The sequence below is a fragment of the Formica exsecta genome, unplaced genomic scaffold (assembly GCF_003651465.1).
Source record: "Formica exsecta isolate Colony F162 unplaced genomic scaffold, ASM365146v1 scaffold696, whole genome shotgun sequence".
Classification (NCBI taxonomy): Eukaryota; Metazoa; Arthropoda; class Insecta; order Hymenoptera; family Formicidae; genus Formica; species Formica exsecta.
Genome location: NW_021853462.1, coordinates 372,312 through 429,832, shown reverse-complemented (window position 1 = coordinate 429,832; position 57,521 = coordinate 372,312). Strand labels below are relative to the sequence as shown.

The following is a 57,521-nucleotide window of genomic DNA, read 5'->3' as shown; positions in this document are numbered from 1 at the left end:
ATATATTGAATAAAAATGTAAAAAACGTTGACCATATTTTATATTTTTATTATATTAAAAAAATATTCAAGAGAAAGAGAGAAGTATATAAAGTTTTATTTTACATGCTATTTTCAATAATTTCAATGAAATTATAGCGATACTCGAGAGGCACCAAATTATTTGTCATTTGAATCGTTTAATTATTTGCGATTGGTGTAATTTACAAATAATTTACAATTTTAATGTTGCATCAAAATTATATTGATGCGTGTTTATTTGTAACATGTTTATAAAATCGCGTGTTGAATTGTTATTTAATGAACGAAATATTCTTGCAAATAAATAATTCGTTATTAATAAACTTCGTTTATTGCGAACGTATTATTAATATTATTAGTTTACAATTGCATTGATAAAGAGTACTACGCTTAATCGTGTATTTACGTATATTTATATCTATTTATGTTCAAAGAGTTTTGCACAAGATGTACAGTTTACGAGATAAATTCGCTGTGTACATATTGCAATGAAAATTTGTTTTTCTTTTCTTTTTTACTACACAAGGAATCAAATTTCAGAGAAAGCAGAGCGAGAGAAAATATACAGATTCTGATTTTATTTCCATCGAATTCTGTTACATTTTTCTTGTAATTCCACGAAGAAATTTTGTCGAGATAAAAAATCCAGTTCTGCTTGGTTCAGAAAAGAGGACAATGAAAATAGAGATTAACAAATAAGAATTACAATCGTTGGCTAACTCGACTTTGCAAAAAGATAATCTTAAAATTGCATCCATTTCAAATTAACAATAGTACAACTCTTTAGTTTAGATGTTAACGATATCAAATGATAATTACAATCAATGAGAGTTAAAGCATAGATGTATAACATAATCAAATGCTTTTCTCCAAACAATTCTGATAATTTATTTGTAATATATTTATACATTTTTCGGAAAAAAATTTAATTATTACCGTCAATTCCCTGGCATATTATCATTTAATATTGTATTCTCTTATTTCAACTATATGTATAATTTATTTTTTCCAAAGATTACTTGAAAATTATTTTTACGATATACAAATGATATATTTTTATTACAGTAATAATTATATATACTCTAATAATAATTTATACTTATATATATATTTTTTCGTCTCTCGGGAAACTTCTTATTTCCAGACACGTAGTTTGTAGAAGTTTGCCGAGACACAAAAATATTTTTCTTCTCTTCTAATTGGTGAAAGTAACGAACCTCATTATCGTCACAGCTAAATATCGATTGTTTATACTCACACCACAACGAATAAAATCAAGCCGGCTGGTATGATTAATAATTGCGAGACGGATTAATTGTTAGGATTAATTGTTAAGATTTATGAAGCCAAAGCGACGATCTAAAAAAGAATTTTATGATAACAGGGAGAAATAATTCTCTAAATATATAATCATTTACCGATTACAGCTACGAATATAATATCTTGTTTCAGTTTGATTTATTAAATTTTTAACACACTGTTACATTCGCGCAACCAAAAATGCTATATGTTAACATAGTGAGATTTAGTGTATTTAAATCATTATTACGTTATATTATATTATATTTTATATTAATCACACATTACTACTTAGATTTATTTTTGGCTTTTATTATTTATCAAAGAGAGGAATGCGACTTTTGACATCCAGTACATATGTGGATATTTTATTTAGCGGACAGTCTAGTTTCTTCTGCACGTCATACTTTATTTTATCCCGCTAAACTTTTTCTGTTCTGCCATATGTACTCGATACACACATGTTACATATTACATATATGCTTATACATCTGTGCGACAAGAGGATGAACAGACAGATATGTGTGGGAGGTGGTACAACAGGGAGTTGATGAATTCCGCTTCGCAGCGTATCAATTTTTACATGATTACGAGGACACGCTGTCAATCGATTAAGATAGTTGCTTTTTTCCACAGAAATTCCAACAGAAAAGAGAGAGAGAGAGAGAGATCAATAACTTGTAAAAAATTATTCAGAAACTGATCAAAAAAAGATAACTGATCTTATTGAATTAAATTTAATTAGAACTTTTTAATTAGTATTTTTAGAAAATTTAAAAAAATATTACTTTAAGATCTTATTGCTAAAATATTTATGGTTGACGTTTCAAATCTGAGCAATGTAATCATATAATTTGTATTTCATATTTAATTTAGATAAAAAATATTTTGTTTATATCATTAAAAAAAATTCTTTACTATTCTCTTTATAATTACAGTTTTTGATAAATCGATTAATAATTCAAAATAAAAAATTCTTANTTTTATATTCTGTATTAAAATATGATATATCTCATATTGTATAATTGGATATTGAATAGGCTTTTAGTGGATTAATATAGATATTCCAAAAATAGTTGATAATCGCAATATCCGCCTGATATCTGATCCGAGACTTGACGTCTCGATTTTAGCGAATTAGATTCACTCTCGACCTCGCAGAGGTGGCGGACATGGGCGTTCGTTGGCGCGGGACGTTGAAAAACCACCTTTCTCTGTTCGGGTGGTGGAAGTACGATGAAGAGGGTGAGATCGAAAATTCGTTGGTAAAGAGAGAGAGAGAGAGAGAGAGAGCGGATCAGGGTGGCGGCGGAGGGATTCGAGAAGGTGGAAGCGGCACTGCCGTTCGATGTAGGACGAAGAGGGCGAGGGTGAGAGACGCAGAGACAGGGTGGCGCGGTGGTGCGTCGCTGGTGGAAAGCGGGAAAGCCTCTGAAGCAACCACCCACAGTTCACTGCGGCCTCGCGAGCCGTGTCAGCCACACATACTATGTGTCGGGTCGTTCAATTACTCGCTCAGAATACGTTTTTGTTTTCTCCGGACACACTCGAGTCTTCTCGTCATGTAAGCAAAACATTAGCCCGGGATATGCGAATTTTCTCATAAATATTTCGCGGAAATTGGAGATACAACACGCGATGTAACACACGTGGCGATGGGAGTCCTTGATTATCCATCATCGCGAGAAGAATTACAGAGTAAAAGCGAAATCCTTTTTCGCGTAAAAAGAATCTGCAGTGATAAATACCGAGTGATAAATTGAGGTATCGACTCAAAGATACGTATCCCAACGCTGAAGAGATCAATGACGATGGTCTAATTTCAATATACTGTTCCTGGATATCATGATGTCAGTATGAGTCACTGAATCCGAGAAGTATTTAAGACTGACGTTCTAACTCTGATCTTCCGCTCCTTATCTTGCCGAATGCGAAAGATATCATATTTAATAGACGAATGATGACAATTAAACTTCATTTTTTTACGTGTGGATATTATAAAGAAATGCTAAAGACGTTTTTTTAATTAATAGATTGACGATGTGATTGCCAGTGAAAACTATAACAGTTACTGTATCGAAGAGATATTCTTGTTCGATAAATCAAAACTGATGATTCTAATTTCGCGATAATCATATACGCCCTGGAGTGAGTTTCATGAAATTTAATAATTCGTAACAATTTCTATTCAAATTTCCAATAATCAGCATTCACGATATTTGCGCATTAATTTCCAGCAAAATTTAATTTATTTAAGCTGGAGAAGATTATCATCCCATTTAGCCAAAACATCTCTCTTGTTTAATCAAAACGGATAATTTGTCAATCGTTTTTTGCGCGTTACCGCTTTCATCATATCGATGATTTATATATACTTTTCTTGTTGCTCGTGATCAATGATCAGTGACCTTCAATCCTACGCACCGTCAATACTTGGATAGAATACGTCTTCTTGTCTTAAAAAATTGACAAGCATGGAATTGATATTACGTCCTCTTATGTGAGTTAAGACGGATAACGGATGAAGACGAAGAGGATCCTGTTCATACTGCGATGTGTTAAGTACATGCGGACACTCGAGAAGATAGAAAGCCTGTCTTTACTAATTTTGTGAACCACGTGTGTCCTGTGATATTTGTGATGGTGTGAGTACTATGACGAGGTACGACTTTGTGCAGTTTCAAGATGACGGTGCACTAAATGTTTACAAAGGAGATAACTTCTAATACGCATCGGCGATCTTATGTGTTCATTCATGTAGATCGCACGTTTCAATTTTATCGCTCTGAGAAAGCGTCTGAAAATGCTCTTTGTGGTCATTTAATGGATATTGACGGACTATTAGTGGAAAATTTATTTAATAAATTATAAATTAATTGAGAGAAGGGGGGCTGTTTTAGATCAAAGGCATTAATATTGTAATAATAGAATTCGATAGATATATTTTGTAATTATGCTAACCATCGATATGATCATACGTGACACGTTGTCTATGCTTTACTATCCATAATAATGAAATATGCCGATATTTTCGTGTACAAATTTCATTTAACGTTTCAATTTTCAATTCAAAGCAACAATGCGATTAATTAATCGCAGATATAATTTTTTTAAATATTTATGGCATTAATAATTAATATTTTCGCTACTAATTTACTTGTGAAAAAGAGATGGCCATAAACACAGATAAAAAGATTACTTTTCTTAATGTAATTTAAAAGTATAAACTTTAAACTGATATAAATAAAACTTAGTTTCCGATTATATTATTCATCGAAATGAGAAATTATTTTCTGATCATTCATGTCTAAAACAGAATTTAAAAAAGATTTTTTTATATAAAATCAGAATAGTAAAAGAAAATTATCGTGTGTGTGGCCCTTAATGTGATTATTAATGTAATACTGCAATTTTAACTGAAAATTGGTGTATATATGATGTTATTATATATAAATAATCTGTTAAGCAATCATGATGCTATAAATATATGATTTTTGGTAGCGAAGATATCAATGCAATTTCATAATCCTACTCATAATCATAGATAAAGCTGTGTAAATAAAACGAATTAACAGTATTTATACAGTATATTATGTAATAGCAAGGCTGTTAATTCATCGGCTCAGTCGCGTATTTCCGCTAAGACGATTTGCAAACAATACTGACTACTCATTCAATATAATATAAGCTCAATGAAATTTACTTTGTGTCGCACAATGTCTCGCTTTTCCACTAACCTTCCATCGAAAGACAAAAGGTTTCACTTTCTTAATAAACACATACAAATACACCCAGTGCGAGCAGAATGTGATCAAATGATTGAAGAAATAAATCGAATATATATAAATGAAGAGATAATAAGTAATTAAATAAAAATATAATTAAAAATAAAAAATATCAGAAGGGATAAATGTAACGACAAAGAAATAATAAATCGATTAATGTCAAACGTATAATAACGGAAGATGTCTTTGTCTGCCGGAATCTCGATTAATCAGCGTAAAAGACATAGTGACATTATTTATTTATACGAGTGGAATTGTCATGAACTAAAATACTGTAAATCAATTTTCTCTTGTGGGCAAGACGCGCTGGAAGTAGCTAAATCGGGAAACGAGAACCAGCTGTAAAAATTTTGAGGTAAGATATTGTCTATATATTTAATGCAGCTAATATATCGATGGAATACGAATGTTATTCGTCTTCCATGACAAGTGTATTCGGGTATTTATCTCTAACATTAGCTAATTTATGTATATTGCTTATCTTTGGAATCGCACGATCAGACATGTCTTATCGACGACTATTACGTTAATTCGACAAGTGCAATGAATATAATGGATCCATATATATAAAAATATTATTGAATTAATATTCAGCGTAATCGTATAAAACACATAATATAAGATTTAAAAGGATAGAGTGATATGAGATAAATCTATATCTAACAGTGAAAAACAAGCTGATGCTAATATTCGAACCGATTGTGCCGGTATCAATAATTGAAATTTTTTTCATGATTACATCGATCACGCATTATGCGTATTCGTAATACGTAACAGAATAAATACGCAAGTGCAATGAGTCGAATTATTTCGTGAGTTGGCAAAATTTTCTGCCGGCTAAAACAATCGCGTCGCGTTTGTTTTATACATGTCGATCGATTTTCGATGTGGCTGACATATAAATGTTGAGAGCTGCCTCTACCTTGAAACACATTATTGCTCATCTATTTCCATTATGTTTTAGTTGCCGAGAATATAAACAGCTTCCAGTTTGCTATTATTCATAACGCGCGGTAAAACTCATCTTCCCAATTTAAAAATCCCATCTTTCATATATGATCTATAAACTCAGGGCTAAATTCAACATAAAACTTTATCTTTAATTTTTTAGATAAAAAAATGTCGTCATTTTCGCTCAAGAACATTTTTTTAAAGCTTATAATTATATACATTAATTATTAATTTAAAATAAACATATTATAGATAGAATTCGAAAAAAATTACAGCTCGTTTAAGTTTTAATTATAATTTGTAATATTTAATTATAGTTGGTATATAATTAATAAAAATGTTATAATGCCATAAAAATAAATTTCAATGTAAAGAAATACATATAAATTAATTAATAAAAGATTACATAAAAATTACTTTTAATATAATTTTAAATTAATAAATTATTTAAAAAATTGTCGAAAAAAAATTTTTTTAAGCTATAACGTGTATTGTTCGAGAAAATTATTTTGCCTTTAAAATTTTCAAAAGGTTGTCAGTGTCGTGTGGTTATCAAAGGCATCGTGATATCTTTCTGTAATCTGGTTATACATAACATACACGTACCATATACGCTTGAATACTCGTTTGCTTGTGGTAAATGGCAAACTAAATGTAATAATAGAAGCTAGTTTTTCCCTAAGCATAGAACATATTTTAGCGTTGTAAAGCTTCTCGACTTACAGAAAAAGACGAAACAGGATTACGATAGTCGATGCCAATGACCTTGTACAGATCTTATTACAGGCAAGAATTGCAAATACATATATTTTATCTATTATAATATAATTATTATATAATATATATAGAAAATTAATATAAAATGTATATTATTTTTTTTCGATATAAAGTTTCTAATTTTATAATGTGCTAATTTAAAAATATCAATAAATATATAAATTTGGTTATTTAATTTTTTTAAGGGCATATATAATAGAATATTTATAAAAATTCTAATAAAAATAAAAATTTCGATAAAATTTCACAGTATATTTATGCATAATTTTTTTCACATTTTTAATTAATTTTAAGCTTTTCTTTCACATATACTATATTCTTTATATTAACTGATCTATACGTTGCTGGAAAAATGTGATATTACAAGTGCTCGATGATTTTCCAACAGAAATATCACGAAGCCATTTAACAACACAGTTTTGACTTTCTAACGAGTTCATGCTTTAAAAATACGTAAACTTTTCAAGTTTCATCGTGCATTATTCACTTCCGCGATTTCTTATTACGAGAAGTTCGGTCGTGTTCTACACGGAGATTTGGTCGTAAATTTCCATATTCGCGAATCCTATTACCGTCATTTGAATAAAGTTGCGTACCACGCGATTGGCCGTTTTTCACGAACTAAAACTCGTCTAGGTTCAAATTCAAATATCCGCAAAATTTGCATTCATGATTCACTGTAAAATGCCTCCTAAATTTTTCAGATATTTTTGTCTCACATAAGATAATCTTACATTCAAATATAAACAAAATAGCGCCAGCGAATAGTACATTATATATTATATAAAACCAGATTGCAGAAAGGCGAAATAATTTTTAATACACTCATTATAGTTTGTAAAAATTATTATTCGACTTATTTTTTTATGGCATTATGACATCTTTAATAATTATAAAGCAAACTATAATTAGATATAACAAATTGTAATTAAAGTTCAACGAGTTGTAATTTTTAAAAAATCCTATCTATTATTTGTTTATTTTAAATGAATAATTAATGTATATAATTATAAGCTATATATATAACATAAAGGTATTAAATTTACATTTTCCATATCTCATGTAGCTTTAAATCGTCCGACATTCGCTCTAAAATCAATGAAGCAGTTCATATCGACGATGATGCGAGAATGTGCGTTCCTCGACGCGAGAGTCCGGACTATTACGCCAAATCGCGTCGCGAAAACGGAAATCGTGATTCGCGAATAACGTCTCGAATTTCATATCTCGCAACGGAAATAAGGAAATGACGGAAGACGGCGGGAGTAGCGATGTTTTGTAATCGCGTCAATGAAATATCCATGTGTTTAACTCGACGCGAGAAAAGACACAGCCAACTTTACAATATCCAAAATATATATAAAACTAATTATAAAATTATGGTATAAAATTGGAAATAAAAAGTGAAAGAAAAATGATTATATACATATATTTATAATATTAATCCTATATTTGCGTGTGATGCACACGCTCAACAAAATATTTCTATTCCTTTTTATTTTGATTCAACTTCAATTTTTTATTCTTTTATATGTTAATTCAACTTGACGTTGCGCACCACCTTTTCAATTGTTCAATATTCGTTCTGAAATTGACACCGCAGTTCGCGTCGAAGATGGCGCGAATCCACGCGCGCTCTTCACGCTGCTCGATGCAAAAGTCCGGAATATTATGTAAAATCGCGTTATGAAAACAAAAATCGTGCTTCGCGAACAACGCCTCGTATTGCGAACAATGTTCGTATTTCATAGCACAAACGCGAAAAACAACAGCGATGATGATGGTGACGACGATGGTACTTTATAGCCGCGCTAGTAGAACATGCACGCGTTTGATCTGACGCGAAGCAAAGCGAAATGAGGTAAGCCGATTTCACGACGTTAACGTACCCTCACTTTACCTTCGTATTTCACAGTTCAAATTGCCGTGCACGGTGCCTTCAAAGCTATCGATTCTTAATAACTCTCCTTCTTTTATTTTCCAGTTATTTTCTTCTTAGTCTTCTAGATATCTCAAGAGATGCGACATAGCATCTTGCTCGATAAAATAGTAATATCTAAACATATATGTAGAGTCTTCATCTTTATTTCTAAAAATATTGGAATATATAGTGATTATATAGTAATTACTTGCTATACTAAAATATATATTAATTATTAATAATTTTTTATATGATAAATAATATGATTAATTTTTATTAATTTTTCAAATTATATTTTAAACAACAAAGATTAAAATATATATTTCATCACAAGATAAAAAATTATTTGAACTGATAACAGATTATCCATAAAAAATGAAAGAAATATATTAAAATATATTTAAAATTATAGATAACCAATACAAATTTTTACAATTTTAGAAATATGCGAGAGAAAGAGAGAAGGAGAGGAAGAGAAAATCGTTTTGTGATAAAATTATTAATGGACAGGATATAATGTAAAAAGTGTAGTTAAGCGCACAAATTGCATTCAAACGGCCGTGATTTGCGTAATTATTCCATGCTAACAATTATGTTACACGTTTCGTGTTCCGGGAAATTATTAGTCGAACTAATAACAAGAGCCGAGCGATTTTTTTCGCGTGAGAAAAATTATTCGCGCGTCAACATCTCCGTCGTTGCAGAATTTTCATGACACAATAAAACGCGCGCAAATGTTCGTATATAAATTTTTATAGGATATTTTCCTTCTTTTTCATTGAGATCGTCGCCGATTTTTGATGAAATTTTCAAGACAATTTTTTTCTAATTTTTCATATTTCGCGAATATAATTAGTTTAACAATATATCGTGAATAAAAATATTACATACATTAATCTTTCGCATAAGCAAAGCTCATTCTATTCAATTCCATCTTCTTATTTGCATTTTTATTTAAGTAATGTCAAAGTTTATTTCGGAATAATTTTGTAAAGATAGAAATACACGCTAGGATTTTTCATAATTATTATATCGTTTAATCAAATTTTATTTTATTTATTATAAATTTTATTTATATATAGAAAATAATTTTTTATTTCTCTTTATCTCTTACTCAGTAATAAATTTTCAACAAAAAGATTAATTAAAAAATTTAACTAGAACAGTTTTACCTATTGGATTGATTGAAAAAAATAATTGAGATGTTCAAAATAGAAGATTTATTACTAATGCATTACATCGATGTTTTTATTCCAGATAAATCAACAAATTATTTAGAGAATCTATAAATACAAGTTAGCTATGAATCTAGGACACTCTGTATTCAGCGGATCTATAAATATCGAATAAAATATTTCATATTACGGTCGCAAAAAGATTGCATCCGATATTTTAATTTAACTTGTACGAAAATAGAAGAGCTGATAGATTGAAGCAAGCTTTTTAGAAACGTAACTTTTTTAATGTGACGAGAAACGTCAGTGATACATTATTCTATCGTTTTTCATTTTCTATCATTCAGCCTGATTGATTTTACATGATAAAGAATTTTCTCGCGTTCAATCGACTGAACATTCGTTTTAGATCTATTTTCTTATATCTTCTGTGAATATAAAATAGCACAGATGCATATAAGTATGAAGCTATAAGTTGGTAAGAGTATAACTAAAATGGACAACCTTATATTTATAAAACTATATTTTCGAAACAAATAAAGTCAGTCTTAGAATTAGTGCCCATTTATTATTAGAAAATAATAATAATAATAAATGATTAAAGTTCTTTAAATAAAAATCAAAATCAAAAATAACAAAATTCTAAAATAAAAGATCATAAATTTATATCTCTCAGATAAATAACTTTTAATAAAATTAATAATTGAAAATATTAATAATAAAAAAGTGCTAATTATTATAATATATATGACACACATATACTAAAAAATAAAATATTAAGATATTGTGTTAATAAAATTTTTATTATGACGTTGACATTAACAATAAGATCATAATATTTTTTAAACATTTGCATGTGTATTAATACACTTGAATAAAAAATCTAGAAAATTTATGGATTATCTCTTTTATGAAAAATGAGAAAAAGTAAATATATCCTGATTAAATATTAAACATGAGAAAAATTATGTCAATTTTGTGTGACATGTTTTTGATAACATTTCGATTTACATATGTTTATTAAATATTATATTTGTTATCGTTATATATTTACAGTATTCATTTATTAAATTCTACACATTTATTATCGTTATTTATATTTCATTACTATTTATACCTTGTTCAAGCGAGAATTAATACTGTTAATATTATTTATATGTCGCTCATGGTAATTGAATTTTCTTTCATGTGGCGTAATTTCGATGACGTCGTAATAATTAAATTCTAGATCGCGAGTTTAAAATAAAACTTCACAAGCTGTTCTATGAACAGTATGTTCAACCGCATATTAATTTGCATTTGTTATTTTCATTATGCCTAATGTACATATTTTGCTTTAGCATTAGATCGTATTGTTGCGATTCGTTATTCTCGCGCATCTCTCGCGATCCCCGTGTAATTCCAATTTTGCGTAGAACATACAAGTATATTCCTGCGATAAATCAATGGCCTTTTAACGCGGATTATGTACTCGCACATGCTGAAACACATCTAAATATTGACTCTGCATAATCCAAATTATTTGGAATATTTACGATAAAGAAATTCAATCAAATTTGGTTGCTGGCAAATTTACAGCAATTAATGATATTTGAAACTTCAAATTTAAACTTCAAACTTTCAAATATATTAAAATTTAACAAATTATAAATTTATAATTTCTCCGTCACATTTTGATTCTTACTTAAAATGAGATATATCGCAAAAGATATTGTTTTGATGAATAATCATCGATACGCTTCATGATTTCGCATCATAGTCGTGCAAATTAATTAATCATGCGAACTGAAAATTTCTAATTGTGTGTGGTGTTCGCGATGAATGATCGTGTCTCTGGATTATCATTACAATTAGTGATTATCAGGTTGTTTATTTAGTTAATTCCTGCGATAAACGATACGTAAGAGTATCGCGATGATGGTTATTCGATTCAAGTAATTAATATGTAAATGATATATTGACTGTCTATTAATAATACGTATATTTGCGGAATTTGTGTGTTGGATACGTAAGAGTATCGCGATGATGGTTATTCGATTCAAGTAATTAATATGTAAATGATATATTGACTGTCTATTAATACCTACTGTCTATTAATAATATTAATTTGTGTGTTAGAAACTGCACTATACTTATAATATTAAATGTTTAGCTCCTTCCGATATTTATTGCGATCGTATCTCAAGAGATATTACGACGACACACGGATCATCTCGCACCTTCATTACCTTCTCGCTAGAATCACGTCACGTGAATAGGTATGTGCGTGACATACGTATATATACAACCATATGTAAATAAAGAACAAACATCAAACTCTGAGGCGTATAACATGCTCTGTATATATGTATGTGTATGTGTATGTGTGTATATCATAGACATAGTATATCCGAGTCTTAAGGAGTGGGAGTCGTCAAATATTAGACAGAGATAGCATGCTTTGTATCATCATTCTATCTTCGTCTTTTTATCCCCTCTATTTTTCTGTTTCCAAGTCAACAAAGGCTTCTTTACCCCACCACGCATCGTTAGATCGTTAAAAAGACAGATTGGTGATCGTACTATCGCAGCTATCTCTTTCTATTTTTTGACGCATTCTGATTCTGACTACGGAAAATGTAGAGACGCGCAGTCTATGTATTATACGTCTATGGTGTGTATGTGTACATAAATTCTTTCAACAATAAAATTATTGAAATATTTTCCCAAACATTTGTTAATTTTTAATTAATAAACTTTGATGAAGTACATCGTAATATTGCAAAAAATGAGAGAAGATTGTATTATATCTCCAATAATATAAAAATTAAATGTTTTAATATCGCAGGCTTTTGAATAAATCATTTTTAATTAAGTATAATTTTAATAAAAAGTTATATTATCGCATATATATATATATATATATATAAAATACATGGACAAGCATTTTCTTTAGTAAAATAATTTTGATTAAAATCTTAGTCCCACAGATACTTTAATTAAATCTCAATTAATAAATATAGGAAAAGTTATATTAATTTTGCGTAGAGTACAAAAACAAAAACATATTTTCTTAATAATAAATTATTAAAATTCAATACTTTTTACCAGTGTAATATTTATCCATTATTAATTAAATAATTATCTCTCTCTCTCGTTTTTTTAGCATTTAATGCATTACAATAATTAAATTAAATCGTATTGCAAATGACAAATAAAGTTTCTTTAAAATGTAAAAAAAGAAATTGAAAATTAAAAATATGGGCGTTTATTTCACTCGATATTCAAACTTACTTTCAAAATTCACACATGAAAAACATAATAAGAACCTTTTATTATTATACTTTTTAAAAAAGTATTAATCTAAAGTTACTTCATAATTCTCTTTTCAGTATAGATCCGTAAATATAAAAAATACTTTTGCACATAGATATATAAAAATAAAATTTTATATAGTTTTAAATGTTTTATGTTATTTATATTTAGTTGTACACATGTTATATATGCACATTTGTGTATATTTTGTTTGCAGATTATTATTGCGCGAGGACACTGCAAAATCTGCGAAAAATGCATTCGAAAATATCATTTCGTCGTCAGCTCGAAATTTACCCGGAACAAGATTTAACAACACAACTGCATAAAACTACAATTAAAATTGCAAAAAAAAAAATAAGTGACTAAACGGACAATCATCAGAATAGCTCAAAAATATACGAAGTACTTTTCTAGAATCTCGAATCAAGTACTCAAGTATTCAAATATCAATCCAAGTAATTCAACGGAGCTCATACACGCACAAAATGCGTTTTTATTTAATTTCTTCAGAATGGGCTTTATCGACAGGCGGATTACAAAATATTCCGAGTAAATCATTTTGCAATTGAAAAATCTCGAAATTTACGACATCGCTCAGGCAAAATCGTAACCTGACATTTGTAAATGGACCGATTACATGCCGTTCTCGTCCGTCACATCAAAGAAGAAACGAGAAAAGACGAAAAAGAAGCCGTCGAACGACGGTAGCCAGTTGAGAGAAGCGAGAAAAAAAAAAACAGCTCGTCAAAATGGGATTTAACGAGACGTTGGAAGAGGACTTGGATAATACCACGGACCACGGACAACGCAACACCAGCAAAAACTACTATGAGGTCGAGTACATCCTAATATTAACCATCAAAGGTCTCATTATGGGCTTCATCATCCTCTGCGCGCTCTTTGGTAATTTACTGGTTATTGTCTCGGTTATGAGACACCGGAAGCTCCGGGTAATCACCAATTACTTCGTGGTATCGTTGGCCTTGGCGGATATGCTGGTCGCGCTGTTCGCCATGACGTTCAACGCTTCCGTGGAGCTTTTTGGACGATGGTTATTCGGATACTTCATGTGCGATGTATGGAATTCGCTGGATGTCTTCTTCAGCACTGTCAGCATTCTTCATTTATGCTGCATTAGTGTCGATAGATATTACGCAATCGTTCAACCGCTGGACTATCCGTTAATCATGACGAACGTTAGGCTGGGAACCATGTTGAGCGTCGTGTGGTGTTCCCCGACCGTTATGAGCTTCCTACCGATCTTCGCCGGATGGTATACCACGAAGGAACACTTGGAGTACAGACGGACCTATCCGGATGTTTGTGTGTTTCAAGTCAACAAGCTCTATGCCATCGTTAGTTCCAGCGTCAGTTTCTGGGTACCGGGGATAATCATGATTGCGATGTACTCCAGAATTTATAAAGAGGCCGATCGTCAGGAGCGCATGATGTATCGGTGAGTGGCTTTTTCAATGTCTTATTAGAAATTATTATTATAGGATACTGACAAATACTTGCAATTAGATAAATTAATAGACTGTAGATTTTGATTGATATATAGATGGAATTATAAGCAGAGATTTTAATTTTTAATATTTCGATATATTTGCAATTAGTTTAGATAAAGTTAAAAACGGATTTTGACTAATATTTTGATAAATATGTATTTGTGATCAATTTATTTATAAAACTGCAAGTGCATTTTGGTGTTTAATATTATGATATATTCGCAAGATGGATGAGATCATAAATATTTCTCATAAACTGACACTGAAGGATCTATTCAGTGATGATACTCTCATCATTTTTTCTATGCTTAAAACTTTGTTCTAAATTGAAATTTAATACATCATTATTAATGATAAAAAAATATATAATTTTATCATGTAATAATAAAATTTAATCTATAAATAGAATGTTAAATTTATGCACGATTCTTTAGAAGTTCTTGATATTAGTATTTTTCTTGACCGAACATGAAGAATGGTTCGGGAGAAAAAAATGATGAATTTCTCGATCATTATTTAGAAGATTTATAGCTAATAAGTTATGTAAACTTCCTCGATTAAATTTTTGTATTTCTTTTTTTATTATTAAATTCATATTAACTTTTAAAATTATAATAGAGAGAGCATCAGTTTTAATTACATTATGTAAACAATATAATTGGACGAAAATTCCGATAGATTTAAATAGCCGTTTGTCATATCATTTAATCTTTTTTTCAAATATTTCTTTGCCAAACAACCTAATGTATAAAATCCGAGAAGATAGCGAGGCTGTTATTGTGTTGTTAGAATAGCTAGATGATACGTGGTCGTTAAATCTCGAAAAGGCACTTTCATGAAAGAAAAGGAAAGAGGAAAAGAGAGAAAAAAGAGCACTCGCCATTAGTTTCTTCCCGAAAGATGCTCCCGAAAACCTCGTGCTGTTCTTGAATGTCCAATTAGGGTAAAAGGCGCGAAAGAAGGTATAGGCGAGTGGCCGACCAACAACAAATGTGCTTCTCGAGAGGAAGGAAGCACTCCGAAATAATCCCTCGCCATTCTTCCCCGTATTGTGCAGCTTGCGCACTATTACTAGCTTCCAAATCCTCCCTTTTCATCCAACAAAAAAATTTTAATTATGAAATAATAATAATAATAGCATCTTTTCTACAATATAATTTTTGCGCCTTGCTTTTCATGTAATTTCGTTTTCAATTTTATCATACAATGTGATCTACATTACAGCAAAGTAAATAATTCAATTTTAATTAAAAACTGTGATTCTTTTTACTGATAAAAATAACATCTTTCAGGTTTATTTTTGTCAGAACGATGTTATCTTCGCTTTTTTCACGATCGATCGATGAAGCTTGCGACTCGCGACCTTGTGTTGCGTTTTTTTCTAGTTTTATATATTTTCATAAATTACATATCCGCGGAAGGTCGCGTGTCATACTCTTTATGCAACGCGGTGCCCGTCGCACTTCGTGCACACACGTAATTCTGCCGCACTTTGAATGCATCCAGACACTGTGACGTCCATTTATGAGCGGCAATGGGAAAATACGAACGCAAAATGTAAAATGGAAATTTCGCGTCGTTCTCGAATTCACTGTGTTGACTATCAAAAGATCCGCCGAAGCTTTGACAAGTATAAAAATACAACTTGATAGTCGATAAAACATTAAGCAACAAATCTTTAATGTTTCATTTGAATTCACTATACCTCTATCCAACAAATATTTTCGAAAGTTTAACAAATTTTTAATATGCTATGCTGATTTTTAAAAGGCCATATTTAATTCTACATATATATATTACACACATCACGAAAATTTTAGTTTTGTGATGGCAAAAAAGAGTACGAAATGCCAGAGTTACTTCCACATACAGAAATGCCAAAGTTCCACATACATTCGTTTATAAGCGGACAAGGAGGAAATGCAAATAGGATGAAATAGAAATTTCATGTCGCTCTCAAATTTTGGTATTTGCAAACGCCAAAATAATAACTGGAGTTTTCACATAGCGATTCGCGAAACGATATTTAATCTTAAATAACAAGAAAATTACATATATCGATTTCACATTATGCATTTTTGATTGACGTAAATGTGGATTAATTCGATGAAAACTTTTATTTTAAATTTAATTTTAAATCAAACTTCATTATTAATAAAGAGAAACATGTTATACATTATGTGACGATGAAAACATTATAATGATAACATCACACATTGCGATATCTCGTATTTAATTTTATGCCAGAGTTATGCTGGGCAGCATGTCAAATTTCAGCACGCCAAGTGACTCTGACGCTTTCAATCCAAACGAGTTACTATCTTCGAAAGCAGGATTGTGTCTTGTTTGCTGACGATTTCAATTTGCACCAGTTTTGGATTTGATGCCAAAACTGATACTCAGCGTCACGTTGGAAAACGAGTTTTGCATCTCGCTTTTGCGGGAGCGCGTTATAAATTTCACAAAATCGATCGTGACTGACGGGCTGAAAAGTTATATTTGGTTTACGAATGTATGCAACACGTTACAAGCGGTTTAGAAACACGATGCACGATGTAGTATTTTCTAAACATAAAACAAAAGAATATTTTATCAGAATATTTGAAAATATTCAGCAATGCTTCGTTTTAAAGTTATAAATTTTAAACAAAATATAATATAAAATTTTTATTTTGTTTCTTTTTCTGAAAATTTATATAAAAAGTCTTTTTAATTACAATATTTAATAAAAATAAATTATTTCTTGGAATGCAAAAAGGAGATTTATTTTATTGCTATAAATTTTTCTATGAATGGAAGAAGAGCACATATAGAAAAATATTTTATAGCTATTATATATATCGTTAATGGATATAAATAATATGCTTCTAAATTAATATAAGTCTAAAAATTTTAAAACATGTTTTGCGAGTTACTGTATATATGTACTTCAATTTTACTCTAACGAGTGCGATTCAGTACATCTAATAGATTACTGATTGATCGATTTCTAGTTCCGTTCCCGTTTCTAAATTCGCAGGAAAACTCTGATTGCGAGAGGCAAAGCTTTAACGAGCAACCTAACTGCATCTTAAGAATAATTTCGCGTTCCAGTTTACGTTAAGGAGGCTCTTCTTTGTTGAGAAGTGCTTCCACTCTCTCGCGATTGAACGCGTCCCGTTTCTGTGCAATCCTCCGATTGTCATTGGCTTTTACGCGATGTCGTGTATATACGGCATCCAATTATTCGTACAATTAAACTTGAAAGACCGCATCTCCCGACACGGTAGTATGCTTCGTCGAGTAATTAATGTCGGAAATCAGATGCATAGCGGAAATACGATGACGCGACGAAATCGCAGCTGCTGATCGTAGCATATGGATGCTTTTAATCTTTCGTCACACATTTATGAAATTAGCTCATTTTCTCCTCTCTCTTAAAAAAAAAAAAAAAATTAAAATATTATTTTTTTCAATTTAGAACACAAGATTATTTTTCATTTCATCTAATTTATCTCAGAATTATTTTTAAAATTTTGATTAATTTAGTAATTATTATTTTTCTAGTATTTGTTTCAATTAATCAATTTAGTTAACAATTTTCTTGAAATTTATTATAATTAAAATTTTATCTCTTCTGTAAAAAAATAATATATTAATAGTTCTTTAATTAAAACAAAAATTAATTTTTAATCTTTCCATATATTTTTTTAAATTGATCGTTATTTACTCGTTATTTATCATTAATCACTCAAAAATAATAAATAACTCAATATTGTCATTAATAAAAACAATTAATTCTTTAAATTCGAGAAACATTCTACCATAAAAGAATTGCATTTTTGAAATACTCTCTCTCTCTCTCTCTCTCTCTCTGCTGTTCTTTTTTTTTTATGGGATGTCATAATAATAAATTAAAAATTATATGTTCTGCCTCATAGAGAGTATCATTGAAATTTTTATGTCATCAAACATACTGATAAAGCTGTGTGAGATTTCTACGTCCGTTGCGAATGCAGAACATGTATGTTAGCATGCGTGGACATGCTCAGGAAGCCAATTTAAATGCATGAAGGTGATTGAAGTTATGCAAGAGAAAAACAGCCTTTTACAATGAGGTAAAGCACGAGAAAAATAATTTATCACATACATAATTTATAATACAGAGTTCACAATTTCCATAATTCCATTATTAAAAAACCGAATCAAATAAGCATATTTTTTACTAAAAAGAAAGTAGTCATATAAAGATAATAAAAAATAAAAATATATAAATAATGAAAACAAAATATAGTTATGTGAGAATATAAAGAAATGATAGTAAAAATACATTAATAAATACCCAAAGTTATATATCTAGTAAAATAATGTTATATTCATATTGTATACCATCCTATTAAATAAATGATACTATGTATCTATGTACTGAATTGCTGAGAGTAGTGAATTTCACGCCAATCCCGAGATCAGAATTCGGATCAAGATACTCTTGACAGGGTTTCCCGATGCAGTCCTTCTGCGTCGTATCAATGACGCTCCCATTCATCCTCTATCTTCCTCTCCTGATACCCTTAGGAGATCTTTGACGCGTGAGACAGCGCATCGATATTCCACCATCGATACTCTTATTCCTCCGTCAGTCTGTCCGCTGTTCCCCGTGGAACTCGCAAATTTTTTATTCATGCAATCCCTGTAACATGTTGCAAAGTTTATTCATTTTGCGCTGTCAACATTCTCAAACTCTTAAGCTTTCGTAGAAATACAGAATACAGAAAGGAAGTCCCGTCGATCTCAACATTGACTTGTCTGAGAAAATGATAGCGGCAACTTTTCGGCAACTGATTTCCCGTGACGCTTCTTGCACACATTCTCTTTCGTTCTATTTTATTCATTGTTTCGATAGAATCACGAAGTGGTATATCTCCGCTATAAAGTTTCTAGGACAAAGTTTCGGACGTTTTGCACGTCGTGCGAAATAGCGGCAAAAGTTTTCTCGGCTTTCTGAACATCTCTGTTTCCCTCGGAGATCTTCGGCTTTTAATTCTTTAGTAGAGTTTAAAGTCACATTGGTTATTTTATTGCCATTTCTTTCGATAAGTTAATTCCATTTTGCGGTAAAAAGAAATGTTTATGAAGAATCGATTTAGAATATTCGAATATTTTTGAAGGTTTGATATTTAATCGGTTTTTGATTATGGTGTTAATTTTTATTAATCAAATATTATTTTAAATATTTTGTAAATATTATACACAAGCTTCAATTCAAATGTATGAAATATACATAGATATAAAGCATATATTATTCACCCTCCTCTTTTATGCTTTTTATACTATATATTAATTACATTATATTACATTAAACATACTGACAACAAGCCTTTCCTTTTTTTTCAATATTAAACTCCTATTATTATTTTTCCTCCTTTTATTTAACAAATATAATTATTTTATTTGACAAATATGACAAAGCTTTTGCATCAATCTGTTTCTTTCTCTCTAATAATATCCAAGACGTACAGCATTTTTTAAAATTGCATAAAAATATATCTTTATTTCTGTGAAGAAAAAGTAATACGTTTATGAAATATTTTCCGTCTTGACGAATATCTAGTCCTCCAACGTCGCTTTGTACTCTAATATAATTACGCAGCTTTTTCAGCCGTTTAAAGATCTCAAGAGTATTTTTGATATCAATCGAGAGGAAAATATATAAAATACAAAACTGATTTAAATAATCCATTTTGTATCATTCTGCGTCACTTATTTTGACGAAAAAGCATGATAGTATCATCTGTTTTTGGTCATAAATGTCTCTCATCTTGAAAAGATTTCAAAATTATACATTTAATTAGAAATACGTTTTGCGTTTTGTTTACATTGTTTAAATTTTATATTTTATTATTTTATTTTGTTTCATAAAATTTACTATTTTATTATTCAATTTTATATTTTATGAAATTAACTTTAATCGTTCCAGTTTTGTTTTCATATATTTAGTTCCATCTTTTATTACATTTTATTATGTTACTACTTATTTCGTTTTATATTATATTTGTTTCCTTTTATTTTATTCATATTCGTTATATTTGAAAATAATGTCTGGATGCAAATTTCACGAATAACGCTTTTGCGGATTGACAAATATAATGATATCAATTTACTATTTGTTAAAAAAAAAAAAAAAAAAAAAAAACACATTTGATCGGATCTTTCTCGTCCATTTTAATCGAAAGCGGTTAATAAAAGCGTCTGTATGTTGCGTATTGCATTAATCATTTCCTTTTATGAGCGCAACCTTTCATTCGTTATTATGGTATATTGTGATACATCAGCATTTTATTATAAAGAGAAAAAAATTTTATTATATATGTCAAAAAATACTTATTGTTAGTTTTTAATTATACAGTGTTTCCGAACTTTATCATAACGACAGATTGTTAGATTAACGTCAACGTCATTAAACATTCAAAATTATAAAACATTAGTTTCGATTTCATTATATATTTACAATATCAATGTTGGATCTGAAATTGCAATATTATACACACATAAAATATGAATATCGTTAGATGTAGAATATTAATATTTGTAGATATACATGTATATTTAAAATTTCAAAAGATTCTTTCTGTGAAAATGTAGAATTTAATAAAAATAATTAAATAGTTCGAATAGTCAGGATATTTCACTCGAAAGAAATTTAATAAAGAGCTCGATATAATCGACGATTGCCGATGGATATATCACTGTTCGCGATGTTGATGGAGGTGATTCATGGGTTGTTCGTCGCTTCAGCCACAAAACCTAGCCTGAAGCAAGAAGCCCTTCTATTCTTCGTGATATCGAGCGCTATATAGTGCTCCAACCGACGTCATTATTCCCCTAGCCAGATAATTTTGAAATGCACGCTATTTCGATTCTCTTCAGAAACGAGCGAGCGGAAACTTAGAGCAAAACTATGTCACGTGTGTATGTATTCTCATTTGAGCGATATACATAGAGAGTGATCCGTCAGAAATACAATTCACAAAATTGTCCAAATAATTCTCTTAGATTTGAAGAAACAGAAAATATTTTTGAAAACACACAATTTGTATAATTTTACGAAACACAAAAAAATATAATACAGAAAAAATTTTTTAGAGTAAAAGCTATTGTGTCCAAAGTGCCAGTTGTAATTCTAATTAATTATTTAATTTCTGTTAATTGGTATTAAATTTTACTATCCATTATTTAGAAGAAAAATAGTTAAGAAAAGTTAAAAAATATGTATATGTATGTAAAAAGTAAAATTAAAATTTTCTTATATCACAGAAAATAATTTAAAAAAAAATTTTTTTATATATGATTTTCTGTATATATACATATATATACGCATATATATTTTAAATTTGAATGTTTTAATTTACATAAGCGCTGAATCTTATATAAACCGTTCGCTTTCAATGTCTTAGTTTTGTGAACAAAACATTTTTTCTGATTAAAATAATTCTCCTAATTAATCCACAATTATTAAATCTTCTTAAAAATAAATAAAAATACACAAGAAATATAAAAGATATAAAAAAAAAAACATTTCACAGTGGGCTAAAAAAAATCAATTCTGGAAATGGACCAAATTTCGAAGAATTTGTACAACCGTGATGTACTAAAACTATACATATTATTTACGCACATTCGTATGCGTATTGATTTCCAAACAACATGCAACTATAGCGAGTGTCCTAATGATAAGACTAATGAGAACACAGTTTACAATACCATGAAGAAAAACCTATACGTGGTTTTTGTCGTTTAGAGTATTGATTGAGGTGATTTATATTCGGATCATTCGTGTTTCTCTCTGATAATTATTTTGGCCTTTGTAGAGAATAGAACTAGAAATGACTAAGCTTATAGTTAAATTAAATCAAATTAAATTATGAACCAAAAATCCGAAGCGTCGTCGCCATGCAAGGCATTTTAAACGAAGCAATCGAGATTAATCGAACAAATTCGGATGTCTTATGTCGCCGACGATTATTTTGATTTACAGAAAGCCAAAATTTCTCACAAGGGTAGTTTAGGATCGTGATTTCTCACCGGGAACGGCGTCGTTTTTCTTCCTTATCGTGTCATATATGCGTCGACGCGATTGTCGTGTGACATTCATTCGTCATCATTTGCAGCGATATTATAGTGAAAGCTCGACATAGAAAAGAGATAAAGAAGGAAAGGAGAGCTCGAAGACTTTATTTGGCTATCGGGATACGCAATGTCGTTTTCCAGCAAGATGCTGACGACAGGTGAAGCGTAATTGAAGATATAAAAGGCCCCTGAAATAGAAGCCGACTTTCACGTGGTCAGAAGCTTCCAAAGCGAGCGAGATTTCGCTTTAATGAGCTCGTCCCGAGACCCGTTATCGAGAGTTTGATGCGATAAGAGGATTTATTTATATTGGATCTAAACGCATACCGAATTGAAAGGCTTTTGGACCCCTTTGAAGATTAACATCTATCCTTCGAAATTTAATTAAATTTAACTTTAAAAAAATGTAAATAAGATTTAATCAATTATTAATTATTTAATTAGATTTTTAATTTAATCTAATTTAAAATTATATATGTGTGATTTTTCGAGAACTATCTTGTATACTTTGCTTTTCTAAAATATCGCGAAAAGATAACACGTTTTAAGATCAATGCATATTCATTTTTTCCACTTTTCGAGAAAATTTTGAGATATTTTTCTTTTTATGACACTTTTTGTACGTTCACGTGTGCAGTCATTACTGCAGTGTCCTCTCGTGTAAATCGATCGATCTTGGCGCTGAATTGAATTTTGCATGCGGCGTAACGTAGCGCGGTTTGCGGGTCACGTGTCCAGTGGCAATGATCAAAAGATCCATTAGGCCTCTATGGTCGCCGCCGTGATTACGGTGCACGATATCACAGCTTGATCGCGACGCGATAGACAATTTGCTTTGTGGCGAACGAGAAACTCTTCGCTGGAATTTCATCAGTAATCCTAATTATTATTGTTTTCTCCTTTCTTTAATTCCATTTCCCGTTACGTTATTACTTTAGAAATATACTTCCCTCATTATTTTTATTATTTTTTGTTTATCTTATTATTGCAACGCAAATGAAAAATAATAAACAATCTACAATGATATACGAAGAAATCCATAACGCGATTGGACCGAATTGTGCAATTAGTTTATTATTAATCTATCGATAGATTGCGTGAACAATTGAAATCTGAATTATCGAATTTATATTAATTATCGCTACTATATACTTATTAGATATACCTATATGTATGTATATTACTCTACTATGTGTGTGTCTGTGTGTCCTCTCTTTATATATTAAAATTATAAAATTATTACAAATCCGTAAGTGATTTATTATGGTAATCAGGTATCAAATTAAATTGAATTTAATATGCAATTTCCATTTAATAACATATAAAAAAATATGACGGAAAGCACAGAGATGAATGTTCGAAAAATTAAAGTTAAGCGAGTGGCATTTGCTATTCGTGATTTTATTTGCATTAATTATGTAGAATTTGGTATGCCGTAATTATTAAAAATAGCCAATTTCATTTAAATATCTGCATATTTATATATATATATATAAATCCTTTTGCATAAAATATTTTAATAAATTAATTTATCTCTCATGTAATTTTCGCGGTCGTTTCATCGATTCTTTCTCTCCAAATTGAATGGGCTTCCTATTAGAGCATTTACCAGGTTTCTTTCACGTGTATATTATAATCACATTCTTACAGATAATCTCTTATCATTCTGCATTACGTATTGCCTATAATTTATGAAGTAATTATCAAGTATTAATAATCATAATTAAAATATGAAAGTATTAATAATCATAATTAAAATATAAAAAAGAAATTTTATACATATTATATATATAATCTTATTATATAATAAATTGATACAAATAATGTATTAATTAATTTTTGTAATTATACAATTTATATTTTCAATATAACACACATTATCATGTAATATACAAAATTTTGCAATAAGAAAATCTGTAATAAAAAGAAAATTATATCTTTATGGAATACAGTATCAATCGAATATAATTAATCGGGCAATAGTAGCAAATGCACATTCATTTTATACTAAATAGAACCATCATTTTACATTAAGTAGGTCCATCCAAAAGAAACTCAGAGTAATAGCAGAGCAGGATATATAGAATGCAGTTACTAACTGCGCGAACGAGAGAGCCATGCTCCAATTTGCAACAGAGCAGCCTTAAGCTGCAGTTTGCAGTGTTTGTGGTCAATGAAACGGCGTTGGTTGCCAAGGATCGAAAGCTTTGCTCTTAGCCGCAAAAGCTCGTCGTACAATTGAACGGCACGTATCCAATCGATATGTACATATACAAAGTACTCGTATAAAATTTTTGACTATTTAAAATAATAAAAATTTCATTATATATTACAAAAATATGGACAAAGAAATGGAATAAACAAATTATGTATCAAGTAACGCAAAACAACGGAGAGTTGTAATACATGCAATTTCTACTCCTTAATAATCTACAAATAAGCTTGTAATAATTATCATAGAATTAATACAATTTACAAAACTGTAAAAATTCAATTCGTATTAGTATCTAATATTTGGTAATATTTAAAACTTCAAAAGTTTATTAGTTAACAATTAATCACTTATTAATTATAGTTTCAGTTATCAATTAGTTATCAATAAGTAAATAATTAATTACTCAGTTAATTAATTAGTCAATCATTAATTATTAACTATCATTATTATTTATTATTAATTTTGTTATTTAACAAATGAGAAATAAGAAAGAATAAAAAGATAATATATTAATTTGTAAGCTTTATATAATTAAATAAAGTAAAAAAATTTAGCGTTATTATTTAATAACTAGTCTAAGAGAGAGAAAGGGGGGGGGCAAGAAAGAGAGAGAGAGAGAGAAAGAGTTAAGCAACATATTAAAAGGTTAAATATCTCTTTTTTGATCCTCTCACAATTCGAAATTCGAAATATGTAGTATCAGTTTGCAATTCACAAATGGAGTGACTTGACAATTGTGCAACATTCGAGAAACCACCGCTGCAAAATTGCGGTGCGAGATCGTGTTTCGCAATACAAGAGTCACGTGAAAGCTGCCTAAGCCGCAACTAATGTACAATGGGGAAACAGAGCATCAGAAAAAAACGTAAAAAAGCGGTCCTGCTAAAAGTTCGAGTTAATTCCTTCAAATCCCGTGATATTCTCGCGACTGATGGTAAAGATACCAGGCTATTTATAAAATTCACATCTCGAAAAGTTTATTTCTTGCAAATAGTCTTGCATCCATATTCTAAAAAAATTTTAAAGAATAGAAAAAAAAATAAAAGGTAATAAAATTTATAGTAAAATAAAATAATATAATATAAAGATTAAATAATATAAAGATAAAATGATATTTATTACTCGCGATTATATTATTCACATTTCACATACATATTTTATTTTGCTTGTTAAAAATGACTATTTTTGTCACTAAGCGTCAAAAGGCCAAATTATATCAAGGGATAGATGATTATGTCACGGGCAATGATCATATGAATATTATGTTTATGACTTCTCGAAATGGTTCAATTTTACACACACCCACGCGCGATATATCTGAAAGTCGTCACATCCACGTCAACACGGCTATGAATCCTTATAACGTTTCCTTATTGTCGGCAGTACGAACAGTGTTATGAAACAGTACTATGAAAGCGAAACATCGCTCTTGCGTTTCCCTTCGTCGTTGCAGCCTCCCCAATCCTCATTCCAGTTGTCGTGATGCATTCGGCGCGAAACGGCCGTAAACATACAATATATATGTACACAATCGAACTGCAGCGCTTACACCCGCTGTTGTATTCAACACCCAATACTGTATATATATATATGCAATATGCGCGCCCTAGTAATTTTCTTTGTATACGGATCGCACAGCTTTCGAGTGAGATATGGAAACTGCAATGGATTTATTCAATAAATGAACTCCTTTAAATAAAGATTATTCAAATTTCAGAAATAATAAAAATATTTTTTATGAAAGAAACGAGAAAACGGAGAATTACGAATTTATTATATATGTAAATTAGTTAATTATTAAAGCTAGTTAATTATTAAACTTAACTACTAATTGAGTATTATAAATTGTTTATCTATTATTTATTTAAACTAGTTATTAATTCAATTATTTTTTCAATTATTAATTCTCTCAAATTTTAGAAAAAGAGAAAGAGAATGCTTTTTTTTAATTCACAAATTTATCAATTTACAGAAGTATTGTATTTATAAGGTTACATTTAATCTATCCCTTGGATGTATATTTAATAATAATACAAATTATAAGTATACATAATACAAAGTTTAAGTATATATAATATTTAATTCTTACCTTCTTTTGTTAATGTTAGTCTGAGATTTGATTTTCTTGATGTTTGATAACCAGAATTGCAATTATTAGGAAGAAAAATGAATAATAAACTTCAATTAATTATAATAATACTTTGTTTTCTCTCCCTCTTTCTCTATCTTTAAAAAAACTATCCAAAATATTCTTGTGTTTTCAATTATAAATATATATGATAAATACAATAAAGAGATAAAATTTAATATTATAATTTTGTTAAAATTAGATTGTAACAGAGTTTTAACTGGTAAAGTAATGATACTGCCGATATTTCATCAGATATTAATTTATATTAAATAATTTTTGTCAACTACATTTTTTTGTATATCATATTTTTATTTTCTTTTTATTTTTAGTTTCTCTTATTATCAATATGTAAACCTATTATGTGATTCACCCCGGCTTTACTTATATATTGAAATTTAGAAAACTAAAGCCCTAATTATAAAATAAAAGAGTAAAAAAGAAGGATGAAGGATGTACATAAATGTTCCAATGGAAGTTCTCGCGCTGAGAATAAGATAGAAAGAGACAAAAAAAGATAGAAAGAGACAGATAAAGAGAGAGATAGAAGTCTGTTATTCATATCCTGTTTCGTTAACCAAGTAAATAAGAGAACTGAGAGTTAACTAATTTTACCGGAGTATATCGCCGCCAGCAATATAATCGGAAACACGTATATATTTCCGCCAACGCGATACGCGGTAAAATTATATTTGCAAACAAAGTTGCTAGTTTTTCAAGAGAAATCTCTGTTATATAATATTTACCGTCGAGAGTGCGTTTCACAACTCGTTAATGGAATAAATCGTAGTTACTCTGAATACATCCCTCCGAAATAAATGAATTATTTGGTTAATCAGAATATAATTTTTTGGTAGTAAAGATTCAAATTTTTTATTTTATTTTCAATGTAAAAATTTCGATAATCAAGAAGTTAATTAAAAATTTGTTAATCAAAAACTGTTGATAAATTAAAATATCTTCCACATCTCGCATAAATTTTTCGTCGCATATATGTATATCTTTAAAATTAAATTCTTTAAATTAAAATTAAAAATTAGATAGAGAATGATATCATATTTTTTATTAATACGCTAGTGGGATATCTTTGTTGAAAGTATGGGGAATTTAGAGGCCGGGATTACTTAACCGGCAAAAGCGTTAAGGGAGGAAATAAAAAATGAAATGGGAAAAGAGAGCGACGCCTTGGAAATACAGAGAAGTTTCAGAAAAATATATGAAGCACAAAGGAAATTATTTGTAACGAGAACCTCACCTTCTGTACGCTCGATGAATTTTTCGAGAAACATATGATAATTCCAAGTAATATTTAACAATAAAAAATTTAACAATTAAATATTATAACTTCGTCAATAGCACGAGAAAAAATTAGAGAAAAAGGAATTAAAAAGTAAAAACACCGGTATCGACTTTTCCCACTTTATTCGTAATAAGTAGATTTCTATTATATTTTATGGATCTCTCTCTTGTAAGCACGAATACTTCCTTTTTGTGCAGCAATCTTTTGTATCATGTTTCGATTTTTATGTCTCTATATTGTGTTTTTATCTCCCCCGAGCTTGATGTTAAAAATCGATATGTAATACGCTCACCATGATGCTCATCCATCAAGAAAGAAGGCTCCAATTTTATAAATACATTTTTTTAATTCTACAAGTATTTCTTGTGTCATAAAAATTGATTGCAATAGAATTAAATTTTATAAAAAAATAATTATAAAAATTTTATATGTATATGTAATATACTGAAAACGCTTCTAATTAGATTCTAATTAGAAATATATTAGTAATTACATAATATATTATTAAATAATTCTAATTATATACTATATTGTGTTGTGCAATTATATAAAATGTATTTCTTCTTCTTAATTGACCAATTGCAATTGGACCTAGCATCTAGATTTAGAGGTTTAGGAAGTTAGGGAAGTTAGAGTTTAAGTTTCGCGTTTGGTGTCTCTTCCTTAACGAACCAACGGCAAATAATAACGAACGCGATAAAACTGACTAGCATCTATTATTCAGTAACGGTTCTCTCTTTCTCTTTCGATCCTCGATAAATTGCCCGAGCCGAAAGTAGTGCAAAACTATGGATCAAAAGTGACGACCTGGCCGGAATTTCAACGAGCGTTTACTTCATTACTTCGGGAGCTTCCTAAACTTTCACGGCCTTCAATAGATTAATACATTCTGTTAGGTCAAGACTGTAAATTGGCTCCGTGCTTTCTTTGCGCACGGAAGATATTATTTATATTTACATTTTTACATTAAATTTAACATGTTTTAATTTCTTTCATATTGTGAGTCGTCGCGTGATTGAACATCAGGATATCGTAGTAACAAGTGTAATGTCATAAAAAAATAATAAAATAATAAGTTCAAGTAATAAGAAATCGATGAAATAATGAATAAATTAATAATATTGATATATTTCAATATAATATAATATTGATATCAATATCAAAATACATTTAAATAAATAAAATGATATAATTATGATGATAATATTTTTGTTTATATTTGTCTTTACATTTTTATATGTGTACGTGCAAAATATTATATCGAAGTTCTTTAGCTCGCACGACTGCGAAGCCATTTTCGTTAAAGGCGCGCGCGTTATCGCGTTATCGACGATAGCTAAAATGCCATTTTCTACGTGCCTGCATCTTGATAAAGCTGGTAACAGCAGCAGTATGTTGCGCAAGCAGCAACATGCAATTCCCGTCGAAAAATGATTTCCACGAAAGATCGTGACAGCCGTAGCAGCTTAAAGTTGGTAATTTTGTCACACCGCAAAACACCGCTCTCCTTCCGCTTTCGTGATCGCGCTTGTGTCATATAGTTTATCTTACAATCGCATAAAAGTATAAAAAAAAGAAGAAAAGAGATTTTATATTATATGAGAGATTATAGATTAATAGATTATCTGTGTGTGAGAGAAAGATTATTAGAGACTTCAGAAGTTTGATGACTGACAGTTGGATTGGTCACGTGTTATGGATCTTCTGTTTTGATATCGAAACTTCCAGGAAACTAAATTGCTCGCGACAAACAGAAGAAATCCTTCCAAATTCACAAATAACAAAAAGTAGACAGTTTTATTCTACCTTTTCTCTTTTCGAATAAAAATTTGATAAAGCGGAAAAAATATTATATTCAAACAAAATGTTATTTGATTTGTTTTAATAAATCAAGCAATGTTATTTAGCAGCAACAGCAGATAATATTTAATTCATAAATAAAATTTTTTACGGAATATACATAACTTGTGTGTAACTCTGCCAAGTACGGATAAATTTAATAATAATCTATCTTAATTTAATAATAATATAGTTTTATATAACTATATAACAAATTTACTAAAGTATATTAAAGAGTAGAAAATAATATAAAATAGAATAAAAGATAATAAAAACAGAAAAATTTGCAAGAAACTGGCTGGTTAAATTGTGGGTGTTTATTAAACTGAAAAAAAAAATTGAGAATCTGCAAACAGTAGAAAAAAAAAGAATTTTTGTCGTAAAAATAATATTTCTGTCTACCATTGATTAGATGAAGCAAAATTTAATAACACATATAAAGCTGAAAAATAACAACCGTAAAAATATGCGATAAATATCTTGCATTTCGATATGTGGGACATTAATCTTACACTTAAGCGCCTGGTACCGTGGAATCTATTTCGAGTTAAGTGCACCATTACGTAGAGCTGCATAATACGATGCGATATACGTGCTGCAGCATCCTGTTAAGTTTTAATTAACAGGCGAGAGCGCGGATAATGCGCTCCCTGCAAGACGAAGCATTTCCGGTTCGCTTGTACACTTTTATCCTTCGGTATATCGAGATAGCTGATACTTGAGTAATCGATATGTAACGCCCCACAAGTGCAATTAGAACTTCGTACGATATATCTAACAATAAGTTGGTTAATTAAACCGAGCACGGATAAGTACACCCCAATAATATGCTCATATAATTATAGTATTATTTGGACAAAACTTCTTCGAAATTTGTATGCTAAATTTTGTAATAACTTGCGACTGCCGATTTCTTTTGCAGAATTTCTATCTATCTATCTAACAATCGATATATTACTATGTATATCTACTATTTATATTACTGTCGATATTTTTATTTACCGTTGATTATCTACGTTTGAAAGATTTCGTATGAATAGATTTTTTCAACGAATATAATTTAATTAATTAAATCAAGCATACAGATAAATATATCTCAATTCTATTTTAATTTTATTTTGTCCTTTTCTATATTATATCATTATTTTTAAATATTTTACTATTAATTCAATTTTTCTATCATACACACACACACATTATTTTATTCAATTTCTTAATAAAATAAATAAAATAATCAAAGGTGCGCAAACACAAGTTTTCCTTTACAAAATTATTAGCTATTTACTCGCAAACAATGCTATTCATGATATAAAGGTGGACGTGTAAAGACAGTGCAGCTCACTAAATTTTCAATGCAATTTCGGGACAACCTCTGTCTCGAAACTTGAGGCTGTAGGTCACTGTGTGTAGTCAACAGCGAACAATATAGATCCCGCACAACTTCGACAAAAGTTATGCAAATTGCGGCGGCAATATCTCGACTCATTGTCAGTAATATCTTTAAAACGGCCCGTACAAATATAAAGGAAAAGTTTCAATATAAATTGCCTGCATTCTTTCAATTATCTCTCATCAAAAATTAGAGAATATAGCTTACTTTTATTATTTCTATAAAAGACTTATCAAATTTTGTCGTAATCAAGTTGCGCGTAAAGATAGTACGAATATTACTAACAAATTATAGAAAGAGAAAGAAAAAAAATGTAGAATAATAATATAATAATTCTGGAATATATATCAAGATTCCCCCTCCCCCACCCCCGAAATATAAAGGAAAAGTTTCAATATAAATTGCCTGCATTCTTTCAATTATCTCTCATCAAGAATTACAGAATATAGCTTACTTTTATTATTTCTATAAAAGACTTATCAAATTTTGTCGTAATCAAGTTGTGCGTAAAGATAGTACGAATATTACTAACAAATTATAGAAAGAGAAAGAAAAAAATGTAGAATAATAATATAATAATTCTGGAATATATATCAAGATTCCCCCTCCCCCACCCCCGAGAATTCGCTCAATATTTTAAAGAAAGTGTTGACGGATTCGCGCAATCACAATTTCCGCCGCCAAAGGTTTTTTTGTCGCCGCCGTACCAAAATGAGAAGAAAAAAAGAAGGGAAAAACCAATTTTCGACTGATTTAATTGCTGCCGATAAATCACTCCCCTTTGCCGACGATTTGCGTCGAAACGAAACGCGAGTTATGAAAACGATAGCCTTCTTTTTCTTTCTTTATTTTAGGCATCGTGATTGCGTTCAACCGTTTGTAAAAAGAAAGAACAGAAAACGAAAAAGTGAAGGAAAAACGACGCGAAAAGGTGTAATTGAATTTCTTCGTTCTACTCTTCGTCTTCGGTTGGTCTGACCTGCATTTTAAATTCCGCAGAAATTTATACCACGGCAATGAAATCTAATCCCGGCGGGAACGAGATACCGTAGAAAATTCAGTGAGAAAATGACTGCGATACTAATTGGTTTAAGTTTTACAATCTATTATTATCCTGAGTTTCTTATAACCGAGTTACTCAAGTAATTGAAAATTCATATTCAAACAGAAGCAAATTAATAATTTATTTAAAATTAACATCACAGAAAACCAAAGAAATAAGAGAGAGAAATTATTAAGTTTAATAAAAAATAAATAACAAGTTTAATAAAAAAAAAAACAAACAGAAAATGCAGTTTATCAAGTAAAAAAAATGCGTTTTCTTCATTCTGGATCGATTTTTAGACCGCGGTTTTCCCGACGTGGGCGAGTTTTAGTCCAACAATTCTTCTTTATTAAGGATTAAGTTAACTCATGGATTAAGGCTACTGCGAGAATTACAGCAAAGCGTTTTAAATTGTTATAGTAATCCCAATCCCGTTTCTCCTTGAGATGAACTTGTTACGTAATTCCACGCGCTCGACATACCGCCATTAATCTAACCATCGTGGACCACCCTATGACCAGGTCCAGACGAATTTCAGATGCAGACACATGACCATCTATCCTCCGACCGTGAATCATCCCTCCCTCCCCCCAATGTTTCAAATGAAAATGAGGATTTATTGAGCTCAGATAATATCGCAAATAAAGCGTTACACGCGATATTGATCTTCGTTTCGGTGATTATATCTCCCCAAACGCGATTTGCACGATCGTCACAAGTTTAATCCGTGGTTTAATTCGCTATAATCACCTTGGCGTTTTATACGTGGAAGAGTATAAGCACGACTCTCTAAAAACAATAATAATTAATAGTTGCGATTTTTTCATGCAGAAAAAGCTGGAAAATAGCGAGTTAAAAATCATTCGATTAAGAATACATCATCTAAGATTCATATAGAAAAAGAAACTCTTAATATTTTTATTAATTAAGCTTATTATTTTTGTTAATATAATATTTTAATTAATCCCTGGTGTTTTTATTAATAGAACATTTTTTATTATATTAAACTTTGTTTCTTCTGTATCAATTTCATATTTTTGTCAGTTTTTTATTTACAATTTATTGATACAATACACGTATATATATATATACTATATGTATATATTGCTTTTTCTCATATCTCTCTCTTTATTTAATCTTATGAGTATATTAATTCGTTGCCATACTATTTTTTCTATAAGCTGCAATAAGATTCTGTAATTCTCTTCTATAATCGTAAAGTATGCCAAGCAATTTTTTGTTGATGTAATAGTTTATAATAGGAATATTGTGACGTGTTTTGAGACAGAGAATTCGAAACAAGATATCCATTCTTGTTTCTCGTTTCTTCCGTCGATAGAATGAGACAAACAAAGAGAAGCTTCCGTTATTGTCGACAATGTGTTCGTGAAAGAACCATGCAATCATAGAATACGGCCTCATTTTGAAGTTTCGTCTGCTTCTTAAATGTCGGAATTTTAATTATGCTTCCAGACAAACGCATTATTTGCGAAAAAATATCATAAAATAAAATTTCAATATTTAATTATACTACGAAACAATAGACAATATTTTTCAACGTCTCTTTTTAGTTAATTTAGTTTTTCTAATTAATTTCGCAAAATTAATTTTCTTTATTTAATTTATAAAAATATGTGAATGTAATAATAATATACATACTAAATAGAGCATATATATAATCGACATTATATAATATCAAATTGATAAAAACAAAATTGACAGAGATTGACCCTCAAAAACATATAAGTATTCATTAAATATTCGCAAATATTGTGATTGACACAATGTCAAGCATAAACTAACTGTCAAATATCGCGTAATTATATTTGTCATTATATGTCATATGATTATAAATATTATAATAAAGGAATATTTGCAGAGAAAGAGAGAGAGAAAGAGAAAAAGAAAAGAAAGAAATTGACAGCGGTTGTCTGTTTAATTATCCTAGGATGTTCTTTCACAAGCGAATTCCATCTCGCGAGTTCCATCTGTTTCGCGAATTGGCGAGAGAGAGAGAGAGAGAGAGAGAAAGAGAAAAAGGAAGATGGCTCTTTTAGCGACTGGAAATTGAACTTTCCAGCGTTATCTAGCAGCCTCCTGGCCTTAATCTAAGGGATTATTACTTACTTCGAGGCCCGTCTTCCTTGTCACTCTCATTACTCTTCGCTTTTCCCCGTCTTATCCTTAAAAGGATACGATCTTGCAAAGAACGACAGCTTGCGTAAGATTTTTGCGGAAAGAGATTGGTCTAGCAATTCGAAATCGTTTGATAAAATTACATTACATTGCACTTCGATATTTAAGGAACAATTACTTTAAATCGCGAATTGTCCGTACATAGAGTATATTATAATAATTTATTAACTATTATTTTTGATAAACTAATAAAAAAATATTTATGCTCCCTAAAGCACAAATCTTATTTTAAAATTATATTTACTCTAACATTAAGATAAACCTATTTGTATCTAATATTGTTATTTTCTAATTTTCTACCAAATTTTCTTTATTTTTTAGGATATATATTCAATAAAAACTTTATTCTTGGCTAACAGTTTCCTCATCACAAAATCTTTGTCGCGTCCACTTCAAAACTTTCCTTTTAGAGCGCGATGTTTCGAGTTGCAATTGCAGCAGTTGCGACCAGTATATAACGGAGCATATGCTGCTTGACTATAACTATTTGCACAGTCTGATGACCACTGAAGATTAAGTTAGACATACTGATACATGCACCCTTTGCTGCTAATAGTCTCAAACAAGCATTAATGTTGTTATGCAATAATCGCGCGCGCATTTCGAAACTATTATTAAGGTCTAACTGCATCTGCAGGTCTTAGACAAACATTTTGAGAGCTATTTTTCTCTTACTTTTATTATTATTATTATTAAATATTTCTAAATTTATCAGAATTATTATTTTATTTATTTAAAAATTAAAAATCTAAGCTTTAGAAACTTTAAAATAATATTTTACACTAAATTCTATAAAATTAAATGCAGGTGAATTAACGTTAATTAGAAATTTATAGCAAACTAAATTTTAAAAGAAAGATTCTTCGTTTAAAATAAATTTTAAAACCTTGTTTTTTGCCATAAAAGTCTTTATCTTTGTAATCGTTATTGTATACAATTATTTAAAAGTTATCAGCTCCTTGACAATTTTTGCGAAGTTGGTGAGAAGAGAAAAACGAAAGACATAAGTTCTGGAGATCGATCGAAACATCGATTGCCATATCTAGTTAGTCATAAGTAGAAGAGACCTGGCTGCGGTCAGACACGCGGTGCCGTCAGCCGCCACTCGATAATAATGCGTGTCACCAGGAGTTCACCAATTTTGTCCGATGCATGAGATTAACGTGATCGAGTTTGATCGACGTCGAGTAAAACTGATGATTATTATGGCAGCTCTTCGCAAATCATACGCTTATTTATATTTTTATGTAGTATTATATATCTTTATCATGTATTCTTTCTATTGAACACAACAAACAAGATTAATTAACTAACTTGATTTTTTTAAAGAGAAGATTATTTAATTCAAAACTTTTGAAGCTTAATGTATAATTAATTTGTGTACACATATACACACATACATACAGTTAGCACCTTTAAAAATTATTATGTTATTATAAATATATAAAATATTTTTTTATTTATGAGAATTTTTAAATATCAATCTTTTTTCTATTTTGAAGAAATAGCTCTTGAAAAAAATTAATTATGCGTGAAAAGATATTCCGACAATTTATTCATTTCGCTTCCTCATAGAGGAAGCTTTGTTTTTTTTTATTATCAATTTTGGTGGTTTTGAATTTCAAACGGATTTTCTCTTTCGCAATCCTCTCGGTAAATCGTTGCCTTCGTGATAGAGCAGTTTCTTTTCAAAATAAAAACAAGCCGGTGGGAAATGCAGATGTGCTTCTCGCTCTCTTTGATATGTTAAAACTGAGGAATCCCGTTGCGAAAGAAAACTGCCACGCGCATCTTAAATCAGATCCCGTTTCTTTCAGTCTTTGAATCGCGAACCAATAAAGTTCATCAGCAATCGGAGGCGTGTGCAAATTGGCTTTTGACGTCCGTCGTCAAAAGGATTATCGAAGATTCTCTCCCCGAAGGGGAAGCGTTTTAGCTTAAATCTTCGGTAATTAAGCTTTAGATATCATCTTCATCGCGTAAAAAATCGAACGGCTTGTTCGAAAGCTAAAATTTCGCTAATATCAAATATCAAGTTTCTATGGAATATGAAATGTGTAGTTCTAACTTTTCTATTCTTGATCGAAGAATAAAAATTCTTTCATATATATAATGCATATGTATAACTTATTAATTTTAAAATGCAAGTTATTTTTTTTTTTTTTTAATTTTAATTAGATAGTATTGCGAATGTTTGCACCAAAGTTTAAGTATGTCGGATAATTTTTGTTTAATCTATTTAAAATGTTTATTTATTCTTTTTTAAATATTATTTTTGAATCGTAGAAAAAATTTCTGATTTCTGCTATAAATTTCTCGATAAATTGTATACAATTCTATACTAAATTTATATTGTAAACATATTTACATTTATTATTAAAAAATATTAATATATTATAACTTTTATAAAAATTAAAGAATTTTTGTAATGAGACTAACGATATTTATATATACATATATGTCTTATTTTAGAATAATTTTACACAAGAAAATATAGTATTATTGCAAAGCTTTTCTATCAGAATACATTGTTTTAATTTGTATTGTACTACAGTTGTTAAAATATTTTGCGGTAATATTTTTGTCTTTTTCAAATCCAATTATCTCACGAAAGCTGCACTGCGCGAATAATTTTTTTTGCTATTCATTATATATGCATTAAATAACATTTAAAAAAGAATGTAATAAAAATCTGCTTATTACATTCGAATGCGTTCAAACACGCCACACAAAATTTCCAAGCGGCCTACTTTGTTACCTTCAGATAAGTCCTCAAAATAATATAAACTTGTGCCATGTGTGTTTGTATGCGCGGGTGTAGGATTTCGTCGAGATGTGTACCGGAGACTAGTGACGGAAACTAGGACGCGCGCGACGTAAAGATTTGTTGAAAAGAATTGCAAATAGCGCACGTGGAACGGACTGTGATATGTATGTTTGAAAGGAGACGAGGCGAGGCACAGTTTGCGACGCACTTGTTTAAGTCGGGATAAGCTCTTCCTTCGGAAAGCCTCGAAACATCACAAACTACTCCGAGAGTTAGCTAAAATACCAGTGCGGTGCATTTACAAAATGATAAGAATATTTGTGATAAGATAGCACAAAATTTTTCACTGTTATTTAATTGAACAGTTTAATTAAAAGAACTAATAAAGAAAATATAAAAAAATAAGAGAATTTAATAAAATTTAATAAAAACCAATAAAAATAATTTTGTTGTAATAATTAAAACGAAAAGATCTAATAAAACAGTATAATAATAAAAAATAATAGCAAAATAATAAAATAAAGCATTTTTAAAGATGATTAATAAATTAGTATTTCGCCTTCTTTTCTGTACATTGTAATAAAACAAACAAAAAAATTACAAAAATCATTAACTTTTATGTATTTTAAATTTGTAACATTTCTTTAAGACAAAAGATTCTTTCTTTATAAATTTACTAAAGTGATCCTAAAGTAATATTAGATTAAAATCTCTAAGACATATGGCGATTCTTTTATCGTCACTCTGATGATAAAATCTAGCTAGTGTCGCTATATCAAACGCGGCATCTCACACACATCCTGGCTTTAAAACTTTTCTGAAGTGTAAGACAAATTTTATTGTTTTCTTTGCTGATGCTGGAAAGCGTCTTGGTTCAATCAGCAACTTATTTTCGCGAAAGAGACGAAAATACTCGCATCAAAGAGAACTCATAATCTAATCTGCAAAAGTTTCGTAAAGTGAGGTCGAGTCTGATCAAAGCAAAGAAGAAGCTTTCCACCCTAACTTTTTCACTGCGTGAGCTTAGAGCTTACCGAATCGCTTCGAATGTGAGCTTTTTCGATGCGATACGATTTATGTGAATTCGTCATGGTGAATTCGAAATATTAGGTATACCAAAAACCATTGGTTATCTCTCTTCTTCTGTCTATTTAAAACAATTTTTTTCTTAAGATAAATATATAAATATTAGATAATAGTATTTTTTTTCAAAAATTATATGCAATCAAAGAGAGATATTCATTTTTATCAACTTTATATTTTATACATATATATTTGTAAGTTAACTTGCGTATGTATATTTTCTCATATATATACATATATAAATTAAATGTTTATTGTTATATATTTTATTATATATTTTTTGTTTAATTATCTTTTTTCTCATTTTAAACTTTTTACTTCTTTTTCATAGGAAATTATTTTTTTTACTGATTATACCATTATTTACTGGACACCCTATATTCTCAGATTACGCCAACGAACGTCTTTCACGAGCGATTTTCGCTATTTTCTACGGTCATATCCTTCGCTTTATATCCTTGCTTTACAATCATAAGCCGTATTCTCAGCTTGTTCTGCCTTCACGATCGACCGGCCGATTTTCCATCCTATCGCCTGTGGATACGAATAGTATACATATATCTGTTGCATTTCTATCGGAAAAACGACGTCTTTGCGATGCATTATTATTTGTAAATATGCATATGTGAATTCTACCATCGCTTTATCGTTTGAAAATTTTAAACGGACTTTTATTGTAAACAAAAATTTGCATCATAAAAAGTGATGTAATTTTTTAAAGTGAAATAACGAAATATTTCCCCTTTTTAAAGGTTTTAAAGTTAAATCCAATTTGATTTAATAAAAACTCTTAATTTATCTCTTTATATCTACAATGTAATTGTGATTTATCTGTAATATATAATATTTTACAAGAAAAGAGAAAAGAATAAGAGTATAAAATAATCGATATGAAAACAAGAAACGAATCGAGTTTTGTTATATAAGTCAACATTAGTACGATTATTCCCTTTTATGAAAGTTGTATCTGTTTTACAACGTGATATTAAAACGCACATTTACGGATTGCTTCTTGAATATTTACTTAACGTAGCTACATTAAAACGGACGAGCAATAAATGATCTTGTCGCCGTAACCTTTCGAAGAATATTTCACCAGCGTTGCGACCTTATTTTGCACGAATTACGATTGCGGGACTAGCTGCATCGTAAGCTAAGATTCATAACTTCGTGCTAAGATTCTTAATTATACAACGGCTAAATGCACATTCTACATCAAACTGTAATGCGGACAAGTTTTGCGGTAAGGAAGATAAATATGCTATGCATTGTTCAGCAAAACCGAATTTATTTACTGATCGCACTCCGGCGAAATATTAGCTTCACCATTTAACAATACTTATAAATTAAAATAAAACAATAAAAAAGAATATATAAAATTGAAATATAATTATAATTCACGTCAAGATAATTTTAATTGAGCAAATAAAATATATCGACTATTTTAAAAATAAAATTTTTGTATCGGAAACTACTTGACATATGAATTAATATTCTGTAGTCGACCAGTTCTGATAAATCGATAACGACAAAGATAACGAAGAGATGAAATATTTTTATCGGCAAAAGTGCCGTGATCGTTTATTTGTGCGAACCTGAAAAGTTTCCAATCTCTCGGTACTCGTGTAATATCGAATTTAGTTTCAGCCAAAGGCTCCTACGTTCTCCCCGTGTAAGTGTTCGTAAAAAAAAGCTTAGTCGAGAAGCGTCTTCCAAGTTTACGCCTGTAACGAGAACGAGCGTAACTTCGAACGCGAGTTCGAAGCTGAAACAAGGGCTTGGTGCGATACTCTTTTTGTTAAATTCTGCGTGGTTGCTGAAGTCCGAAGTAATATAGAAAGCTTTAGTGTTAATCGAATGTTTCAAACTTTTTAATTGAACTAGCTTGTTCGAGCAGTTTATCAAATTACAAGATCAAATATCTTGGATTTAGTTTTTAATAAACGATAAAACACGAAAAATTTTTCAATTTAGCTTTTACATTACGATTAGAAAAGAAAAAAGCGCTCGCTTTTCTTATGATTCCCATTAATTATGCGAGAGTAAATTTTATAACGCGTTAACTTCTGTTACGTAATGCAAATACATTTATAATATATTATTTGCTGAAAATACTGCAGATATTTATTCAAGATATTAATATTTACGCACGGTACACCCGAATTTCTGAGCTGATGGATAACGAAATATGTCGACGAACTACTAAAGTTTAATTGCGTTTGCACTGCTTCAATGTAATGAGGGAAACTACTTATTTAAAATATGCTAATTAGTAAGTTGAAGTTAGAGAACTCTAATATTACCGCGTTTTATTCGTTATTAGATTACTAACATTTTTGAAGTTTCATTCAAATGCAAATTTTTTCTTTCAAATGCAATTATCTCTCTTTCTATAAGATATCTTAAGAAATCATTGTTTAGACGATGCCAATGGGCGTCTTTTTGATATTGTCAACAATGAAAAAATAAAAACAAAATAATCAAACATATTTTTAAAGTATAAATAAAAAACTATATTTAATATACATATGTATAAATGAAATATCGATATACATAAATAAATATATTTCTCTATAAAATTTATGTATAATCGGATAAGAGATAAAAAATTCCATATAATGAAAAGTTTCTCTTCTTTACAGATTTAAACAGAATATTTTTTTAATAAAAAAAAATATAAAAAGGAAGCGTCTTTTCTATTTATGAATATAATCCAAGTTTATGCCTGTTTTATCATTATTTTACAATTTCAATTTCTGCGAATGCAGGTTTAACTAGACTCTGTGTTTGCTTGCGAATTAAATACGAGGGCGATGAAACGAATGTGTTGGTAAATCGCGTGCGTGCAAATCAACCTCTCTCTGTCTCTCTATTTCTCTTTAATCCAATAACGAATGCAATATTTGTCGCTCGGCAGCGAGTGTATATGACGCGCGCAATTTTCTAGTTGATATTACTTTATCACAATATGTAAAAACAAAAACATATCATATATATTGCAACATTTTCTCAGCACTGAAGTACTTGAGGTTTAATCCAGTAATTATTTTAATTTTCATAAAAGACAAGAAAAATTATACGTTTTCCGATTTTAATCATGCTAAATAATATTCTTATCAAATTTTATTTTACGTTTGTTTTATATATATCACTAATACATAAAATAATAATTTAAATATAAATTGACACAAATAATTTAGTATAATAAAAAATAAAATAATAATAATTTATGATTTAATTATGACATTCTCTTAATACTTCTTGCAAAATTTTCTATTAAAACATGATAAAAAATATAAATCTAAAGTATCTCTCTTGAAAAAGATGTCAAGAAATAAAAGTATAATGAAAATTAGATATGGAATACATCATAAAACATGAAAAATGTTATACTTCTCACAATATTATATGTTCTGTACACATATATATAAAGCTGTCCATAAAAAAACCAAACTTTAAAAAAAACATCCGAATGCGATAAATCATTGTTTAGACGATGCCAATGGGCGTCTTTTTGATATTGTCAACAATGAAAAAATAAAAACAAAATAATCAAACATATTTTTAAAGTATAAATAAAAAACTATATTTAATATACATATGTATAAATGAAATATCGATATACATAAATAAATATATTTCTCTATAAAATTTATGTATAATCGGATAAGAGATAAAAAATTCCATATAATGAAAAGTTTCTCTTCTTTACAGATTTAAACAGAATATTTTTTTAATAAAAAAAAATATAAAAAGGAAGCGTCTTTTCTATTTATGAATATAATCCAAGTTTATGCCTGTTTTATCATTATTTTACAATTTCAATTTCTGCGAATGCAGGTTTAACTAGACTCTGTGTTTGCTTGCGAATTAAATACGAGGGCGATGAAACGAATGTGTTGGTAAATCGCGTGCGTGCAAATCAACCTCTCTCTGTCTCTCTATTTCTCTTTAATCCAATAACGAATGCAATATTTGTCGCTCGGCAGCGAGTGTATATGACGCGCGCAATTTTCTAGTTGATATTACTTTATCACAATATGTAAAAACAAAAACATATCATATATATTGCAACATTTTCTCAGCACTGAAGTACTTGAGGTTTAATCCAGTAATTATTTTAATTTTCAAAAAAGACAAGAAAAATTATACGTTTTCCGATTTTAATCATGCTAAATAATATTCTTATCAAATTTTATTTTACGTTTGTTTTATATATATCACTAATACATAAAATAATAATTTAAATATAAATTGACACAAATAATTTAGTATAATAAAAAATAAAATAATAATAATTTATGATTTAATTATGACATTCTCTTAATACTTCTTGCAAAATTTTCTATTAAAACATGATAAAAAATATAAATCTAAAGTATCTCTCTTGAAAAAGATGTCAAGAAATAAAAGTATAATGAAAATTAGATATGGAACACAAACTACTCCGAGAGTTAGCTAAAATACCAGTGCGGTGCATTTACAAAATGATAAGAATATTTGTGATAAGATAGCACAAAATTTTTCACTGTTATTTAATTGAACAGTTTAATTAAAAGAACTAATAAAGAAAATATAAAAAAATAAGAGAATTTAATAAAATTTAATAAAAACCAATAAAAATAATTTTGTTGTAATAATTAAAACGAAAAGATCTAATAAAACAGTATAATAATAAAAAATAATAGCAAAATAATAAAATAAAGCATTTTTAAAGATGATTAATAAATTAGTATTTCGCCTTCTTTTCTGTACATTGTAATAAAACAAACAAAAAAATTACAAAAATCATTAACTTTTATGTATTTTAAATTTGTAACATTTCTTTAAGACAAAAGATTCTTTCTTTATAAATTTACTAAAGTGATCCTAAAGTAATATTAGATTAAAATCTCTAAGACATATGGCGATTCTTTTATCGTCACTCTGATGATAAAATCTAGCTAGTGTCGCTATATCAAACGCGGCATCTCACACACATCCTGGCTTTAAAACTTTTCTGAAGTGTAAGACAAATTTTATTGTTTTCTTTGCTGATGCTGGAAAGCGTCTTGGTTCAATCAGCAACTTATTTTCGCGAAAGAGACGAAAATACTCGCATCAAAGAGAACTCATAATCTAATCTGCAAAAGTTTCGTAAAGTGAGGTCGAGTCTGATCAAAGCAAAGAAGAAGCTTTCCACCCTAACTTTTTCACTGCGTGAGCTTAGAGCTTACCGAATCGCTTCGAATGTGAGCTTTTTCGATGCGATACGATTTATGTGAATTCGTCATGGTGAATTCGAAATATTAGGTATACCAAAAACCATTGGTTATCTCTCTTCTTCTGTCTATTTAAAACAATTTTTTTCTTAAGATAAATATATAAATATTAGATAATAGTATTTTTTTTCAAAAATTATATGCAATCAAAGAGAGATATTCATTTTTATCAACTTTATATTTTATACATATATATTTGTAAGTTAACTTGCGTATGTATATTTTCTCATATATATACATATATAAATTAAATGTTTATTGTTATATATTTTATTATATATTTTTTGTTTAATTATCTTTTTTCTCATTTTAAACTTTTTACTTCTTTTTCATAGGAAATTATTTTTTTTACTGATTATACCATTATTTACTGGACACCCTATATTCTCAGATTACGCCAACGAACGTCTTTCACGAGCGATTTTCGCTATTTTCTACGGTCATATCCTTCGCTTTATATCCTTGCTTTACAATCATAAGCCGTATTCTCAGCTTGTTCTGCCTTCACGATCGACCGGCCGATTTTCCATCCTATCGCCTGTGGATACGAATAGTATACATATATCTGTTGCATTTCTATCGGAAAAACGACGTCTTTGCGATGCATTATTATTTGTAAATATGCATATGTGAATTCTACCATCGCTTTATCGTTTGAAAATTTTAAACGGACTTTTATTGTAAACAAAAATTTGCATCATAAAAAGTGATGTAATTTTTTAAAGTGAAATAACGAAATATTTCCCCTTTTTAAAGGTTTTAAAGTTAAATCCAATTTGATTTAATAAAAACTCTTAATTTATCTCTTTATATCTACAATGTAATTGTGATTTATCTGTAATATATGATATTTTACAAGAAAAGAGAAAAGAATAAGAGTATAAAATAATCGATATGAAAACAAGAAACGAATCGAGTTTTGTTATATAAGTCAACATTTGTACGATTATTCTCTTTTATGAAAGTTGTATCTGTTTTACAACGTGATATTAAAACGCACATTTACGGATTGCTTCTTGAATATTTACTTAACGTAGCTACATTAAAACGGACGAGCAATAAATGATCTTGTCGCCGTAACCTTTCGAAGAATATTTCACCAGCGTTGCGACCTTATTTTGCACGAATTACGATTGCGGGACTAGCTGCATCGTAAGCTAAGATTCATAACTTCGTGCTAAGATTCTTAATTATACAACGGCTAAATGCACATTCTACATCAAACTGTAATGCGGACAAGTTTTGCGGTAAGGAAGATAAATATGCTATGCATTGTTCAGCAAAACCGAATTTATTTACTGATCGCACTCCGGCGAAATATTAGCTTCACCATTTAACGATACTTATAAATTAAAATAAAACAATAAAAAAGAATATATAAAATTGAAATATAATTATAATTCACGTCAAGATAATTTTAATTGAGCAAATAAAATATATCGACTATTTTAAAAATAAAATTTTTGTATCGGAAACTACTTGACATATGAATTAATATTCTGTAGTCGACCAGTTCTGATAAATCGATAACGACAAAGATAACGAAGAGATGAAATATTTTTATCGGCAAAAGTGCCGTGATCGTTTATTTGTGCGAACCTGAAAAGTTTCCAATCTCTCGGTACTCGTGTAATATCGAATTTAGTTTCAGCCAAAGGCTCCTACGTTCTCCCCGTGTAAGTGTTCGTAAAAAAAAGCTTAGTCGAGAAGCGTCTTCCAAGTTTACGCCTGTAACGAGAACGAGCGTAACTTCGAACGCGAGTTCGAAGCTGAAACAAGGGCTTGGTGCGATACTCTTTTTGTTAAATTCTGCGTGGTTGCTGAAGTCCGAAGTAATATAGAAAGCTTTAGTGTTAATCGAATGTTTCAAACTTTTTAATTGAACTAGCTTGTTCGAGCAGTTTATCAAATTACAAGATCAAATATCTTGGATTTAGTTTTTAATAAACGATAAAACACGAAAAATTTTTCAATTTAGCTTTTACATTACGATTAGAAAAGAAAAAAGCGCTCGCTTTTCTTATGATTCCCATTAATTATGCGAGAGTAAATTTTATAACGCGTTAACTTCTGTTACGTAATGCAAATACATTTATAATATATTATTTGCTGAAAATACTGCAGATATTTATTCAAGATATTAATATTTACGCACGGTACACCCGAATTTCTGAGCTGATGGATAACGAAATATGTCGACGAACTACTAAAGTTTAATTGCGTTTGCACTGCTTCAATGTAATGAGGGAAACTACTTATTTAAAATATGCTAATTAGTAAGTTGAAGTTAGAGAACTCTAATATTACCGCGTTTTATTCGTTATTAGATTACTAACATTTTTGAAGTTTCATTCAAATGCAAATTTTTTCTTTCAAATGCAATTATCTCTCTTTCTATAAGATATCTTAAGAAATCATTGTTTAGACGATGCCAATGGGCGTCTTTTTGATATTGTCAACAATGAAAAAATAAAAACAAAATAATCAAACATATTTTTAAAGTATAAATAAAAAACTATATTTAATATACATATGTATAAATGAAATATCGATATACATAAATAAATATATTTCTCTATAAAATTTATGTATAATCGGATAAGAGATAAAAAATTCCATATAATGAAAAGTTTCTCTTCTTTACAGATTTAAACAGAATATTTTTTTAATAAAAAAAAATATAAAAAGGAAGCGTCTTTTCTATTTATGAATATAATCCAAGTTTATGCCTGTTTTATCATTATTTTACAATTTCAATTTCTGCGAATGCAGGTTTAACTAGACTCTGTGTTTGCTTGCGAATTAAATACGAGGGCGATGAAACGAATGTGTTGGTAAATCGCGTGCGTGCAAATCAACCTCTCTCTGTCTCTCTATTTCTCTTTAATCCAATAACGAATGCAATATTTGTCGCTCGGCAGCGAGTGTATATGACGCGCGCAATTTTCTAGTTGATATTACTTTATCACAATATGTAAAAACAAAAACATATCATATATATTGCAACATTTTCTCAGCACTGAAGTACTTGAGGTTTAATCCAGTAATTATTTTAATTTTCAAAAAAGACAAGAAAAATTATACGTTTTCCGATTTTAATCATGCTAAATAATATTCTTATCAAATTTTATTTTACGTTTGTTTTATATATATCACTAATACATAAAATAATAATTTAAATATAAATTGACACAAATAATTTAGTATAATAAAAAATAAAATAATAATAATTTATGATTTAATTATGACATTCTCTTAATACTTCTTGCAAAATTTTCTATTAAAACATGATAAAAAATATAAATCTAAAGTATCTCTCTTGAAAAAGATGTCAAGAAATAAAAGTATAATGAAAATTAGATATGGAATACATCATAAAACATGAAAAATGTTATACTTCTCACAATATTATATGTTCTGTACACATATATATAAAGCTGTCCATAAAAAAACCAAACTTTAAAAAAAACATCCGAATGCGATGACGTGGGGCCATCTGCCTTGTGGCACTGTGTAGTGAGATTGTTTAGCAACTTTCTCACACTACGAGCATGATGCTATCGTTCTTAGTTTACGTTTCATAATGGTTTGAATGAGATTGTGTTCGGCGTTCGTGGCGATTTTTATTACTAAATATATATAATTTAATTTTTATTATAATATATTACTGAATATAAAATTCAATTTTATTCTGCTATTTATGTTTCAGGAGCAAAGTCGCGGCCGCTCTGTTAAACAAACATTTGCAAATAAACGGTATTTCAGCCGGTCTGACTTCTCTGCCGACCGTGGACCAATCGTCACCTGATCCGCAACCGGAAGAGCCGCCGATAACCAGCAGCAGCATGATGAAAAGAGAGCGGAAGGCAGCCAGAACGCTCGGCATCATTATGTCGGCGTTTCTGGCCTGCTGGCTTCCCTTTTTCCTCTGGTAATGTATATTCAATATCACTTCCTCAACCTTATCGCAAAATATTTATCATTCTATCCTTGCTACTACTATAAGTTCAATAACATTTTCACATTCTTGTATTTGCGTGTGTATATTCTTTTCTTATTTCTATTTTTTGTGTATATAATTCTCATATTCCCCTTAATTAATTATTATTAGGAATAAAAGAATTTTTAAGAGATCATGTTAGAAAAAATCTGATTATGTAACAATCAGAAAAAATAATATTTAATTGTTCTTTAATCATTAAAATTAATTATTATTATAAAAAGAAAAAATTAAAAATATATTTATTCTATCATTTTATATTTTTTCTTTGAATCTATTTTTTATTGAACTGTAAATTTGCACAGTTTAATAAAATTTATGAATCTGACGAAAACGTTTTGCTCTTCTTATCAGCGTCATGTGAGGCATACGTTGTGCACAATCTGTCACGGTAATTAACGTTATTTTCTCGCACTAAATAACGTACAGTATATCAGCTTCGCGTCGTGTTCGTTCTTAATTACGTGGGTGGGACTTACGTGGGGTAAATCGTTGGCGTGACGTTGTGTTATCTCATTGAGAGGACTTTTAACTGTGTTTTAAAGAGATACTCGCCATGTCCATTAGGATTTATATGTATTAGTCTTATATTTGTTTAACATTATTTTTATGCTATTAATCATTATTATCGTATTAAATTAGCTACTGTGCTGTAATTTAAAAAAGCATATTACATGTCTCATTTTACTCTAATCATATCATTATTTTTTTTTACGTTGCTTTACGACATTATTAATTGTTAAAAAAAAGGAGGAAAAAGAATACTACATGTCTAATTATCGTTCAAACTCAATGAAAAATTTTGTTCAGTAAAGCATTTTAGAGAATGAAACATTGTTGACGAGAATAGTCTTGAAATTTGATAATTAATTTCACAAAGCGTACATAGAACTATACTACATATGAGGCGTATAGGACGTATCTTTATTCTCTTCTCTGTTGATGTAACAAACAACACGAGGCGTAAATGAACAAAAAAGATATTGCGGACACTAATTGCAGCCTTTACTAATTGCCATGTAAAACAATTTCATCGATCCAGAGACCTTTTCGAACGAAAAATATCGTGACACAAATTGAATCAGATACAGACTGCAGAAAGATATGAATTAACTAATAAAAGTAGAGCGATGATAGATAAAAATAGAAATAAATAATTAAGTAAAATAAAATAAATAATAATATATAAAATTAAATTAAATAAGAAAAAATAGTATAGAATAATAGAAAAAGAGAATAAAATTTTATAAAAATATAAATTGTTATAATTCTATACGTTGATGAATATAAAAAAATATTAATTTGAAGTCAATGTGTATGGCTATATGTGTGTGTGTATATCTCAAATTATTAGTGACAAAACACTATCAATTCTTTTTAGTGAATCCACATTTTTATAATTTTATAAAACTACGATTCTGTAGAATTACAGCTAATTTTATAAAACCATAGGTGATAGTACAAAAAAAAGATCGAGAATTTTTACATTTATTAAAATAGCCTGCAATTCTACAAAATTGCGAAAGGAATTTTGTATAATCACCGAATTAAATATTCTTTCATTACATTTCATCATATTTCAACATATTTTCTTCAATAGATAGTATATTCACGAAGATTCTAACAAATGTGGATAATTATGCATGTATAATATAAACAATCATTCATAATCTTCGGTAATATATATAATCTTTGAATATTATTCAAAATCTCTATAATACTATATTATATAATAACTAGCAATCAGAATTGACCACATGCTGATATAAGTAGAATTACGATATGTATCTCTTATTAAAGGTATTTCTTTTAAATTAGCTATTCTCCGGTTAAGTTGTTTTTCTCTTGGCGAAAGATCATCATTTAAAGCAAAGTTCTCTTGCTTTTTAACATTATAATTCAAATTAAATTTTCGTCAATGTAAAGTTTATTTAAATTAGTTAGAGAATATAATTTTATTATCTATTCATTCCTTCAAAGTGTAGTTTTTAAACATTTCTTCTAATTTCAAAACATTCAAAGAGATGTTTCGATATTTTTATAAAGAAAAAGATCGACTGGAAAATCGACGGAAATTTATCAAAGAATCAGTTCGAAAGAAATGTGTTTAGTATAAAAAACGTCTTATAAATTACGGAAATTTTAATAAAAAATGGATGATTATATAATATACTAATTTAAATAATTGTTTGGAACTTTTGATATATATGGAATTCTTTATATTTGTTAAATTATTTGAGATATTCGTGACACAATAGACAGTAAAAGTAGCCGGAGGTTACGCGATGTTCCAGGTTGACCTCGGGAAGATTGTCCATTTGACGATTATTATCGAACGATATCCGAATGAAAACGGGTAGCCGAGGGATATTGCGCCATGTCGCCCCAAAATTCCTGAGGGTGTAGTAACGCAGAAAGGAGGTGAGTCGGACGGTTATATAGGGAGTCGCGATCGATAGGGAAAAGTAGCGTGTGCCGCCGCGATCTCCGGAGATTTGCAGCGAGAGCTTGAGGGTTGTGTGCAACCATCTCGAAGCGGAAGAAGGGTGGTTCCCGGGTGTGTGTCAAGTGCCTTCTCTCCAAATATAACGCGACGGCACGACGACGTGTCACAATAGACCGACGACGATGGTGAAAGACCAAAAGTCAGCCATTTTTAAATTTAACTCTTTAGCACGAGGTGAGGTAAACGCTATAGGCTTTAATAGCGAAAGGGATTGTAGACAGTCTAGACACGTGTCTATTTAAAAATTTTAAAACAAAATTATTTGAATATTTATTTATATTTTCTCTCTGTATAATTTTACTTTAACATTTAATTGTATTTATATATTTTAAGCGGACAGCATATATATTTAAAGCGGGAAAACTACCTTTACACTTTATCTGATTGATTTCCAATTTTTCATGCTTTTTTTACGAGGCTTTAGCGTGCGATAAACATTAATTGTTTGTATTTAATAGATACGAATGGTTACGTTGTTGTTTTACAAAACATATACCGCACAGATTTTCAAAAAAATATGTATAAATAATTATATTCATTGCACACACACACATATTGCTTTTACAAACATATTAAATATTGCGTAAAAAATAGAATTTACTTAAAATATAAACGTTATTTTTTAATATAAAAAATGTAAATCATGGTATGGCATGTATAAAACACATAAATTAAATAAAATTTATAATAACTAATTATTAATTATTTAATTTATTTGACAATATTTTTGAGAAAACACTTAAAAAAACAACAAGATATTAAATATACAATTATATATTATTTTTTTTTTAAATTTGGTACGCTTTTATATTGGATTTAAAGAACCGGTCATATGAAAAGATTAAGATTGCTCAAAAATCATCGGAAAATGCATCATGAAAACTAAGACTGTGCAAAAATTCGCGAGGAAATTTATAATTAAAATTAAGATTGCTCTCAATTCTCGTCATTAAAATTAAGATCACGAATATGCGATATCTATATATTCGCAAGTACTCGGGGTAAGCCAATTGCAAGAGAAAAGTTCATAGTCCCAAAGAGAACGTGAATAGAGTATGTATGCTCATGCCTGTTTCGTCCTGCGATCGACCTATTTTAAGGGACACATTTGCCGCTAGTCCCCGAGGGTCTATTTCTGTCCAGAGGCAGCGTTCTATCAGGTCCGTAAATAAGACTCCTGTCCGTCGGCAGATTGATGTTCCGATTCAACAGTAATATTTTAACGGCGATGCGATAACGTCGGAATGAACTTTCGAACCAACATTCGATCTGCGCGCATACTTCTATTTCATTTGTGTGATTTGGCATTGTATACTTTTATAATTATAGCAAATTTAACTTCTATCCCAGGTGAAATTAAATAAAAATATTACGGTTATTAACGTAATATTATTATAAATAAAATATATAAATGTATATATATGTTAACAATATGGACTATTGAAAGTTGAAAACCACAACAAAAATATCATTATTCTTCAAATCTTATTATTCAAATCATTATTTTTGCTCTTAATTATTTGTTTTAAAAAATTAGCAGATAAAAATTAATCTTTAAGATAAAATTTCAAAGAGATTAAAATTGGCAAAAAATTATATGTGTATCGAAGATTTTTGTTTAAAAAGAAACCTGCTTCGAGATTGATAGAGCAATCTACAAGGAAGCATATGAAAGAAATAATTCAAAGGATCTTGAGATGTCTTATAGACGCTGTCCTATAATTGGAGGAGAAGCGAAGGGAGAAACGAAGAGACGAGGGAGAAAGACCAAGAAGAAGGGTTGAAAGGCGGGAGATAAAGCTGTTTTACTCGTTTAAGGGATCACTTTGTACATAATTGCGCTGTGGCAGCGCGTTTCGTTCTAATCAAAGGGATTTATAATAACGAGACCTTAAACGAGATATCATTGTAAATACGAATCTTTAGACTCGAGTAACTTCGTGTATAAATGTTGAACCCGTATCATCCCTCTCGCAAGACAAATCGTTTTACTGAAATAAGTAGATTTACGAAGGCACTTCGTTAAAGAGAATCACTGAAATGCCAAAAAAATGAAGCAGAGAATATATTATATATACACGCAGTATACCTACATGTACAGGAATAGAATGTAAGAATGTTGCTGTTACGTTGCTCGTTGATTGTTATGTATAATGATTATATCGTTGTATGTATATGATTATTGTATATTGTTTATTTATTACGATAAATGTAGTGAATATTCGATATCTATTCTAGCCTTAATTTTTGAAAAAAACTCAAAAAGAAAAGCGGAGGAATTATTTTCATAAATGCGTCCTCCATTATACAGTCCCGTCTTCAAAACGTAAGTTTTGTGTTTTAAAAAATAACGAAGTTGTCAAAATTATACGCATAAATCGATTTATTCTAGAAACGTCTTTTTGCTTATTAGAATCCTAATTTTTCATAAATATAATTCAAAAATATATTTCAGAAATCTATTTTAGAGCATTATCAACATTTCTATTTTTTGGAAAATATAAGAAAGCATTTGGCAACATTAGTAATAAATTAAATAATTAATAAAATAAAATAGAATGAAGAAAATATCATGTCGCAAACGATTTTCATAGCCTCATAACTCGTTTTCGACGTTCTTTATAATAAAACCCTCTTTTCCTAGGATGAGAAATTTTTATAGGTTCTCAGAATATATATTTTTATTATATTCAAAAAAATCAATAACGCGCGCAATAGTCGTGAGTGAGTTATTGCGATTGCGTCACGATGAACGCATGACTTATTTTTCAATGCTTTTTGCTTTTTTTCCTTTCCTTATTAGTTTTTGTTAAAGCATCGGCTGACAGATCAAAGAAAATGGTACACATATATAGTTGTATAATTCAGAGTGCAGAACAATCACTAACGTAAATAAGATCGAGTGATGGACGATATCGATAACGCATTTTTTTACGCGATTATAAATTGCAAAAATTAACAATTTATAGAAATTATTTCAAAGTTATAAATACAATATTTTAATACAAGATAAAATTTTTTTAAAATTATTTTACGTTACATTATTTATATATTATATTGCATTATATTATCTTTAACAAGAGATAATGTTGTGTATATTAATAAAGATCAATTTCAGCGAATTTAAAGAGATTTCAATTTTTCGTTTCTCTCCTATTTACGATTGTTGGGATATGAAATCGCTACGAAATCGTTCGTCGGTTCGATCCGCTCGTATATCACGTATCTGTTAGGCTACGTATAAAGGGGGCTAGTGCCCTCCTAATGTAACGTAATGTGCAACGTTGTAAATCAATGTTTACGAGACATTCGGAGAGACTAATTTATCGCGAGATTGCGATTAATTTGTGGCGAACATGGCCGGATATTATCCTAATTGTAAGTAGTACAACAAGAAAGTTGAATATATGTATATATATACCCACTTCTCTTGTATATTTATTTTTTTTGTTATATTATTATATTTTCATATTTATATCATTTTTATCTAAGTAATTGATATTATTTATTCAATTACAAAGATAAAGTTACTCAATGATTTTATATATATTGTATATATACACACACATAATAATTAAATATTATATATATACAGTTATATAATATTTAATTATAATATAATAGATTGTGAAATGTATTCATTAAAATGAGCGTCAAAGCTTTCTTTGGCATATTTCAAATAAATTGTAAGTAAATAATAATATGTTAATTTAATATATATTTGATTTTACAGATTTGTATATATTTGCAATTATTAAGTATTAATTATTTTTTTATTTTGGATTTTAAATAGTTTGACACTTTAAGCTACTTTAAATAGTTTTAATTCGCAAATATCTGTATATATATTTCTCTTTTATACATATGTATATACACGTTATTTCTATTTTATTATCCTATACTTTGTCATTATTAATGACAAGAAAATTTATTATAGATTTATATATTTTTTTAAAATTATGACAATATAATTATTAATGCTAATTATTTCTACATATTCATTTAATATCAATTATATATAATATCATCATTAATAGCGATAGTTTGAATCAAAAGTTATTTGCATGACTACGTATCCATCATAATGGAAGCCTAATGCATGACATATTTGCACAATAGTGCATTTTTAAATGCCACGATGAAAGAATACGTATATATGTGTATGAGATAAAATCATTATGTATCGTGTGGGAATGTATTGAGAGTGCAAACATATTGAGATGATCGTGTTTGAAGATGTGGATCTGTGTAGAAAATTAATAACAATGTTTTAAAGAAACTTAGATATTCTTCTTGATTTCCCAATTGCCTCCACAAAATCTACAATTATACTTTCCTAATTCCTGTAATAAAATCGTTTTAAAAATAATAATTTCATCTTGTTTAAATTTAAATTACAATCGTATTTTTTTTAGTTTTAATTAAATTTTAATAATACGAAATGTATGTATATTGTTATATCGTGCAAGTTATTTTCATACAAATAAAATCACATCGACAAATCCCACAATATAACTTTGCAACTTGGCATAAAGAGCGAGGAAAGTAATTGAATTTTTATGCTAAACATGTATGTATACAATACCGTGATATTAAATTCCCATAAAATTAAAGAAACTTATTTTATTCATAAATATATAAAATTTAATAATTAGAACTTTAGTCACACACGATATAAAATAAAACCCAATACAAAAGTCGCACAATATGTATAATCAAAATAATTTAGAAATAAAATATTTAAAAGTAGAAGATTTCATTTACAGAAAGAAATTATAATATAACAACAGATTAATAATATAATAATATTAACTATAATTTAATATTTTAATTTAAACTTTTTTTTTTGAGTTTATATGAAATGTATATCTTTTCATATTTTCAATAGAATTTTTAGCAAAAAAGACAAATTCTTGAAATTATATATCTACTTAATTGCAATTAATTCGATTTTATACAGCATTCTAAATATTTATGCTTGCAAAGCGTGAAATGCGACATCTCGTTCCAGAAAGCTTGTCAAGATTTCATGGGTAGTCAAACTGCGACACCTGCTTAGCATCTGGGACAATAGCTTCCTCTCACTATTGTTGCAGTATACACGCAACTGCTGCATCGAGAATTGTATATTTATATTATTATAGAATTTTCGAATGCGCATAAATTGACACTGTTTGCTTTTGTTTCCAATAAATTAAAATCTAAACAATAAATCGCAATAATTTCTTTTAATCTAATATTTCTTTTATATACTATTAATATTAAATGTAACAAGTACACACACACTCAATACATATCTGTTATAAAAATAAAATTATTAATAAATTATATTTCTCTATTAATATTAATTCTATGAAAATTTCAATAAATATCGTATAATGAAAAAATGAACAAAATATTTGATATTTTATGCTAGAAAAAATATAATAAAATGAAATATCTTATAAACTATAGATTTCTTGATGATTTTTATATCTCTAAAATCATCAAATGTTCTTTTTGAATGATAGATTCTTTAGTTAATGTAATTAATAAAATTAATTCACAATATATATTAAGCTAATAAAAAATATATCAAAATAAAGTAAAAAAACAAATTTGAAATTTTACACAACCACGAAAGATTGCTAGTAAATGTCTAAATAGCTACTTTAATTTGAAATTGTACAGCGGAAAATACGATGTTATTCCCTCCACGAAGTCTGTAAAAGATCTAAAGTTGTTGAAAAATATTTGTATTTTACAGTCTTAGCTTTATTGCAGTCAGAAAAAGAGAAAAGTTGAAGTTCTCCATAAAATATATAAACAGGAATGAGCCATATAAAGGAAACAAATTTCAAAGTTAAATTTTGCATAGTATATAGTTATCGTGTTTTATTATTGTTTTATTCGTGTTTGCTCCAGTTTAAATGCAATATTCCTTTAATCGAGTTCTTTAATATAGTATCGATACAATTCCGATTTAATATTTCTCTTTGGAATCTTAAGTACCAAATTATGTTCTTTTCAGGATATACATCTATTATATTGTATATACATTATATTATTGGAGAGAAATTATATCATTACATAAAACTAAAAAATAAAATTAATTTTTTCAAATTATGAAAGAGAGAAAGAAAAAAGAAATAAATAAGACAACATTTTTTATTTTCTTAAAAATGAGATAAAGAATAAAATAAAATAAAATTGAATATCTAAAGATGTAATAAACAATTGTTGAGATCGAGTTTTCAATTTTTACACGCATATAAAAAGCAACAAAAGTTTATTATTGCTATATATTTTCTAAAACGTTGTGACGTACGTATGTATTGTAATTCCTTATCCGATTCTCTTCTACGAACAGTGCGTTAGTGAATTATTAATTACACAAATCGCGAGTATAATCGGGAGGTGCATCTTCGTCGTAATAACAGAACCGATAATTAATATGGAAATGAAACTGGGTTAATATAATATCGTTTTCGAAGCAAGTCAAATGTTTGCCTCCCGATCCGTGTACCATCGTCAAACGTCGGAATGTTCTCAAAGATGCTATCTCGTCGACGTAGATAGACGTGTAACACGGTAGAATATTCGCCATCCCCATGTTGGTGAAGGAGATTCAATTAAATCCTTCTCTCAAGGAAATACAACCCAAGTCTGTTCAAAGTCTTAATTGATATATGAACACTTCTTATCTTATATATAAAATTTATTTCTTCTGTGATAATTTTAAAAATTTAATTCTTTTTTTTTAAATGATTCATATAATTTTTGCTTCCTCATAGAGGAAGCTTTGTTTCCGTGACAAAATTTTTTATCGAGTTTTCTATGCCAATGTGTTTAGAATGTTCCAAAACGTCGAAAAATCATATTCCTAAAAAATGTCTGTATGTATGTATGTGTACGCGATATTTTGTACAACCTCTAACTTCCGCAATTTTTGAGATACCGGGTTAATTTTTTT

The 57,521-nt window shown here is 29.1% G+C and overlaps 1 protein-coding gene across 15 annotated transcripts; it reads left to right on the top strand.

Moving 5' to 3' along the window:
* The first annotated feature begins 2,682 nt into the window (after positions 1 to 2,682).
* On the top strand, positions 2,683 to 48,213 carry LOC115243173 (octopamine receptor beta-1R-like). Of its 15 annotated transcripts, none has more exons than XM_029819947.1 (4): positions 2,686 to 2,883; positions 5,115 to 5,459; positions 13,440 to 14,681; positions 47,773 to 48,213. In XM_029819947.1, exons 3-4 carry the CDS (start codon positions 13,975 to 13,977, stop codon positions 47,996 to 47,998), a joined length of 933 nt encoding a protein of 310 aa, XP_029675807.1. In that variant the 5' UTR covers positions 2,686 to 2,883; positions 5,115 to 5,459; positions 13,440 to 13,974; the 3' UTR covers positions 47,999 to 48,213. The 15 variants fall into 15 exon arrangements, with proteins under 15 accessions (XP_029675808.1, XP_029675807.1, XP_029675806.1 ...); XM_029819945.1 differs by having other exon boundaries at positions 2,691 to 2,883; positions 4,921 to 5,459; XM_029819944.1 differs by having other exon boundaries at positions 2,697 to 3,169; positions 4,921 to 5,459.
* The last annotated feature ends 9,308 nt before the right edge of the window (positions 48,214 to 57,521 follow it).

Excerpts from the sequence above, each read along its gene's own strand:
- LOC115243173 (XM_029819948.1), top strand. The coding sequence starts at position 13,975 with ATGGGATTTAACGAGACGTTGGAAGAGGACTTGGATAATACCACGGAC. Across the intron at positions 14,682-47,772 it reads CAGGAGCGCATGATGTATCG|GAGCAAAGTCGCGGCCGCTC; the intron begins GTGAGTGGCTTT and ends TTTATGTTTCAG.